We start from the raw sequence: 72,089 nt of genomic DNA, 5'->3' as shown, positions 1-72,089 counted from the left end.
GATTTCAATTGTTGTTTTGATATTTGTGATGTTTAGTCAAAATCTCTCATGTGCTCAAAGGCAGGTTGAGAACCCTCAAAAAGGACCAAATCAACCTTGTCCAAAACACATTGAGAAAATAAGGTGTCAAAACAGTCCTAATCATATGTAATGTGAGATCTGGTAATAAAACATGCACAAGTGTGGCCAAATCTCTCAAAACATTACTTCAAAGTGATTCTGGACTAAGCATGTTCAAAATAAAATCTCCTAGTGAGTATTTCTGAACATATGAATAAAAAGGGTAAAAAGGGAAAAGGAAAATGAACAAATCTCAAAGTTTAGCTATCTCAAAAACTTTTGAAATCAAAAGAAAAGAGTATAAGCATAAAACACTCTTGAGGTTAAAGTTAGGTCATCAGTGGTCATTATGCAACTATGTGCATTCATCAATAGAGGAATTGTTCTGGTAACAATGGCATCTCCAGTGATTGTGCTTAAAATGAATTTACAATCAATTAACAAGAAAATGACCCAAACAGTGGTCAAAATGACTTGAGAATGATATGACCATAAATCTTCATGAAAAGTTGTCTGACCCCTTTGATTATCTTCAAAACATCCTTTATTTTTTAAGGTGTTTTCTTCTTAATAAAAACTAGATATATTTTATTTTTTTATAGAATATATTTTGTTCTTTTACTCATTTTTGATAGTAAAAGCTCAATCTCTGGTCAGGATGTAATTTCCTTATTTTTTTGTGTGAGATTACTATCCTTAAATCTAATCAAAAGGAAATGGCACATATATCAAGATCATGTTAAGCTCAAGTTAGGTTTTCACTGATCATAAATTGATTGCAAATTGACTTAGACTACTGAGATACTCATGTCCTAGTTCCAGTAATTAGACACAAAATGAGCAGCTCTAGTAGAAATGTCTTCATCATCTGGGATACTAAACCATTGTCTAAATAATGGACATTTGGCAAAACCTTAAACAAAATTCCTGTAGATAACTGCTGGCAATTTAATCTTGATAATTTACATCTAAAAATGTATCTTGTTAAGAATAGCATCTCAAGTGCTCAACAGATGTTAGATAAGATACTGTGCCTTCACAAAGCAAATCAAGTACTACATCTGAACAAGCAGATGCTAACATTGTTTGTCAAAAGTTGAAACACTGCTGCACTATCAGTTGTTGAAACAATTTTATTTTCTACCACTGATGTTCCTAAAATGCTGTTGTGCCTCAACATCTGTTCTCTAAAGCCTGTCCACTGCTGAGAGTCAACCTCTGCTTCTCCAAAACACTGATGTTTAAAATCTTTGTTTCATCCACTGATACATCCACTGTTTCATTTCATTACCGTTGTAACTACTGATGATTGTTCCATCAGTAGTTGTCAAAACAACTGTCCTCCATTATTTACCATTTCATCAGGGGTTGGCACGTGGTCAGCTTTTAGCCATCAGATCATTATAACCGCTCTCACATCAGCATTCACCTTTTTCCTAAATAAAGCCCTGCCCTAACACCAAAACAGGGTTTTACTGTCGAATTGAATTCCAAAAGTTCTCTTCTCATAGCAGTTTCCCTCTCATAACTCCAAAAACCTTCTTCGATCTTCTTCATCTAAAAATGACGGAACCAAAATCGAAAAAAAAATCAAAACCATCATCTTCCTCCACAACAGCAGATGCCACTCAAATGGCCGCTGAAACACCGGAGATTCGACTCCCCCTTGGATGTTGACGTAGTCTCTTAGCATCTTTAGATCCATAGTCTTCAATCTTAGTCGTTTCACCAACTCTGTTTTCTCCTCATAAGCCTTCTTCACAGGTTTCAAAATTAACATCTAGCTCTAACTTCAAACTTCCCAATAGCTGTTGATCCAGACTCTCCCTTTCACAGACTCCCCCTCTCAGTATGCTGGGATCTGAGGTATCTGGCTCAAATTCTGACAATTTGCCTCCGTGGGAATTTAAAAGTCCAAACCTGTTACTCTACCCATAACATTAAAATTCATCTTTTTCAACCAATAAAAACAAACTTAATCAGTTCTAGCAATCCACTCAAACATTCAAGTTCAATTTAATGACCTTGATTACTCGATTAATCTACCAAGTTCAAGTTAATGACCCTGGTTGATTCTTTTGACGAATTCAACTGATTTAGTAAAAACATTTTTAACTTTTTTTGAAAATAACAAGTATCAGCTTAATGAACTTGTATGTGACTTTGAAAACAATCAAACTTCCATCAATGTAAGCTCTCCTCATTCTTCAGCTCAGAATCTCCTGCATCTGCTTCATTTTTCTAGAATCCGGCAATCAACTTTCCACTCTGGTTTGTCTAAAATAAAGCAGAAATAAAATCTTTTTGGATTTTAAGATGATCTAAACTAAAAAATAAAATAACAGAAAAACCTAAATTGCGGAAAATAAACTATTTACAAGTTTTAATTTTTGGTGAGCGTGTCAGGGAATCATATCAGCTTTTCAGACAGATTACAAGTACCGTTAAGCTATATTACATACTCAGACTTAAACAATTCACCTCGATTGTCGATATACTGATCCATCTTAAATTCTCACACAAACTTCAATCTATTCAGGATACCGTTTAAGTGTCTTAAGAACATAGATCAATTCATGTGTCCCACCTCTTGAATATACTCCCGTATCCAGAATCCCAATATTCAGTCTTACAGGCAAGAATACTACAATGATGTCTGTACATAAATTAGGGGTTAAATGCGAGAACTGAGGGATCTCAGGTCAGAACTTCCGTTCAGCAGAGAGATATCAGCTTCGACTTAGCAGTGTGTCCCCTTTAGAGGATCTTTTCAGCTACAACAACTGATTATCAATTTTATTGTCTAATCAGCTGAGGGCTTCATGCTATATTTCAAGCATTTTGGATAAAGTATTAGCCAAGGACTAGGTCAGAACTACCGTTCAGCAGAAGTCCCGGAATAATACCCCAGACATCATAGAGTACAAACACCTAGTATATCAGAATACGAGACCTTTCAAACGAGATTTCAGGGGTTACCTATATATCCAAGTAGTGTTCCCCACGAATTTCACCAGTTTGAAATTTTAGGTTTATATCCCGAATAAATCTACTAAATGTACGAAAACCTATCGACACATCGTTAGTGAGACTGTTTAACTCATTTTGTCTTTCCAAATCTTTAGCATACTGTAATTGTCTAGCTAATGTACTATCATTTTCCCTATGTACACAAGCTCTTTTTCAATTTTATCATGTTTTTGTATTTTTGCATTTTTACTGTTTTTGTATTTTTTCGGAAAAATAAACTATATACAACTATCTATCTCCCCCTAAATACCAAAACACGTAAAAAATCGACAAACCATCGCAGATTGTTTCTCATCTTCATCCGCAACAGAACTCTCATCAACGCTCACAACCCATCCGACACCGAAAGCAATTTCATACCATTAAGTTTTAACAAATATTGAAACCGATTTTTATCAAAAGCTTTGGTATGCAAATCAGCTTTTTGTTCGTCAGTGTGGATTTTCTCAATTCGTATCAACTTTTTCTCGAAGCAATCGCGAATAAAGTGATGACGAATCTCGATATGTTTAGTTTTAGCGTGATGTACTGGATTTTTAGTTATATTAATTGCGGCCTCATTATCAACAAACAGGGGTGTGTTAAGAAACTGCAAACCGTAGTCGCGCATCTGTTGCTGTATCCACAGGATCTGAGGGCAGCAACTGCTAGCAGAAACATACTCCGCTTCACATGTAGATAGCGCCACAGATGTTTGTTTCTTACACTGCCAAGCAACCAATCTCGGACCAAAAAACTGGCATCCTGCAGTTGTTGATTTCGCGTTGACTTTGCAGCATCCGAAATCTGAATCGGAATACCCTTCGAGTGTAAAATCGCCTTTTCTAGGATACCATAACCCCAATGACGGAGTACCTTTCAGGTAACGCAATATCCTCTTGACAATAATCTTGTGCGATTCTCTCGGGTTAGACTGAAATCTTGCTGCGAGGCACGTTGGGTACATGATGTCAGGACGTGAAGCAGTCAGATACATCAAAGAACCTATCATGGAACGGTAAAATGTTTCATCAGCCCTATCTCCGGTGAGATCTGGGTGAATCCCATGATTAGTCGCAAGTGGGGTAGCAGCTGGAGTAGAACTTGACATTCCAAATTTCTCTAGAATATCATGCACGTACTTCGTTTGATGAATGAAAATTCCTTCAGGAAGTTGTTCAACTTGTAGACCCAGAAAGAATTTCATCTCCCCCATTGATGACATTTCGAACTTCTGCTTCATCACCTGTTCGAAATCTTTGCATAATTTCTCATTTGTTGACCCAAAAATTATATCATCCACATAAATTTGTACTATCAGAAGATGACCATCAACGACTTTAGTGAAGAGAGTGGCATCCACTTTTCCACGTATGAACTGGTTAGCGAGTAGGTGTTGAGACAAAGTCTCGTACCAGGCTCTCGGCGCCTGATGTAGACCATACAACGCTTTGTCCAGCAGATAAACTTTGTTTTTGTGGATTGGGTCAGTAAAGCCCGGCGGCTGACCAACATAGACCTCCTCTTTGACCTTCCCATAAAGAAACGCTGATTTAACATCTAACTGATATACTTTGAAATTCTTCCAAGACGCAAATGCTAGGAAAATTCTGATAGCCTCTAGTCGTGCGACAGGAGCATAGACTTCGGTAAAATCAATCCCCTCCTGTTGACTAAAGCCCTGAACAACGAGTCGAGCTTTGTTCCTTACAACCACTCCTCTATCGTCCCGCTTACATTTGAAAACCCATTTTGTATTGATTTTCCTTTGACCATCCGGTAAATCAACTAACTTCCACACCCCTAACTTTTCAAACTGACTTAACTCTTCTTGCATTGCTATGACCCAAGAGTCTTCAGTAAGCGCCTCTTTGTAAGTTCTCGGTTCGACCTGCGAGATAAAACAACTTAATGAAAATTCAGTTTGTAAAGGTGCTACTGTAGAATAAAAACATGTTAAGCCCTGGTCAATTTGACGTCTCGTGCGAACGCCCGATTGCAATTCTCCTATTATCAACTCCTCTGGATGATAAGAAAGAGTTCGCGGCATCACGTCGCTTGGAACTTCTACATTTCCCTCCAGATTAGTAACATTCTGCTCTGCATCTTGATTACCAACTTGGTTTGTTTGACTTGACAACTGGATCTGCTCCCCCTCAAGATCTGAATCACCATGGTCAAAAACTGGCATATTTTCAGCTTCTTGATCATCATTCACCTACGACTGATTACCAGGAGCAACTTCATCATCATTTTCACCAGCATTACTAGGACCTGCTTCATCGTCATTTGAAGTTTCCCCGAGGTCTTCTAGAATACTCCGCTGGAAACCTGAGTTGCGACTCGTACTCTCGCAAAATATCCAGCTCATCAAAGAAATCTTCTTCTTCCTCTGATTCTTCTCTCATGTCAAACGAATCCCAAAGTTTGTCATAATGAAAACGCCATGAATCACCAGGATTCTGTGGCGGCATAGTGTACCCTTGACATTCAACATTTGGAGCCTCAATAATCTGCTTGTCGCTTGGAATGAAGACACGTCGCAAAGGACTTGAATAACCCACAAAGATTCCCTCAACGCTCTTCGGACCAAAATTTCCTTTAGGCTCTATCACCGTACAGGGTGACCCAAACGGTTCTAGATACTTCAAATTCGGCTTGCGTTTATTGAGTAGCTCAAAACACGTCTTGTTGAACTTCTTTACAGTAAGAACTCTGTTGAGAGTATAGCATGCAGCAGAAACAGCTTCAGCCCAGAAATTAATTGGTAACTTAGAGTCTGCAAGCATCGTTATGGCTGTCTCGATTAGCGTCCGGTTTTTGCGTTCTGCAACTCCATTCTGCTGAGGAGTGTACGGAGCACTAAACTCATGCAGTATACCTCTTTCGTCACAAAATTCTTCCATCTTACTGTTTTTGAATCCAGTACCATTATCACTGCGAATTCTACAGATCGGCCTCTGGTACAGATTCTCAATTTTCTTAAACAATGCCAGCAAACTATCAAAAGTTTCATCTTTTGATTTCAAAAACATCACCCAAGAAAATCTGGAATAATCATCAGTCACGACCAAACAGTATAAATCTCCTGTTATACTCTTGACATTCACTGGACCAAACAAATCCACGTGAAGTCTTTCCAAAGGTCTTGAAACTGAATTGACTTGCTTTGAGGGATGTGACTTTTTCTTCTGTTTGCCTTTGACACAAATTATGCACTCCCCTTCCAGATGAAAACCTTTAATATTCACTCCAGTAACCAAATCGTTATGTACCAAGTGATTCATTTTCCTTAGGTGAATATGCCCCATCTTTCGGTGCCATAACCTTGACTCTTTTTCCGTTGCTCTGGACACAAAACAATGAGCCTGACCCGTGGTTGTAGTAGCAATGCTCATGTCCAACACGTACAGATCGTTGACTCTTGGTGCCCTCATGATGATCCACTCTTCAGGTATCACAAATCCCGGTTTCAAGATCAAACATCCTGTCACAGATCTGGGAGATACTCAGCAGGTTGTTCTCCAGCTCAGCGATGTAGTTAACTCTCTCAAACGTTATAATGCCATTTGACAATGTTCCTTCACCTATGATCCTTCCTCCTTGATTACCCGCAAAACCCACATAACCACCGTTAATGTTATTCACATCATACAGCAGCGCGGTCTTCCCTGTCATATGCCTTGACGCTCCACTATCCATTATCCACCTGGATACAAGTTTTGGAAGATCTTGCACATAGCAAATCATCATTTAAACAACTTCAAGAAAGATGCCGATTCATGCTTCGCAATCCAGGAAGCTCCGGCAATTCAAACTGTTTAGTCAAACATTGAGTCCACCCAGGCTTCATCAGGCTTAGGTGCAACCTTGACTCTCGCAATTTGAATTTTGAAATTTTAAGCCTTGAGTGGCGGAAAATTTGCATCATAATCAACAATAATTGGCTCTTCAGCATTTTGCTCTTCAGAATTTGAAACTTTCTTCTCAACCTTTGATTCAGTTTTTGGATTCCACATCTGTTGAGTTTCTGCAACCCTTTTATAAAATTTATCATTTTGAGTTACCAATTTCTTTATGGGTTCAGTTTTTGCTTTTACGTTGTCGATTTTAACTTTTTTCTTCTCAACCACTTTCTTCTCCACATACATCGGTGCTTTACCCTTCACATCAACCTTCTTTTGTTGAACCTTCACAGCTTCAGTTTTAGGCTTCACATATGTACACTTTCGTGCAATATGACCAACCTGTTCACATCTAAAACAAGTACGAGTATCAGCTACCCGACTCGTGCCTTCAGACTGAGCCTGTAAAGCTCTCTTCTTAAAAAATTCTTTGTTTGATTTTGAAAAAATTTCTTTTTCTTCATCAGCAAGTGAACTTGAACTGTTCACAAACATTTTCTTTTCGACAAACCTCTTGTGTGAAACATTCTTTTTCTGAAACGATTTACCCCCCTGATAACCACCCGACCAGTTGTTTCTGTTGTTATTGTAAAAACGCGATGGATAACCAGTTTTCTTGTTGTAAACCCTGTCTTTCTTTTTCACTTCATCAATCTCTTCTTTTTCTTTCTTTTCTTTCTCCTCTTTCTCTTTCTCTTTCTCTTCTTCAATCATCTTTGATGTTGGTGTTCCCCACCACTTGTGCTGCCAATATTCATCTTCTTCTTTATACTCCTTGACAATGGCCTCGATATCAAGCGTTTTGTCATCAATTGCGATGTTGCCATACTTATCAAGATAGAACTCTCTGTCTGGATCCCATCTATTCACTCTTTTTGCCTCTAGATATACACCAGAAAGTCTGATAATCTTGTTTTAAGCAACCATCTTCCGGTATCTATACTTCTGTTCCTCTGTTCGATTATCTTTCCATGGAATAGGCTCATTCTTTGCCATGAAAGCATAACCAACAGCATCTTCTTCCGGCAAAACCTCTTTGCTCCAATCGTAACCCTCATCATCATAAATCATAGCTAGAGCCCTCGATTTGTCTCTGTTCTCTTCCTGCTGCTTCAATCTGGGCGGCTCGGATTTATTCTGATGGTAGATTGCCTTCTTGTAATAGTCGTCTCGAAATGGATTCTCTGATTCATCTGCATACGCATTTCTGCATTCCCTCTTGAAATGACCCTTCTGTTTACACTTAAAACATGTCACCTTTGACTTATCGAACCCCAGCTTTGTAGACGGACCTCCGATTGTCTTCCTCCCGGTAATTTCCATGAAACGCTGAGCACGTCGAACAGCACTTGCCATCGCCCAACGAATATCTATCAGTTCCATTTCCTCCGGGTCTATCTGATCGTAGTCTTCTTTCGTCAGATTTGTGTTCCCAATCTTTCCGGCCACCAAACCTTCATAGGACTCCAACACAGACGCCAGAAAAACCATTTGTTGCTTGGCCGACTCTTCGTCAAAGTTCTGTGCGTTCTTCAGATCTATCGCGATGTTGCATGAAAACTTCGCATCAGAACGTTTTTCAGAAGACGAAGATCCACCGTGATAACCACTGTGGCTTCCACTGTTTGAACTGCTTTGACTTTCTTTGTTTGCTGAAGAAACATTCTTAGCAGAAAATGCAGTTTTCGGAGAAGTAGCTTTCGGCATCAAGCTTTTCGGATAGTAAAGATCCAAGTTTTGCTGATAGGATGAGTGATTGACTTTGTAAGTTTTCTTCAATTCAAGCTCATGACTTTCAAGTCTCTCAATCACAACATCTGGAGTCAAATTTTCAGGAGCAATAGTGTTCTTCAACATCAGTGCATAGTATCTCCAATCCACTTCATCTGGTAATGAATCAAACAGTTTATCAACAAGTTCTTCATCAGAATACGTAATCTTATATCGTGCAAGTTCCAGCTTCAGATGACCAAACCTTTCAATCATTTTACAAACCGATTCATTTTTAAGACAACTAAACATGTCAAACTCTTTTCTAAGAAGTTTCGTTTTATTTTTTACAATTTCTTTGCTACCAAGACACTTCTTTTCAAGTTTTTCCCACAAATCTTTAGCATTGGAGTAATCTATCAGTGAAATGATATCTTCTCGCACCGATTGAAACAGTAATGCCACACACTTTTGCTCTGCCATAAAGGATTCAATTTCGTCAGCTGATGATAAAGTTTCTCCACTTTTGTCTCCATGAACATATCCATTTTTCAAACTCTTCCAACTTGCAAACGCGAAAGCCATCAACCAATCCTCAAATTTTCTCGACCAACGGCTATATTCCTCGATTGCCATAAGCTTCGGAGGTTTGTTGAATGTACCAAATGCACTCTCAGACTCCCAAGCTTCCTTCTTTTTCTCCTTTGGTTGATTCTCGTTCGTATTGCTTGATGACGTATCATTGTTTCCTGAACTTCCTGTGAATGCGTACATGTCGCTGAACGGATTCAAGAACATATCGTCCATCGTGAATGTACCTGAGAAATCAGACAACACTTAGAAAAAGTATGAGAGAAAGTGAGTAGAAAAGAGAGATTTCTGCAGATATAAGCTGCAGTAGTATGAACTCCTCGTCCTGAGCTCTGATACCACTTGTTGGACCGTTCTTTGACCCGAAAAGTCAGTCAGAGTAGCTCATCTTCATGTATGAAGGCGGAATCAACATATATGAAGTTACAACAGCTTATCCTTTCAATTCCTACCTGTTTATTGCTTTCTGATGAGATTTTGACAGAGTTTCGGCTCCTAAGCACACACACACACACACGTCTATATGTTATGAACCGCTCAGACTATTTATAGACTTCCTGGTTCGCTCATAAGACATGCCAAATGAGCGGACCAGATCACTTGCCCTAGAAGCGATCCAAACTAAGACGAAAAAGCGATCCACAATGAAACATTGACAAATAAGCGGACCGACTACTATTTTGCATAATATTTACATTTTGAACCCCAGTTGACCAATCTTGACTTCAGACTTCTTGTAGACGCAGTCAACAGACATTCCGTGCATCAACAGATTCGCTACAAAGCTCCACACAACTATGTAGGTATACTCACAAAACCTACCGATAACCACACCTTCGACTCCATCCTTGACATCCTTTCTGCATCAAAGTACAAAACTTTGATAACAACAGACGCTCCCATTTACCTTGATACCCAGAGAGAGTTCTGGAAAAATGCCACCCTTGAAAAACAAGGAGACATCATCACCGCCATCAACTCCTCGATACAGGGTAAGAAGGTACAAATCTCTCCAAAATCCATCTCTGAAATCTTTAAACTCGATGATTTGAAAGGAAAAACCTCATTTACTAAAGACGAGTTGACAAAGGATTTCATGAACAGGGGCTATGCAGAACAACCAAATAGGGATACCCTACAAAAGGGTTACTTCCCTTTTGCACCCAGATTTTTATTCCACACACTACTCATGTGTGTTTCTAATAAAACAACGTCTTTCAATGAGATACCAAAAAACATCCAATGCCTGGGGTATGCAATTTTAAACGATAAAAACTATAATTACTCCCAGGAAATTTTTGATGATTTGGTAAGGAACGTTGATAATAAGGCATTTCTGCTCTTTCCAAGATTTCTAAGCTACTATTTTGAACAAAAATTTGTAGAGAAAGATGCAGAATTGCCCAAACAAGGTGTCTCATTCAAAATAAACGGTTTAACAATTGAAACATTTTCAAGAATGATGGCACCAATAAAATTAAAAACAAAGAAGCCTGAGCAGGTTTTAGAAACTGCCACTGATCCTCAGGCAACCTCTGCTGAGCCCACTGCTCCAGGTGATCAAAGCAGCACACCCACTGTTTTGAAACCCACACCTGCCACCACCAAAAAGACCAAAAGAAAAACATCCAGAAAACCCACCAAAACCAAAACAAAGGCAACTCTGGAAGATGAGATCCCAGAGCAATTGCCAGTGACAGCACAAAAGTCACCAAAAACCACTGCTGCTACTTCCTCACAGCAGTTGGTAGAAAGATCTCAATCCCAGCCTAAAACTCCTCCTGCATCCTCACAAAAGGATCAGGTTGTAAGCACAGGGTCACCACAATATGAAGCTCTAGATCCACTCGGATCTATCTTCTACAGTCCTGATCCCAAGGACATGTCTCTTTCAACACCCATACCCTCACCAATCATATTGCCACAATCAATAATACCCCTGTTACATGCAGTTGTTATTGCACAGACACAAACCAGTTCCTTTCAATCACCCATTACTGAGAGTATACCACCACAAGTGACTGGGTCTGATGCTAATACCTCTGTTATCCCAGCAACAGTTGAGGAGGTTACACCCCCTGAGTTACAAGTAACTCTCGGAGGTAGTTCAAGTGGAGCAGCAACTACAACTGATGGATCAACAGATCTTCAGTTGGACAGTTGTTACATCAATAAGACTCCCTTGAAGGCAATTTCTTCCATGGCAACTTCGGTAACCACCAGTGAGTTAACTTTAAACACTGGTACCATCAAAGGTTTATCAAGTGCTGAAGAAAGAAGTCCCCAGTACCAAGAAAAAGGGGCATTAATGGATGACTTTTGGGACTCTATTCCTAAGTCACACATTGATACAACCACCACTGGTGGGGATTCAGATGATCCTGTTAATTCAGGTGATGATTATATAATGAATTGGCGGCTAGAGTTGAAAACTTGGAATCTTCTGTTGCCGAGATAAAAGATATGGTGCAACAGCTGTTAGAAGCTCAAAAAGCCCAATCAACTGTTCCTCCTGCTCAAGCACCTGCTCCACAAGCATTTGCTGCAAATGAGCTATGGAATATCTTCCAACCCATGCTTGAAAAACAGCAACATATGGCTGATCAAAAGCATGCCATTCAAGTACAAATGCTGACCAACATGGTGGAATCAAGGTTCAAAGACACTCAAGCAGATATCAAAGCTATAAAGGCTAGCATCCAAAAGACTGCCCAGAGTGAAAAAGCTCCATCTACCATCTTCTTCATGAATACACCCCTGGCAGATAATGCCAAAAAGGGGGAGAAAATCAGGTTAAGAAAGAAAGGAATTGAAGATGGAATGTATATTGAACCAGAAGATACATCAGCAGTTACAAAAACAACTGATACAAAATCTTCAAATCAAACAGCTGATACTTCAACAGTTACAAAAACTGCTGTCAGTAGCCAAACAGCTGCCATATCATCAACACAAACACCTCCAACACACACCACATCACCACACACCACCACAACTACTGTTCCACCACCACCATCTGTGTCCACAGCACAAAAACCACCATCAAAACCAAAAACTACAAAACCATCATCACCCCCTGCCAAAAAGCAGAAGACAACAGGTGTCACAACATCTGTTGTAATGGCAACAGTAGTTGAAGCACCAGTTGTTTCAACTACTGCTAGTCAACCACTGATCATCACCCAAACAACTTCCACAATAACCCCTGCTCAAAAGCAGAAGACATCTGCTGATACATCAGCAGTTGTGATGACAACAGCAGTTGAGACACCAGTTGTTTCAACAGTTGTTAGTCAATCATCCACCACTGCCCTATCTTTTCCTATATCACAACCACAGCTCTTTAGCAGAAAAAGAAAGCCAATCACTGCCATTGAAAGGATACATGATCCAAATGCTGCAAAGTATCCACTGGAACTTGAAGCCATCAAAAATGAGATGAGACAATTTTATACAGAAGAAGATCCTTCAAAAAGAAAATTCTCCTCACTCGTAGGCTACATAGCACCAGAAGATATTAATGATTATCTCAAGATAAAGGCAAGGCAAGCTAAAGTAAAAGCCAAGGTTGACAGTGAAAAAGAAAGTCTAAGCGAAGAAGGCATTGCTAAAAGACTGGAGTTCTACCTTACAAAGGTAAAGCAGATAGAAGAATTTGCACATGAGCTAGATAAAGAAAAGGATGATCAAAAGAAGAGGTTAAGAGAACAACTTCTAGCCTTTATCATGAAAGAAAAATTCTATCCTGCAGAAGAACAACAGTTTAAAGAATGGCCATTAGTAGCTTTAAAGCATGAGGCTGAAAGGATCCAAAGAATCAAGAATGATCCTTCAAAGAAGAAAAATGCTCCAAACTGGAGTAAATACAAAAAGCTCATTGCTGACCTCACTGCTGAATATAAGGGAAAGAAAAGGGAGCTGGTGGATGCTAAGATGGACACTGCTGAAGCCATATCAAAATGGTCTAGGCAGCAGACTGATGAAGCCTATGAGAGGCTAAAGAAAAAGAAGAAAACTGCTTCAGATGCTTCAAAGAAAAGAGAACATATGATGAAGCTTGAACAGAAAATAGAAAACCTCAGAACAATGTTCAAATCAGCATACAAACCTACTCTTGTGTCAAACCAAGAAGAAGGTAAACAGATGACTGAAGAAGAGGTCAAAGAAAAAGAAGCAGAGTACTTCAAGGACACCATCATGAAAATGGGTCTGAAAGAAGATAGCTCAACAAAGCTTCAGAACCTTTTTGAGAAGGTGTTAAACAAACCTGCATCACCAAACACTGCAACAGACATGTCAGAAACTGAGAGGCAGGAGCTTATTGAACAAGAAACTGCAGAAGACATAGCTGCAGCAAACAAAGTCAATGAAGAAGCCTTCAAAAGAATGTCTGATAGTTTGCATGTGTTCTCAAGGCCATCATCCCTCAACTCATCTGAAAATAAGTCTCTCCCAAGAAACCCACTTGGCTTTAAAATACTAAATTGGATGTCTAATCAAAAGACCCACGTATTGACCCTGGTCAGAGCCAATGGCGAAGTGAAGTACATATCAAGGAAAGAAGCACTAGGCCTAAGTGTTGAAGATTTGCAGGATCTCCTTGAACTTTCACTGTGTAGGGATGAGGACGACCAGAGTGCAAAGGAATTTGAAGCAGAATTCAAAGATCAAGCTAAGGCACTCTTGATGAGTAATAAAGGTCCTGAATAATGAAGGGTTTTGGCATTATCTGTTCCAGGGGGAGATTGTTGGGATTGAACCCTACCAGAGGAACAGATAATGTAAAGCCAAAACCGGATCACATCAGTGGACTACCAATAAGCAGCAGTTTACCCTTTACTCTCCCCTTGGCAGTGGCATTCTAACAGCTGATAAACTTTAAGTGCTGCTCAACTACAACAACTGATGAACCAAACATTGATGATATTCTTAAAGACTGCTAAAGACAAACACTGAGCTCTATCTACTGCTGTCTCATAAGTACTGCTGAAGATTCAAGCACTGCTCATTCAAAGACTGATCACCTTTTGAAGAAAGCACTGATGTTCAAGTAATCAGTGCTTAGGTTACAACAGTGGAACGTGAACAGTGTTAGACTTGTTTTGTATTGTATTATCAATCAGTTGTTTAGACAACAGTAGTTTGTATAGGTCAGTGTTTATAGTTTGTTAGGTCGTTAGATGTCACTATCATGGTGACGTCAGCTGAGGTACATCAGTAGTTTGGTTTGCCTATAAATGGAGCGGTACTCTGTACTGTTACATTTGATTCGTTTTGAGTGAGTTCTCCTCCTCAATTCAATCCTTTCATCTTGTGCGACCAACTCTGGAGTATCAGGCTGAGGGGGAGTTTAGTATGTAAACATGCTGTAATCATTTGCTTGTATTGTTTAATCATTCGACTCAATGAGAAGCAATTGTTTACAAAACTATTTTCTCTATATTGATTGTGTTTACAAAGTTTGTTTTCATTTCCGCTGCACTTAATCTAGTTTTATCATCATTGATTTGTCAAAACTAAACAAACAAACACAATCATGAGAGCCTCGGATCCTAACACAACCACCCACCTTTAGCCCAAGCCTAACCCTTCACCCAAAAAGTCCTCTTGATATTTACAAAGGTATAAAGTTAAAAAGGAGGAGGATTGATTGCTTGGCAAGCTTATGGTAGAAATAAGTTCCACGCCGCTCTCGAGTGATTCACTAAAAATACACCTTCGGCTGAGTGTGAGTGATTTCCCCGTGAGGTATGTGAACTTGTATATAAACGGAATTTTAAAAAGGTATGTTATGCCTTAATAAAGAATTTATTTTATGAAATATTTTTAATAAATCATGACGAATAGGATTGTAAATAAATAAAAATAAAAGCTAAACGATCTTGGAAAATCCCGACACTCTATGACAAGCCCAAAAAAAAAAAAAAAACCTTCTCTTCTGCCCATTCCATTTGGAGTGAATAAAGCCACAATATAAAGAGTTTTGCTTGAGGACAAGCAAAGATTCAAGTGTGGGGGTATTTGATACGCGCAAAATGCAACATATAAATTATCAAATATGGCATAAAACTAACCCTTTTTTAGTACTAATGTTGGAAAAAGTGTGATTTTGTCTTCCTTTTGTATTTTCAGGATTAAATGAGCTCAAATTAACAAAAGAAGCAAAAAGACAGTAAAATCTAACATAAATACAAGAAAAGGGACAAAAGTGGATTGCCCGACCCCTCGACAGCATCCTCCCAAGCAAAACAAAGAAAGCAGAAGACTGAACACGCCCCGTGCTCAGCGAGCACGGGGCCATGCCCAAGAAACAGCAGAAAAGACAAACTAATAGAAGCTTCTATTGCCCACCACGGGGCCGTGCCCAGCGGACACGGGGGCGTGGTCAGAGTACTGCAGGCGCATTTATTGTAATTGTGAATTACAATTAATGAAGAAAGAGAGTGTCAGACGGCCACGGGGCACGTGTTCAGCCTATAAATAGGAGTGCTTGGAGCCATTTCAACTCATCCCTTGGCACACCACCTCTCTCACACTTCACCCACCACCCACCACCACCATAACACCATCATCCACCACTATCATCCATTGTCCATCATAGAGTGTGTGAGTCGTCTCGGGATCCAAGATTGATCGTAAGAGTTCTTGACAATCAAAGGCCATGTTTGCCTAAGTCCCTTACATCACTTGGTGAAGAAAAGTGTCTAGTGTAATACTTTTATTTTTAATCTTTTGCACTTTTTATTTGGTTTTGTATCAATGACTTTAATAACTAGTTTCTTATGTTGAAGGTGATTCTTCCTTATCGTTTGTCCGTGGTGTCTTGACATTATTTTACTGTCTATATAAAATAAAAGATTTTCACCATTCATATCTCCACGGTCTATATGGAGGTATGTTGGCTACCTGGTCGGGGGTTAAGGGAACGGTTTGGTAAGAGTCTTGCCCTTGTTCAGCGTTTAGAGATCCTGCAAGGGACCTGGGTCAAATTTAGTAGGATCTCCTTCAATACCCAAAGGTATTGGATGGCGGGGATCTAAACTCTTTGACCCCCTCATAAGTTAAACTAATATTAATACTATAACCCGGGTATTTAGGACTGTATCCTTGGTGACTCAGACTACTTAGTCGAGGGTAACGTCACCTTCAAAAGAGGGGCCTACCATAATTTGCATTAATAACTTAATTAATTATCTTTCAATAATCCGACCCTTTAGGATTGTATCCTTGCTGACTCAAACTACTGGGTTGAGGGTAACGTCACCTTCAAAAGAGGGGCCTACTACAATAACTAATATAATCTCTTAAACAAGTGCAAAAGTGTGAAAATAATCAAAGGTTACACTATACACGAGTCGGATCCAAGTGAGTCATCTTGTCTATCTGTTTTTATTTTTATTTTTATTTTTCAGCATTTAGTTAGTTTTATTTTCTTAGTTTTAAAATCTTTTCTAACATTTTGATTTGATTAGACGTTGAGGATAAACCGGTACTAAAAGCTCTTGTGTCCTTAGACGACCTCAGTATCTTACCAACACTATACTACGTCTACGATGGGTGCACTTGCCCATTTGTGTGTGTAGTGTTAGTAAATATCGTGTTTTATAAATTTAAAACTTGGCTAACAAGTGTAAAAAGGGCGTAAAATATATACCTAAAACATATACACACTAGCACGCATCAAGTTTTTGGCGCCGTGGCCGGGGAATAAGGATTTTAAGAAAGTTAGGAATCAACGGCCTAATCATTTTTTATTTTCTTTTTATTTTTTTAGGATTTTCTTAGTTTTTCAGCCTCTGCAGAGCTCAGCACGGGCCGTGCCCGCTGAACACACCCCGTGCCCAATCTTTGGAACTAGCAATCCTGTTTTAAGTCAGACAGTAAGCTGAACACGGGGCCGTGTCCATTCAACGCGCCCCCGTGCCCAAGATTCAGTTGCTGAAAACAGAACCGTAAGATCCCGACGGTTGGTAAATTCTGACACAAACATGAGTGATGATGATTTTTTTTACCTTCGGCACTCTTATGGTACATAGTGTCAATTATGTGGAGGCGGACATAAAGAGTTAGAATGTTATTTTCTAAACTATAAGCCCCACTATATAGACCCATCGTTTCCCTGTATCCTTAAGAGGGGTGAAAGTAAAAATAATCCTTATCTCTCCCTCAAAAGCGCCCAACCAGATATTTTAGGAGAAATGCTTCTTGATGAACTATTTCAACTAGAAGATCTGATTCTTAATTGGTTAAAAGAACTTAGGATGGATTTTCTAAATTCATCTCTAGACAATAACCAAGAAGAAGTGTTGGGATCGCATTCAAACAACCTCGTTGTTCCCGATAATACCTTCGACTCTAGCAAAGACATGGACGATAGTCGTCCCTGTGCCGATTGTGCCGTGAAGGACTCTCCATCGACTTCGTTCGGTGCATACATAGACCTGGGCGATTCGGCATACACCTTCTTTAACGAGAGGCCGGAAAAGGGTTGGACTTGTCCACCTAAAATAAACATAGGAATTACCCTCACCGACAACCTCTTGCGTTCTCGTCTTAGTCTAGAGCAATTAAGGTATCTTAGGCACTTTGGGGTTGTTCCATCCAGTAAGGAACCACCCGCCGGATAGGTTCCTTAGAAATAGATAAACTTCATAAACAGCCCTTCGACACGGGGCCGTGTACATCCAACACGCCCCCGTGTCCACCAAAAGATTCCTTTCTGACTTTTACGTCAGAATACGGACAAACTGTGTCAGGATCCTACCTGCACACGGGGCCGTGTCCAGCACGCTGTCGTTTTCTATAAATGCAGCCAAGAATTCTGCACATTTGGACCATCTAAGGACAGAGATTTGAAGGAATCTTCTCTCAACTATCCTAGGTATGTTCTAAAAGAAGGTTCCAACAAACCATCTTGTCCTTTCCTCTTTTATCCATTTCCTTCTTCTTCATCTTTCTCCAAAAACCTCTATTAAAGTTTGAAATTTCAAGCTTTGAGGAAAGGATTATTGAGTTTTATTCAAAGAATCTTGTTAAAAATAAGTTGTATAACATTGTTTTAAGTTAATAATGTTCAAAAAGGCCTCACAAGTTCAGAAAATAACTTAGAAAGATGAACATGGGCCCATGCTCATTGAGCACGGGGCCGTGTCCAGACCACTGTTTCAGCAAAATAAGCTATTTTCAGTTTGTTTTCGTAGAATGTCGAGTGAAAACAGCGAGACATCTTCCGTGCACTCATCAAACAGTCGAAGAGGGAGAAGGCCTTCCATTGAGGCTACACTTGTACACTATGTCATAGCATTAAGGGAGGCTCTCGATGAAATGACTTCAGTAGAGGAGGTCCTAATTGACCGTATCAACTACCTTATGGTAGGGCTGGAGAATAGCTTTCAAGAAATTAACCTCTTGCACCAGAGGTTAAATATTCTTGTAACACCTCCGATGGAACCCGTCCTCCCTCAAGAGGATTGGAACCTAGCACTTGAAGTTAACAACCCTACCGGGTGGGACGACATTCCGGCGGAACCTCCCCTTGAGCATCTACAAGAAATCTCGGTGGAAGTCGAAACTCCTCAAACTAACGCTAACGAGCCCTCTTTTCTCCTCCCAAGGGAGATAGAGGAGTGGCTCGCCGACATATGAGGAGACCATGCCCGGAAGAAGGAGTTCTATAAAGCCACAACCAACCAAGACTATTTGCTTCTTGGAAATTTTGCTAATTAAAATAACTTGTAGGCTAGAACTCCATGGTTTATGCTTCTTGTGTTTTCTTATCTAACTTAGTAATATTTAGGACTATGTAATTCTCTCTATGAATGAATGAATGGTTTTAAGGTTTGAATGGTGTTATAAGAAATAAAACACACTCTGGATGGTGAAGGATAACAAGGGAAACGAAAAACATAGCCCAATGCACGAAAACAGAGCCATCCGACAACATTTTCTTCATTACAGTAAGCTCAGCACGGGCCGTGCCCAGCCAACACGGCCCCGTGCTGAACGTCCTGCAGAAAATCGCCCAGTTCAGGTAACTGGACACGGGCCGTGTTCACTGAACACGCCCCCGTGTCCAGGCTTCTGTTTCTTTTCTTTAATTTTTGTTACTGGCACCTGAACACGGGGCCGTGCCCGGTCACCACGGGGCCGTGTCCAGACTGTCAGTAACATAAAATTTTGCTTTAAACACCATTTTACACATTCAATCAACCTAAAAACTTATTTTTGGGACACATTGAGAACAATGTGTAATTTAAGTGTGGGGGGGGATGCTAAAACCTTGAATTTTGCAAGTCCTAATAACAAGCCTTACACAAAACTCTATTGGAACCGCTAATCACCCCAAATTTTTTTCAAAAATTTTCAATTTTTTTTTACTTGTCTAAGTTTAAGTTGGGAATTCTAATTCTAACAATGTTATATTTTTACAAATTTACAACCGATAGCGTCGTGATAAAAAGAACCAACATAAGAAAATTATGAAACGGCATGACAAGCTTAGTTAAAATTTGATTATATATACTTGATTACGTAAAAACCCATTCCCACAAAAAAGTGAGTTTTGAGCCTTTATACAGCATACAAATATACATCTTTACACTAAATGCTCATTTTTCGTTTCTTGTGTGAATAGCCGCCTGGTTCTTACGACTCTAGGACTTGCCACGATAATTCACTCCCGGTCTTTACCAACTTAAACCCAAGTAAGTAAATGATGGAGGCATTAGGACTAACCATTTTTCTTTCAACACCATTATTTTCACTTTTCTTTTCACCTACCCAAAAAAATTCCCCCTAGTTAACCCCTTTGAGCCTAAACCTTTTCATTTCTTAACCCAAAACCTTTTACCCACCAAAACCCCTTTTTCATTTTTTTCCTTATTTTAGTAACAAAGCTTGGTTTTCGTGTGACTCTTAAAAAAAATGATGATGAAGTTGTAAATAAACAAACAAAGCTCCTCAAACAAAAGCTTGTTTGAATAAATACTTCATAAAAAAAAGGTCACAAAAACAAAATGTTTTACGAAAACCAACGCTTTTTACGCCTTTTCGCCCTTTTCAACTAACCACTAACCCAACCAACCACCTTTAGCCCAAGCCTAACCCTTCACCCAAAAAGTCCTCTTGATATTTACAAAGGTATAAAGTTAAAAAGGAGGAGGATTGATTGCTTGGCAAGCTTATGGTAGAAATAAGTTCCACGCCGCTCTCGAGTGATTCACTAAAAATACACCTTCGGCCGAGTGTGAGTGATTTCCCCGTGAGGTACGCGAACTTGTATATAAATGGAATTTTAAAAAGGTATGTTATGCCTTAATAAAGAATTTATCTTATGAAATATTTTTAATAAATCATGACGAATAGGATTGTAAATAAATAAAAATAAAACCTAAACGATCTTGGAAAATCCCGACACTCTATGACAAGCCCAAAAAAAAAAAAAAAAAAACCCCTTCTCTTCTACCCATTCCATTTGGAGTGAATAAACCCACAAAATGCAAAGATTCAAGTGTGGGGGTATTTGATACGCGCAAAATGCAACATATAAATTATATCAAATATGGCATAAAACTAACTCTTTTTTAGTACTAATGTTGGAAAAAGTGTGTTTTTGTCTTCCTTTTGTATTTTCAAGATTAAATGAGCTCAAATTAACAAAAGAAGCAAAAAGACAGCAAAATCTAACATAAATACAAGAAAAGGGACAAAAGTGGATTGCCCGACCCCTCGACAGCATCCTCTCAAGCAAAACAAAGAAAGCAGAAGACTGAACACGCCCCGTGCTCGGCGAGCACGGGGCCGTGCCAAAGAAGCAGCAGAAAAGACAAACTAATAGAAGCTTCTATTGCCCACCACGGGGCCGTGCCCAGCGGACACGGGGGCGTGGTTAGAGTACTGCAGGCGCATTTATTGTAATTGCGAATTACAATTAATGAAGAAAGAGAGTGTCAGACGGCCACGGGGCCATGGCCAGCGGGCACGGGGCCGTGCCTAGGCTTCTTTTCAGCCTATAAATAGGAGTGCTTGGAGCCATTTCAACTCATCCCTTGGCACACCACTTCTCTCACACTTCACCCACCACCCACCACCACCATAACACCATCATCCACCACCATCATCCATTGTCCATCAAAGAGTGTGAGAGACGTCTCGGGATCCAGGATTGATCGTAAGAGTTCTTGACAATCAAAGGCCATGTTTGCCTAAGTCTCTTACATCACTTGGTGAAGACAAGTGTCTAGTGTAATAACTAGTTTCTTATGTTGAAGGTGATTCTTCCTTATCGTTTGTCCGTGGTGTCTTGACGTTATTTTACTTTCTATATAAAATAAAAGATTTTCACCATTCATATCTCCACGGTCTATATGGAGGTATGTTGGCTACCTATTCGGGGGTTAAGGGAACGGTTTGGTAAGGGTCTTGCCCTTGTTCAGCGTTTAGAGGTCCTGCAAGGGACCTGGGTCAAATTTAGTAGGATCTCCTTCAATACCCAAAGGTATTGGATGGCGGGGATCTAAACTCTTTGACCCCCTCATAAGTTAAACTACTATTAATACTATAACCCGGCTATTTAGGACAGTATCCCTGCTGACTCAGACTACTTAGTCGAGGGTAACGTCACCTTCAAAAGTGGGGCCTACCATAATTTTCATTAATAACTTAATTAATTATCTTTCAATAATCCGACCCTTTAGGATTGTATCCTTGCTGACTCAAACTACTAGGTTGAGGGTAACATCACCTTCAAAAGAGGGGCTTACTACAATAACTAAGATAATCTCTTAAACAAGTGCAAAAGTGCGAAAATAATCAAAGGTTACACTATACACGAGTCGGATCCAAGTGATTCATCTTGTCTATCTGTTTTTATTTTTATTTTTATTTTTCAGCATTTAGTTAGTTTTATTTTCTTAGTTTTAAAATCTTTTCTAACATTTTGATTTGATTAGACGTTGAGGATAAACCGATACTAAAAGCTCTTGTGTCCTTGGACGACCTCGGTATCTTACCAACACTATACTACATCCACGATGGGTGCACTTGCCCATATGTGTGTATAGTGTTAGTAAATATCGTGTTTTATAAATTTAAAACTTGGATAAAAAGTGTAAAAAGGGCTTAAAATATATACCTAAAACATATACACTCTAGCACGCATCAAAGTTATTAATGCATAATGTGGTAGGCCCCTCTTTTGAAGGCGACGTTACCCTCGGCTAAGTAGTCTGAGTCAGCAGGGATACAGTCCTAAGTAGTCGGGTTAAAGTTTTAATAGTAGTTTGACTTATGAGGGGATCAAAGAGTTTAGACCCCCGCCATCCAATACCGGTGGGTATTGAAGGAGGTCCTACTAAATTTGACCCAGGTCCTTTGCAGGATCTATACACTGAACAATGGCAAGACTCTTACCAAACTGTTCCCTTAACCACCGACCAGGTAGCCAACATACCTCCATATAGATCGTGGAGATATGAATGGTGAAAATCTGTTATTTTATACAGACAGTAAAATAATGCCAAGACACCACGGACAAACGATAAGAAAGAATCACCTTCAACATAAGAAACTAGTAATTAAAGTCATTAATACAAAATCAATTAAAAAGTGCAAAAGATTAAAAATAAAAAGTATTACACTAAACACTTGTCTTCACCAAGTGATGTAAGAGACTTAGGCAAACATGGCCTTTGATATTCAAGAACTCTTACGATCAATCTTGGATCCCGAGACGACTCACACACTCTATGATGGACAATGGATGATGGTGGTGGATGATGGTGTTGTGATGGTGGTGGGTGGTGGGTGGTGGGTGAAGTGTGAGAGAGGTGGTGTGCCAAGGGATGAGTTGCAAGAGCTCCAAGCACTCCTATTTATAGGCTGAACAGAAGCTCGTGCACGGCCCCATGTCCATCCTCCTCTCTTTCTTCATTAAATGCAGTTTGTCTGCATTAGTTGACCACGCCCCTGTGTCCGCTGAGCACGACCCCGTGTGCAGAAGCATATCTGTACTATCAAGATTTGCCTGGATTCTACGAATCTTATAGTTGACCACGGCCCCGTGTCCGCTGAGCACGGCCCCGTGGTGGGCGTTGGAAGCTTCTACCACCTTATCTTTTCTTCTGACACTTGGGCACGCCCCCGTGCTCACTGAGCACGGGGCGTGTTCAGTCTTTTGTCTTCTTGTTTTGCTTGGGAAGACGCTGTCGGGAGGTCGAGCATGCCACGTTTGCTCCTTTCCTTGTATTTATGTTTGATTTAGTTGCCTTTTTGCTTCTTTTGTTTATTTGACCACATTTAATCCTGAAAATGCAAAAGGAAGACAAAAGCACACTTTTTCCAACATTAGTACTAAAAAAAGGTTAGTTTTATGCCACAATTGATGTAATTTACATGTTGCGTTTTTTGCACTTCAAATACCCTCACACTTGAATCTTTGCTTGTCCTCAAGCAAAACTCTTTATAATGTGGCTTTTTCACTCCCAAATGGAATGGGTAGAAGAGAAGGTTTTTGGGCTTGTCATAGAGTGTCGGGATTTCCAAGATTCTTTATTAGGTTTTATTTTTATTTATTTACAATCCTATTCGTCATGATTTATTAAAAACGTTTCATAAGATAAATTACTTATTAGGGCATAACATGCCTCTTTTAAAATTCCTTTTATATACAAGTTCACATACCTCACGGGGGATCACTTAACACTCGGCCGAAGGTGTATTTTTAGTGAATCACTCGAGAGCGGCATGGAACTTACTCCTACCATAAGCTTGCCAAGCAATCAATCCTCCTCCTTTTTAACTATATACCTTTGTAAATATCAAGAGGACTTTTTGGGTGAAGGGTTAGGCTTGGGCTAAAGGTGGGTGGTTGGGTTAGTCGTTAGTAAAAGGGCGAAAAGCGTAAAAAGCATCGGTTTTTGAAAGACTTTTTATTTTTCACAATTTATTTTATTTTGATGAACCATTTCTTTTCAAACAAAGTTATTACTTGTTTGTTTATTTGGTTTCATCAATTTTTTTAATCAGGAAGTCATAAGAAAAACTGAGCTTTGTTACTAAAAGAAAGGGTAAAAATAAAAAAAGGTTTAGGTGGGTAAAAAGGGTGATTGTTTTGGGTTAAGAAATGAAAGGGTTTAGGCTCAAAGGGGTTAACTAAGGGTTAGTCCTAATGCCTCCATCATTTACTTACTCGGGTTTAAGTTGGTAAGGACCGGGAATGCATTGTTGTGGCAAGTTCTAGAGTCGTAAGAACCAATCGGCTATTCACACAAGAAACGAAAAATGAGCATTTAGTGTAAAGATATGTATCCGTATGCTCAATAAAGGCTCAAAACTCACTTTTGTGGGAATGGGTTTTTATGTGATCAAGTATATATAATCAAATTTTAACTAAGCTTGCCATGTCGTTTCATAATTTTCTTATGTTGGTTCTTTTTATCACGATGCTATCGGTTGTAAATTTGTAAAAATATAACCTTGTTAGAACTTGAAATTCCCAACTTAAGCCTAGACAAGTAAAAAGAAAATAAAAATTTTTGAAAAAATTTGGAGTGATTAGCGGTTCCAATAGAGTTTTGTGTAAGGCTTGTTAATTAGGACTTGCAAGATTTAAAGTTTTAGCATCCCCCCCCCCCAAACTTAAATTACACATTGTCCTCAATGTGTCCCAAAAATAAGTTTTTAGGTTGATTGAATGTGTAAAAGGGTGTTAAAAGCAAAATTTTATGTTACTGGGCGCCTGGACACGGCCCCGTGGTGTCCGGGAACGGCCCCGTGTTCAAGTGCCAGTAACAGAAGTTTGTAAAAAGAAACAGAAGCCTGGACACGGGGGCGTGTTCAGTGAACACGACCCGTGTCCAGTTACCTGAACTGGGCATTTTCTGCAGATCGTGCAGCACGGGGCCGTGTCGGGAGGACACGTCCCGTGCTGAACTTGCTGTAATGAAGAAATTTTTGTCGGATGGCCCTGTTTTCGTGCATGGGGTGCTGGTGCAAGTTTCCCTTGTTATCTTTCACCATCCCGAATGTGTTTTATTCATTACAACATCATCCAAACACTAAAACCATCATTTCTTTAAAGTCATAGAGAGAATTACGTTATCCTAAAAAGCTAGTAATTTAGATAAGCAAGTTAAATGAAGCACAAGAAGCTTAAACAAAGAAGTTCTAGCCTAAAAGTTATTCTAATTGGCAAAATTTCCGAAAAGATAATTTCTCGGTTAGATGCGGCTTCAAAGAACTCCTTCCTCCGGGCATGGGTTCCTCACACGTCGGCGAGCCACTCCTCTATATCCCTTGGGAGGAGGAAGGCGGGCTCGTTGGCGTCGATTTGAGGGGGTGCAACTTCCACCAGGACTTCTTGTAGATTTTCAAGTGGAGGCTCCGCTGGAATGTCATCCCATCCAGTAGGATTGTTGACTCCAAGTGCTAGGTTCCAATCCTCTTGAGGGAGGATGGTTCCACGGGAGGTGTTACAAGAATATTTAACCTCTGGTGTAAGAGGTTAATTTCTTGAAAACTGTTTTCCAGCCCCACCGTAAGATAATTTATACGGTCTATTAGGACCTCCTCTACCGAAGTCATCTCATCAAGAGCTTCTAGTAAAGCCATGTCATGTTTGCTCCTTTTCTTGTATTTATGTTAGATTTAGCTACCTTTTTGCTTCTTTTGTTTATTTGAGCTCATTTAATCCTGAAAATGCAAAAGGAAGACAAAAGCACACTTTTTCCAACGTTAGTACTAAAAAAGGGTTAGTTTTATGCCACAATTGATGTAATTTATATGTTGCATTTTGTGCACATCATATACTAACCTATAATATGGTCCTAATGGAATCCTAAGGCATATCTAAACTAAGCTAAATCGGGTCAGAACTGAAAGTCAAAGCAAAAGTCAACTTTTGCGACTTTCGGTTCCGAACCGAGCCTATACTTAGAATTGTCGGGTTGAATCATGCTTAGGCATGTTCAACTAATATTTACCAAGTTATTTAAGTGAGAAAACTGATTTTATGGCTTTTATATTAATAGTTATAAATTTTATTTAAAACTACCCGTTTGACTTTTATTTGACCCGCCAATTTAACTAAGTAAACGTGGTAATTTGGAGGCGCCCTTTTGAGGGTTAAACACCTACCTAATTACGGTCACGTAGCCATGTTTGTTGCGAACAATGGCTTAACCGTTTAAAAGTCAAAGCGTTTATCGCAAACGCTTGACTTTCCGGCTATAAACGCTAAATATTTAAACTAAGCATGAAGGATAATTACAAAGAGTCCAAAGGACAGAAGATTACTCAAAAGGAGGTTCCCAATGACAAGGATCCTCAGATTTGAGATTGAGAGCAAGAATGAAGAAATGATGAGCAAAGAGAGCCAAGATCAAGGGGGTATATATAGGTTTTTGAGAACCGTTAGGATCGTTCCTCGATAAACGGGATTCAATCTCAGCCCTACAAGTGTGCCCCTTGTTTTAGAAAACTATGGGTGCACTAAAACCAGCCCTTAGGATCAACTATGAGAGACAAGAAGCAAAACCACAGCTGGTTTTCTGATTTCTGGAGCTGGGCAAGTTATACGGACTGTAAAGGTCAATGTATACGGTCCGTAAGGACCAGTACAGCACACATATACTTTCATTGTTGGCAATTTTGGCCCCTGTACTTCCACTCAGAGGTAAGAATTAACATGTTGACGCTTTTAACCCTTTATTGCGCAAACTTTCAATTAATTCCGCAAACGTCTACACTCGATCGCCAAGTGGCTCATTTGTGAATATAATCATCGTGAGAGGTTATTTTGAAACTTATTTTAGGTATGCTAACACTTCCAATCCTTTCATTATCAAAGTTTTCGATTTTTCGAAACATTAGTCCTTTAAATTCAACATTTGACTTCATTAGGGTTTATTACACGTGTCAATACACCATTGGACGTGATTTTACGAGGTGTTACAGCAGAGCCGTCGCGCAGGGAAGACGTAGTCTCAGCGCAGAAAACACGGAAGCAATGAACGAACAGGTCATAGAATTGCTCAAGGCCGGAATACTGCGTGAAGTACAGTACCATAGCTGGGTCGCTAACCCAGTCATGGTTCAAAAACACAACGGTGGGTGGAGAATGTGCGTCGACTTCAATGACCTGAATAAAGCTTTCCCAAAAGATTGCTACGCGCTTCCAGAAATCGACAAAAAAGTTGACTCTTTGGCATCCTTCTGTTGGAAGTGTTTTCTCGACTGTTACAAAGGCTACCATCAGGTCCTAATGAAAGAGGAAGATGAAGACAAGACAGCCTTCTGAACCGATAATGGTATCTTTTGTTACACAAAAATGCCTTTCGGGTTGCGCAATGTCGGGGCTACTTACCAGAGATTGATGGATACGGTTTTTGGAGAAGACATCGGGAAAACAGTTGAGGTATACATGAATGACCTCGTCATCATGAGTCACGAAGAAGAAACCATGCTCGAAAATATTCAGCGTACGTTCAATTCATTACGTAGCGTCAACTTAAAGCTCAACCCAACAAAATGTTCTTTTGGGATGGATGAAGGGAAATTTTTGGGTTTCATAGTAACAAGGGACGACTTTAAAGTTAACCCAGAGAAGGTGCAAGCCATCCAGCTGATGCCGTCGCCTGCAACAGTAAAAGAAATGCAAAGACTCGCGGGACAATTAGCAGCCTTGAACAGATTCTTGGCAAATCATGCTGCAAAGTCTTACCCGTTTATTAACACACTGCGCAATTGTGCCAAGAAAAGTCACTTCCAGTGGACAGCAGAAGCATAAATGGCCTTCAAGCAAATGAAGGAGTGTTTAATTCAGCTACCAACACTAACAGCGCCACGAGAAAAAGAACCATTGATTCTGTATTTATCCGCAGCAGAGGTAGCAATCGGCGCAGTGTTAATGGTAGAAAGAGAAAACGTCCAGACCCCAATCTACTACATCAGCAAGATGCTCCTTGGCCCAGAGACGCGCTACTCAATGATAGAGAAACTGGTCCTCGCGCTAGTGCATGCATCCCGACGACTTCGCCGGTACTTTTTAGGTCACGTTATTACAGTTCTCACTAACTATCTCTTGGGGCAGATTTTATCCAAACCCGATGTCGCGAGGAGACTGGCTAAGTGGGCCATAGAATTGGGAGGATACAATATCCTATATAGACCACGACCAGCAATCAAAGGGCAAGTTCTAGCAGACTTCGCCACAGAGGTTCCCATAGACAAAGTGCAAGAATGTGAAGCAATCCAAAACCCTGTTCCCGTTTTTGACGACAGGGTCTAGACTCTGCACACAGACGGGGCTTCTAATGACGATGGAGCAGGCGCATGCCTCCGATTGGTCAGCCCAGATGATCACGAGCTTACATATGCGATACGCTTAGATTTCCGGAGCACAAATAACGAGGCAGAATATGAAGCGTTTCTAGCGGGCCTCCGTTTAGCGCTAAAAATGGGAGCGAAAAATCTTGAAGCTAACGTTGATTCAAAACTGGTGGCCGAGCAAGTTAATGGGCACTACGATGCGAAAGGTGAAGCTATGGCATTATATCTGGAACAAGCGCGGATGCTAATCAGCCAATTCCAAACATTCAAAATTGTAACGCCCGTCTGGTTTTATTAATATTTTAATAAAAGATACAAATTTTTATGCTAAAATGTGTCTTTACAAAACTTGTTATACCAACATTCCCAAATGATTACAACATTTCAAAAACAATTTATAAGTGTTTACATAATTCACTTATATCAACACAAATCAAGATTTGACGCGGAAGCTTCATTTAACGTGTGTTCGGTTCTTGCTCGCCGCTTGATCTTCATCCGGATTAGGTCCATCTTCACCTACGGTCAAAACCATGTAAATAATTAGTTTTGACACTTTAATAATCGAGTATAAACAAGTTCCGTGCTTAACGTAACAAAATAAGAAATTATTTTTGTTTTGTTTTCAGCCCCTTCACCCGGCCGTGTCAAAAAGTCACCCGGCCGTGTCAGGTAACATATATTTTTCACAGCCCAGCCACCCGGCCGTGTCAAAAAGTCACCCGCCCGTGTCAACTCTGCACGTCTATTTTTCATTAGTTCTTACCGAAACGGACATAACTCTCTCGTTTTTAATCCGTTTTACACGATTCTTTTTCCTACGCGTCCGTAATTTAATTCTCCATCATATGGAGTTAAAATCCGACATCCGGATTAACAAAAATTTAAGACTTCTAAATCTTTGGCTTATTACCCTTTTTACCAAATTTTGACCCGTTCGTGATTTTATCAAACAAACATGCCTATTTGATCTTTAAACCCATGAACTTCATAATTTCAATATCTCCTATTATATTAGGCTCAAAATCACGGGTTTGTATACCTTCTTTAACCCGTTTTGACTTAGAAGCTTATTTTGACCCGTTAAGGGTATTTAAGCACTTTTTACCGCATAATTCATACCCATTCACTTCTAGCATTGTACTTCCATATTATTTATCAATTTATCTTCCACCACAACTATATGTGTGGAGGATTTAATGTGGAGATCTATTTATTCCGAGTTTTACCCCTCGGATTATCATTTTCGGCAAAGACTCATATAGAGTCATTTGACCCAAAGATTCACATATTCCACTTTTTATACTTAATACAAGTATCTATTTGGTTACAAAACTCATTTCTAAGCAACCTTTAGGGATCGTTTGCTTAATTTCACTTATAAGAGCATTTTGGTCACTTTTACCCCTCCTATTACGACGAAGGACCTTTAAAGCCATGTTCGACCAAAATCTCACTTTTAAAACTATAATCTTGTTTAGAAACCATTATATTTCTAAAATACCATAATCATGACCCAATTTATTCGGTTTACCTTAATGATAACCGAATATCTATATTTTATCCTTGTCTAACACTTATAGAACCTCAAGTTCTACATGACGAGTTGAATCATTATACAAACCTGGCTCGGATCAATATATTGACCCGTTTCGATACCTTGCCTTAGTAGCCGCTAAGTAATAGCGATGTCAACATTCAATCGATATTTATTCCTGTAATCATACAACTCGACAAACCATTAGTCGATATTGTCAAAGGGTGATATTTTCACCTTTTGACCCGTTTGGTCTAAATGACCGTTTACTTTTGCGAGATGGATTTATCATCATCTCGTCTACATGACTTGTACCGGTTTACACCATACGGTCAATTTTCGTTATAAATCTATTTCTTGATCATTTTGACCCCTTTATATCTTACGCCATAAAGTGTCCTTCAAAACTAACGGTTATCGTCAACTAGTGACCACCTTACCGTTTAACCCTTATTAATTGTATTGATTTACCTTACAAGGTAATCATTTAGAACTCGTTATTTATCCCATATCTCATGTGATTAGTCAAGCTTGCCAATTACGCGTTTCACTTGAATTTCACCACTTTACTTCTCATTTAGGCATTTTAACAAACACCTAATGGGCATTCTTTTATAGAATTTAACAATCAAACTTATGGCTACCTATCTTGCCAATTTCAACATCTTTTACTAGAAGATCATCAAATTCATGGTTGTCACACCCCGGCCGCGTGTAACATGCAACCGCGGCGGAAACGCCGGGGAGTGTCGTGGACAGAATTAAATTGTTTCATAACCATGGCATACAAGTTGTATTTTATTTATAAACAAAGGTGTTACATTGTCTTGGAAAGAGAGTACGGAAATCAAAACATAATTAAGCTAGTTCAAACTTCATTTTTAGGCTCTAAGGCACAGGTCCGCCCTAGAATCATGATCATCGTCCTATGGAATAGCTCCTGAAAACACATGTGAAAGTAGGTACGTCAGCATAAAAATGCCTGTGAGATACATAGTTTTTTTGTGAAAATGGGGTTCATGACTTGAGCTTAAAGAAATGTTTAATAACAGTCAGTCATGAACCTTGTAATTTGTCTTGCTTTGTAAACCATTCGAAAAACGATAACATCAAATGATATGTATAGATAAGTGCAAGGTTAAACGAATAACCAAGTAAAATGAGTTGAATAAGATAAGTTGTTTGTGAAAATAATGTCTTGTGAAGAATATGTTATTTATGTAAAATGTAATGTGTCTAAACTGAAATGACTTAGATAACGCCACGATATGTAATATTATACAAACATTTATATATAGGAAGTACCAGCGGCGTATCCACCATGTTTGTTTCATATTACATACGCCCCGTTAGTTGAATCATTTACCCAAACCAATCCACCATGTAAATTGTTCATGTGTAAACCAAATGTCAAGTGTTATTGTAATCCATGTCAAGTGTTTATGTTCAAATGTAAACCACCAAATGTATATGTCAATGTCGACGTGTTTATGTTCAATGTAAATCATGTAATGTGTAATCCCAAGATGTATCATGTATGGTAAGCGAAATGTATCAACTTAAACCATATGCACAAAACAAGTCGTTGAAGTAAAACGTAGTTTAAATCAGCGTTATGTTCTGCGGGAAATGCATGCTCTATTGATATTAACATTTATGTGGTATTGTAAACTATGCATACATCCAAGCCTTGAGACTGCGGCGATAAACCCTTAAACAAATTAAAGGTTTATCTAAGTTATGTATATCGAATTCGGTCATTCCTTCCAGTCCTATCAAACCCAGGACTTCAGGAATGGGAGTTGTCAATTCCTATGGTACCACTACCTACTAACGAACGGCGTAGCTAATGTTAATGAATGTATTATCCCATGTTAAACAAACCAAATGTCATAACAAAATGAAGGCATGTGCCCATATGCTGAGTGAACATATGCAGCAGAAATGTTCATGTAAATCAATGTGTCCATATGCTGAGTAAACATATGCAACAGAAATGTTCATGTAAATCAATGTGTCCATATGCTGAGTAAACATATGCAACAGAAATGTTCATGTAAATCAATGTGTCCATATGCTGAGTAAACATATGCAACAGAAATGTTCATGTAAATCAATGTGTCCATATGCTGAGTAAACATATGCAACAGAAATGTTATGTAAATCAATGCACTAAGTACACACATAATGGGCATACATAGCATAAAATGTAATGAAATCGTGTACTATAATGTACTAATAACATAGCAGGCATATGATGTGAAAACATGGAAAGCATGAAAGTAACAGATAGGCACATGTGTTTCACCCCAAACAGTTTGGAAAACAGTAAAAGAGGGGTTCAATGTACTCACATTGACTCCTCGAAAACATGTAAAAGATGGGGTTCAATGTACTCACCTGAGATTGCTTTGGAGTTCTTGTATAATAACCAGATAACGCTAAAGATCACGGGATATCAAACGGCACCTAATAGGTAGCTATGTTAATATACCGGACCAAATCGGAAGGATCGGACAGTACGCGGGTTCGAAAACCAAACGAGTATGGAGACTCGTGTAATATGGTTTAACAAAGCCTACATACTAAAATGAAACTTAACCTAAGTGCTTACGGTCCATCACGACCCGTTGAGGTAGCTTATGCCACCCTAACGCGTCGTTCGCGTAGAACGCGTTCGGAACGTCTAACATCGTGACCTCAAGGTATAACCTCGGAAGGTTATAGCTATGGTCACCTAATGTGTTTGGTCGGATCATAAAGATCGACCAAATGGGTCGGGTTCGAAAGTATAAGCGATGGTTTAGATCGCTTACCTTACGACCCTATATAAGCACTAAACTAAAAGTGACGAGCTAAGCATGTTAGAACATGCTTAACCAAGTTTGAAAACAGGTTTGACATCAAAACAAACGGTTTTGATGCTCACGAGCAGTTTGGTTACAAAATATGCAAGAATGCACATTTTGGCCGAAACTACGACTCGTCACTGAGCCTAGATAACGTGGTGATCAGTAGGTATGGTTACTACGGACCATCACCATCGTGATCACGCTTACGTTATGAAGTTCCATGAACTTCACATCGACCAAAAGCCGGTCAATGCAGAAAGTCAACAAAACGTTGACTTTCAGACTCGAAAAGCGAATAAAAGAGCGAAAGAAGACTTACGAAGGGTCCCCGAGTGCAAATCAAGATCAAACAGCTCAGGTATGAAACAATGGTTTCAACTTAGAGCTTTAGGATCTAATTTTGTGATTTTTACACTAAAGGGGGGGGGTATTTATAGGAAAAGTGGAACCGTTAGGATCGTTTTATCGAATATCGTGCCTTGATCTCGTGCGTACATGTGTCCAGGGGTTAAATACACTGAACTTGGCCCTTGGCCCTTCATTTGGGTGAAAAGGCATCGCCCTTTGATCGAACGAAAGGCCAGATTCTGCATTAAATGCAAAATCTTTCTGTCAGACATCCCCACGCGGCCCGCCTAAACATTTAGGCAAAACTCACGCGGGCCGCCTGGCCCTCTCTGATCTGCACCACTTGCAGAATTTACACATTTGGTCCCTGTTGCATGTTTAAGCTATTTCCAGCCCTTCTAAGACCTGTAAAGCCATCTTTAAGGCCCCAAAATGATGCCTAAACATTGTGGACATGAAACATGCCCAAAAATATGTCGGATGTCGGTTCGTTTGGCCGTACGATCGCGATGTTCGCTTAATTACGACGGAATGCGCATAAGCGCGAAAGACGATCCAAATGACGCGACGAATGGATTTTTCTCATGCCAAACACTAAGGCATAATATAAGGATGCTTACATAAATTTTTGGATGTCCGGATGTATTCAGAACATAAGTTATGCGCGAAAGTGCAAACTTATGCACTTTTTGACACTTTTAGTCCCTGAATGATCCAAAAGTTTGTTTTAGCATACCAAACCTCTCAAAGCCTATTTCTAAGCTATGTAAAGGATATTTATGGTATGTTTAACTTATGGACATGTTCCGGAATGTTCGTTACAGTTCAAATTGGCATACTTTCGCAGTTTGTCAAGTTTAGTCCCTGTAAGCGAATTAACTTGTTTTTGCTATACCAAAGCCTTCAAAACTTATTTCTAAGTTATGTAAAGGTTATTTAAGGTATGTTGAGTATATGTTGATGTTCCAGAGTATTTGTCGCATTAAACTGAGTACGTTTACGCACCAGTTTGCGTATAATTCTCCAGAAAGCGATGTAGAGTTTGAAATTGAACGAAAGTCAAAACATGAAAAATGTAAAACACAATCAAACAATCATTGGGATAAAATAACATTGTTTTATTGATAATTGAACTGTTCACAATGATTACAAGCACAAATGTTACAGTCTCCCCTACTTGTGGAAATTTCGTCCCGAAATTTATTTAGAGGAAACTGATGGAAAAAGATGCGGATATTTTGCCTTCATTTGATCTTCACGTTCCCAAGTAAATTCGGGTCCACGCTTAGATTCCCAACGAACCTTGACCAAAGGAATGCGCTTGCGTTTAAGCCACTTGACTTCACGTTCCATGATTTCTACCGGTTTCTCAACAAACTTCAGTGTTTTATCAACACGAATTTCGTCAAGCGGTATGTGGAGGTTTTCATCAGCTAAACACCTCTTGAGATTGGACACGTGAAAGGTTGGATGAACATTTCCAAGTTCAGGAGGTAACTCAAGTCTGTAGGCAACCTTGCCGATTCTTTCGACGATCTTAAATGGTCCAACGTATCTAGGTGCAAGTTTTCCTTTCTTTCCGAATCTGATCACACCTTTCCAAGGTGAGACCTTAAGTAATACACGATCACCGACTTGAAAATCCAAGGGTTTGCGTTTTAGGTCCGCGTAACTCTTTTGACGGCTTCTAGCTGTCTGAAGGTTATCACGAACTTTCTTTACCTTTTCTGTTGTCTCTAAAATGAGGGCAGGTCCAGTAAGTTGAGCCTCACCGATCTCATTCCAGCAGACTGGTGAACGACATTTTCGACCATAGAGAGCCTCGAAAGGAGCCATGTTGATGCTGGAGTGATAACTATTGTTGTAGGAGAATTCAATCAATGGAAGATGTGAATCCCAACTACCACCAAAGTCTATCACACAAGCTCTAAGCATATCCTCCAGTGTCTGGATTGTTCTTTCAGATTGACCATCCGTTTGCGGATGATAAGCTGTGCTCAGATTAAGTTGAGACCCCATAGCAGATTGCATGGTTCTCCAAAAATGAGAAGTGAAACGAGCATCTCTGTTAGAAATGATGCTCAAAGGAACACCATGTCGAGCTACAATTTCATCTACGTAGATTTGAGCAAGTTTGTCAGCCGAAAAATCCTCACGGATTGGTAAGAAATGCGCTGACTTGGTAAGACGATCCACGACTACCCAGATGGCATCGTGACCTTTCTTTGTGCGCGGAAGTTTAGTAATGAGATCCATAGTAATGTTTTCCCATTTCCAAACTGGGATCTCCGGTTGCTCTAATAATCCGGAAGGACGCTGATGTTCAGCCTTAACCTTAAGACAAGTAAGGCATTTTGATACGTATAAGGCAATGTCTTTCTTCATACCAGGCCACCAATACTGAATACGAAGATCCTTATACATCTTATCTGAGCCAGGATGAATGGAATAACGAGACTTATGGGCTTCATCCATAAGCAAGGTACGAAGATCATCTTGGCTTGGGACCCACAAACGGTCCATGAAATAGTACGATCCATTGTCTTTCAGTTCAAGAGCAGGTGTTATGTGATAAGGAAATTCCTTATCCATTAAACCTTGTGAAACACAAGCTTGTTGAGCCTGAGAAATACGGGCTTGTATATCAGTTTGAATAACAGATTGGACACGTACACAATGAAGCCAAGTACGTTCCTTGCGACTCAATGCATCGGCTACGACATTCGCCTTACCAGGATGGTAGCGAATCTCGCAATCGTAGTCGTTTAGAAGTTCAACCCAACGTCGTTGTCTCATGTTGAGCTCTTTTTGATTGAAGATATGTTGAAGACTTTTGTGGTCCGTGAAAACCACACATTTTGTACCGTACAAGTAGTGTCTCCAAATTTTGAGAGCGAAGACAACTGCACCCAACTCAAGATCATGAGTGGTGTAGTTCCTCTCATGTATCTTCAACTGCCTTGATGCGTATGCTATGACTTTGTTTCTTTGCATTAGGACGCAGCCGAGACCTAATTTAGATGCGTCACAATAAACGACGAAATCATCATTGCCCTCAGGCAATGTTAGGACAGGTGCGTTGCAAAGCTTTTGTTTCAAGGTCTGAAACGCTTCCTCTTGTTTGACTCCCCAATCAAATGGCTTGTTCTTCTGAGTTAGAGCAGTTAGAGGAACTGCAATCTTCGAGAAATTTTCTATGAAGCGGCGGTAATAACCCGCTAGACCAAGAAAAGAACGAACTTCAGTAGGGGTAGTAGGTGTATCCCAATCCTTGATCGCACTGATCTTGGAGGGATCTACATGAATACCTTGTTCGTTGACAATATGTCCTAAGAATTGAACCTCTTTAAGCCAGAATTCACACTTGGAGAATTTGGCGAAAAGTTGTTCTTTCTTTAGGAGTTCCAAAGTAAGACGGAGATGTTGCTCATGATCAGCTCGCGTCTTAGAATATATCAAAATGTCGTCAATGAAAACAATGATGAACTTATCCAAGTAAGGTTTGCAGACCCTATTCATCAAGTCCATGAAAACAGCAGGAGCATTAGTCAAACCGAATGGCATGACTGTGAACTCATAATGTCCATAACGAGTACGGAACGCTGTCTTTGGAATATCTTCTTCATGCACACGGAGTTGATGATATCCAGATCGCAGATCAATCTTTGAAAAGTAAGAAGCGCCTTGCAACTGATCAAAGAGGTCATCAATGCGAGGTAGGGGATATCGATTTTTGATGGTAAGCTTGTTAAGCTCACGATAATCGATACACATCCTAAAAGATCCATCCTTCTTCTTTACAAAGAGAACGGGAGCACCCCAAGGTGAAAAGCTAGGACGGATAAAACCTTTGTGGGAGAGTTCCTGCAGCTGTTTAGATAACTCTTGCATCTCAGACGGTGCAAGACGATATGGAGCTCTGGCAATGGGATTTGCACCAGGTACGAGGTCAATACGGAACTCGACTTGGCGTGCTGGAGGTAGACCAGGTAAGTCTTCAGGGAATACTTCGGAATAATCCCGAACGACAGGAATATCTGAAATAGACTTACCCTTGCCCTTATCTGCTGTAACATGTGCTAACAAGGCTACGTAGTGCTTTCGCAGATACTTCCGTGCTTTAAAACAGGACATGAGTTTGAGACCACCGGCAGGCTTCTCACCACGAACCTGCAGGATCTCGCCTGTTGACAGCGGTACACGAATAATCTTCTCAGAACAAATTATCTCTGCGTGATGCTTGGATAACCAATCCATTCCCACTATAACGTCGAAGCTTCCAAGTTGCATTGGCGTGAGGTCAATAGGAAAAATATGGTCGTTAAGATTCAACTGGCAGTTGCGTAGAACGGAATTAAGAACAATGGGTTCACCACTGGCAACCTCTACTGTCAAAGGTTTACCTAGTTTCGTTCTAGACACGCGAAGCATTGTCTCAAAAGACAATGACACAAAGCTCTTGTCGGCACCCGAATCAAAAAGAACAGATGTTGGCTGATTATTAATAAAGAACGTACCGTTCACCACCTCGTTGTCTGCTTGTGCTTCTTGTGCATTCATGTTAAAGACTCGACCTCGAGCCGGTGCCGGATTCTGGTTTGCATTCTGGTTCTGGTTGACTAGTCTTGGACATCGATTTCTGTAGTGGGTCAGATCCCCACAATTATAACATGCACCTGGTGGGTAGTTTGGTCGTGCAACCTGACCCTGTTGTTGAGCAACCTGTTGAGCAGGGTTCTGGACTGCGTGATTCTGAGCAAACCGACAAACATCGGCAAGATGACCCGACTTCCCACAGTTAGTACAGAAACGGCACTGATATTGTGGCTGGTGGTGACTGTTGCATCGATTGCACAAAGGTGCACTTCCTGAGTAGGGTTTCTTTGCTGGAGGCTGGTTGGGAGCTGCCTGGTTTGTTTGGGCAGTGACAGCAAAATTTTGGGAAGCCTTACGCTTCCTTGACCCCCTTGAGGAACCAGAGTCCTTTCCCTTCTTGTTCTGACCTTTCTTACTATCCTCCTTGTCAGCCGACTGCTTCTTGCCCTTGTCACCCTTCCTGTGTAGTTTATTCTTTCGGATCTGCGACTCAGTCAATGTCGCTGATAACTCGATTGCCTGACGGAGTGTGGTAGGGTTGCTACCAGTGAGAATGTCTTGTACTGAGTTAGGTAGGCCGTCGATGTACCTTTCGATGGCCTTATCGAGTGGGGTAACCATAGTCGGGCAAAGGAGACTCAACTCCTCAAACCTATCTGTATAAGCCCTGTGCTCGCCACTATCTTGCTTCAAAACATCAAATTCTTTCTCCAACGCTCGCTGCTCATGACGAGGACAAAACTCCTTCATCATAAGGGCTCTCAGTTCAGCCCATGACTGAGCTAGAGCAACTTCTGCACCTTGATCTCTCATAACCCCATTCCACCATGTTAGAGCCCTCTTCTGAAACACGCTTGAAGAAAATTCGACCTTGCGATTATCCGGACACTGCACGTGGCGAAAAGTGTTCTCGATGCTCTCGAACCACTGAAGAAGCCCAGTTGCTCCCTCAGAACCACTAAACTTGAGTGGCTTAGCCGAGTTAAAATCCTTGTATTTGCATGTACCATTGTTGTTGTTGGCCTGGTTCCATTGAGCAAAGAGATTCGGAAATTGAGCAGCCATCTGCTGCGCAATAATCTCCGCCAGCTCGGCAGTAGCTATCTGGTTGTCGCGTCGAGGAGGCATTCTAGAAGAGAAAAACATGAAATGAAACGAGTGAGATGATTGGATGAAGAGGATGAGATGAATCAAAATCAATCAAAAGCAAAGATGACGGTTATGCATCGCAAAGCAAATAAGCGACATGAAATGTCTAGTCAAAGTAGATGGGTCAGGATTAGTGTATCGCGAAGACATGCTCGCCTATAAGTGAACACTCACCCCAAGAGTTCCCAGGTAAGAGTGACTGGTCCGATTATGTGGATTTGTACGAACACTCTAGCCTTAGACAGAAAACCCAGGGTACAGGCATTCACTCTTCCAGTTCGCACGTGTTCACACTATTAACCCAAAACTTTGACGGGATTTTTGAAATCCAAAGAGGTTCAAAACCATATAACAGAGGGTTCAAAACCTTATAACAGAGGGTTCAAAACCTAGTAATCAATCATCCTAGAACAGATGATTAATTTTCAAAGCGGATTCGGAACCGAAGTTCCCGTTGTGGTTATCACCTAAGGATAGGTGAGGTGCATGTTTTAAACTCTAAACACAAGATAACTTGTGTTAGGGTCCTAAAGTTATAGTCTAGGTCAAAGCATTACTAATAACCTAATTCCCTATAACCAATGGCTCTGATACCAACTCTTCTGTCACACCCCGGCCGCGTGTAACATGCAACCGCGGCGGAAACGTCGGGGAGTGTCGTGGACAGAATTAAATTGTTTCATAACCATGGCATACAAGTTGTATTTTATTTATAAACAAAGGTGTTACATTGTCTTGGAAAGAGAGTACGGAAATCAAAACATAATTAAGCTAGTTCAAACTTCATTTTTAGGCTCTAAGGCACAAGTCCGCCCTAGAATCATGATCATCGTCCTATGGAATAGCTCCTGAAAACACATGTGAAAGTAGGTACGTCAGCATAAAAATGCCTGTGAGATACATAGTTTTTTTGTGAAAATGGGGTTCATGACTTGAGCTTAAAGAAATGTTTAATAACAGTCAGTCATGAACCTTGTAATTTGTCTTGCTTTGTAAACCATTCGAAAAACGATAACATCAAATGATATGTATAGATAAGTGCAAGGTTAAACGAATAACCAAGTAAAATGAGTTGAATAAGATAAGTTGTTTGTGAAAATAATGTCTTGTGAAGAATATGTTATTTATGTAAAATGTAATGTGTCTAAACTGAAATGAATTAGATAACGCCACGATATGTAATATTATACAAACATTTATATATAGGAAGTACCAGCGGCGTATCCACCATGTTTGTATCATATTACATACGCCCCGTTAGTTGAATCATTTACCCAAACCAATCCACCATGTAAATTGTTCATGTGTAAACCAAATGTCAAGTGTTATTGTAATCCATGTCAAGTGTTTATGTTCAAATGTAAACCACCAAATGTATATGTCAATGTCGACGTGTTTATGTTCAATGTAAATCATGTAATGTGTAATCCCAAGATGTATCATGTATGGTAAGCGAAATGTATCAACTTAAACCATATGCACAAAACAAGTCGTTGAAGTAAAACGTAGTTTAAATCAGCGTTATGTTCTGCGGGAAATGCATGCTCTATTGATATTAACATTTATGTGGTATTGTAAACTATGCATACATCCAAGCCTTGAGACTGCGGCGATAAACCCTTAAACAAATTAAAGGTTTATCTAAGTTATGTATATCGAATTCGGTCATTCCTTCCAGTCCTATCAAACCCAGGACTTCAGGAATGGGAGTTGTCAATTCCTATGGTACCACTACCTACTAACGAACGGCGTAGCTAATGTTAATGAATGTATTATCCCATGTTAAACAAACCAAATGTCATAACAAAATGAAGGCATGTGCCCATATGCTGAGTAAACATATGCAGCAGAAATGTTCATGTAAATCAATGTGTCCATATGCTGAGTAAACATATGCAACAGAAATGTTCATGTAAATCAATGTGTCCATATGCTGAGTAAACATATGCAACAGAAATGTTCATGTAAATCAATGTGTCCATATGCTGAGTAAACATATGCAACAGAAATGTTCATGTAAATCAATGTGTCCATATGCTGAGTAAACATATGCAACAGAAATGTTATGTAAATCAATGCACTAAGTACACACATAATGGGCATACATAGCATAAAATGTAATGAAATCGTGTACTATAATGTACTAATAACATAGCAGGCATATGATGTGAAAACATGGAAAGCATGAAAGTAACAGATAGGCACATGTGTTTCACCCCAAACAGTTTGGAAAACAGTAAAAGAGGGGTTCAATGTACTCACATTGACTCCTCGAAAACATGTAAAAGATGGGGTTCAATGTACTCACCTGAGATTGCTTTGGAGTTCTTGTATAATAACCAGATAACGCTAAAGATCACGGGATATCAAACGGCACCTAATAGGTAGCTATGTTAATATACCGGACCAAATCGGAAGGATCGGACAGTACGCGGGTTCGAAAACCAAACGAGTATGGAGACTCGTGTAATATGGTTTAACAAAGCCTACATACTAAAATGAAACTTAACCTAAGTGCTTACGGTCCATCACGACCCGTTGAGGTAGCTTATGCCACCCTAACGCGTCGTTCGCGTAGAACGCGTTCGGAACGTCTAACATCGTGACCTCAAGGTATAACCTCGGAAGGTTATAGCTATGGTCACCTAATGTGTTTGGTCGGATCATAAAGATCGACCAAATGGGTCGGGTTCGAAAGTATAAGCGATGGTTTAGATCGCTTACCTTACGACCCTATATAAGCACTAAACTAAAAGTGACGAGCTAAGCATGTTAGAACATGCTTAACCAAGTTTGAAAACAGGTTTGACATCAAAACAAACGGTTTTGATGCTCACGAGCAGTTTGGTTACAAAATATGCAAGAATGCACATTTTGGCCGAAACTACGACTCGTCACTGAGCCTAGATAACGTGGTGATCAGTAGGTATGGTTACTACGGACCATCACCATCGTGATCACGCTTACGTTATGAAGTTCCATGAACTTCACATCGACCAAAAGCCGGTCAATGCAGAAAGTCAACAAAACGTTGACTTTCAGACTCGAAAAGCGAATAAAAGAGCGAAAGAAGACTTACGAAGGGTCCCCGAGTGCAAATCAAGATCAAACAGCTCAGGTATGAAACAATGGTTTCAACTTAGAGCTTTAGGATCTAATTTTGTGATTTTTACACTAAAGGGGGGGGGTATTTATAGGAAAAGTGGAACCGTTAGGATCGTTTTATCGAATATCGTGCCTTGATCTCATGCGTACATGTGTCCAGGGGTTAAATACACTGAACTTGGCCCTTGGCCCTTCATTTGGGTGAAAAGGCATCGCCCTTTGATCGAACGAAAGGCCAGATTCTGCATTAAATGCAAAATCTTTCTGTCAGACATCCCCACGCGGCCCGCCTAAACATTTAGGCAAAACTCACGCGGGCCGCCTGGCCCTCTCTGATCTGCACCACTTGCAGAATTTACACATTTGGTCCCTGTTGCATGTTTAAGCTATTTCCAGCCCTTCTAAGACCTGTAAAGCCATCTTTAAGGCCCCAAAATGATGCCTAAACATTGTGGACATGAAACATGCCCAAAAATATGTCGGATGTCGGTTCGTTTGGCCGTACGATCGCGATGTTCGCTTAATTACGACGGAATGCGCATAAGCGCGAAAGACGATCCAAATGACGCGACGAATGGATTTTTCTCATGCCAAACACTAAGGCATAATATAAGGATGCTTACATAAATTTTTGGATGTCCGGATGTATTCAGAACATAAGTTATGCGCGAAAGTGCAAACTTATGCACTTTTTGACACTTTTAGTCCCTGAATGATCCAAAAGTTTGTTTTAGCATACCAAACCTCTCAAAGCCTATTTCTAAGCTATGTAAAGGATATTTATGGTATGTTTAACTTATGGACATGTTCCGGAATGTTCGTTACAGTTCAAATTGGCATACTTTCGCAGTTTGTCAAGTTTAGTCCCTGTAAGCGAATTAACTTGTTTTTGCTATACCAAAGCCTTCAAAACTTATTTCTAAGTTATGTAAAGGTTATTTAAGGTATGTTGAGTATATGTTGATGTTCCAGAGTATTTGTCGCATTAAACTGAGTACGTTTACGCACCAGTTTGCGTATAATTCTCCAGAAAGCGATGTAGAGTTTGAAATTGAACGAAAGTCAAAACATGAAAAATGTAAAACACAATCAAACAATCATTGGGATAAAATAACATTGTTTTATTGATAATTGAACTGTTCACAATGATTACAAGCACAAATGTTACAATGGTTAAATGTCAAGATTAACTTCATAAAGTTTAAATAACACTAGTTTGACAATCATGGTTCTAGTGTTCATCATGTTTCTACAAAACCCATTTAAACACCCATAATGGATGATCATGAACTTTATAATTTCAACACTAATTCAACTAGTTATTGACTAGGGTTTACTCCTAGACATGATTTCATCCTAAATTCATCCAAACTTTAATCATGCAAGCCAAATTTTCGATTTCATATGTTCACCAAGAATTCAAGATGGAACTAAATAATGAAATTTGGCATACCTTATGATCCCTTCATCGAGGTGATCATGAATTCGTGCTTGGATTTCGATTTAGGTTGGATTTACCCCTTCAATTTGTTGATTTTATGCTTGTTAGGGTTTGAGCTTGAGAGCCCTTCTTGGCTCCTGTGTTTTGTACGACCAGAACACACACAAAAGTGTGTGTTTTGGTGTTTTTAGTTTTAATTAATAAAAACTCATTTTCTCATCTTAACCATTTTAGTCCCTCTACTTTACCCATGTTTATAAAGGTTACTACATCAAGTTCCCTCTTTATTTTAAAACACTAGACTAACTAGGTTGATATTCCTAGTTATTTAGTGGGTTATGGGAGTTATAACCTGTTTTATTTTAAGTCCCGTTAACTCGGACTTCTTATAAACTTACTCCCTTAAAAGCTTTTATTCACGTTGTATTTAATATTAGGATTATTCCTTTGAATCCTAATATTTTCGGGTTAAATTTTACCACTAACGATATTTCACCCGTCTTTCAGTATTAACGGAGTTTGATTACTAATCCCATGTTCGGGGTGTTACAAGTCTACCCCCCTTAAAGAGGTTTCGTCCTCGAAACCTTTTCTTACATAATTCATTGAGTCTAAACTCGATGTATTCAATCCGAGAAATCTTTTAAACATTACTTATACTTTTAACCATTTGTTAGTATTACCAGAAAAGTATGGTAACATCTTTTTGGTTACTAATTGTCTACATATCTCATACGACTTAGTGCAACTTGAAATAACGTAATCTCGTTATTTCCACTAGTTTAGTTAACTTAACGATATCCATCGCTTTCATATACTATCGAATTCTTTATGAATCCGTTACTTTGACCCGTTTAAAGGTCTTTAGTGAAATCTTTCACTTTTTGCAACAATTTCTTTTGTTTTCAAATTTATTTATTTGGTTCGATTATACCGAATCCACTGCTTACTGTTATTTGATTTGCATATATTCTTATTTGGTTATGTCCCATTACCGGGCTCATTACTCTTTTGCATTTAACGCTACCTTTATCCTGCTTGCGTTTACTCATGCCGTTCGGCATGATATTATATTCGACCCATTCAAGTTTGAAATAGTTGAACATAATTTATTCAAAATTTCTATTTACATTATCTTGTCGTCTTTTAGTTACGACTCAAAACCCGAGTCTTTTAACTTTCCATCCGAGTTCCCGTTTCTCAGTCTACGCATGTGTTTAATTCTTACCCATCAACCGGGTGTTTTACCGAAGTCGTTATTATTGTAACCCTCCCGGTATGCATTAAGACCTCGCTTCATTTTTATATTCCGACCATGTCTTCAAATTTGACGTTTTACAAGAACGACCCGTTTAGAGACATATTCGCATTTTCCGGGTTTGAGTGTAAGTGCACTCCCTCCCAATGCATATCTTGATCATTCTACATGCTTATATTCTTCAGGTTCGAGTGTAAGTACACCCCCTCCCAATACATGTCTACATCATTTTACATGTTTGCGTTTTCCGGGTTCGAGTGTAAGTACACCCCCTCCCAGTGCATATCTTAATCGTTTTACATGTTTACATTCTCCGGGTTCGAGTGTAAGTACACCCCCTCCCAATACATGTCTACATCATTTTACATGTTTGCATTTTCCGGGTTCGAGTGTAAGTACACCCCCTCCCAGTGCATATCTTAATCGTTTTACATGTTTACATTCTCCGGGTTCGAGTGTAAGTACACCCCCTCCCAATACATGTCTACATCATTTTACATGTTTGCGTTTTCCGGGTTCGAGTGTAAGTACACCCCCTCTTAGTGCATATCTTAATCGTTTTACATGTTTACATTCTCCGGGTTTGAGTGTAAGTACACCCCCTCCCAATGCATGTCTACATCATTTTACATGTTTGCGTTTTCCGGGTTCGAGTGTAAGTACACCCCCTCCCAGTGCATATCTTAATTGTTTTACATGTTTACATTCTCCGGGATCGAGTGTAAGTACACCCCCTCCCAATACATGTCTACATCATTTTACATGTTTCTTTGTCCCTTCTCTCGGGTTCGTTATCCTAATATAATACGCTTCCGTCACTCGGCTGTGCGTTTACATTATGATCAAATACTTTGCTTATCTGATCCATTTGGGTACTTTTTAATTTGTCCCACTCGCCCCGTCCTTACTACATCGGGTGTAAGAGTGTCCATCATAAAAAGTTCATGGTACCACGTGCTCACCACTTACCTGGCCAGAATAAGCGATCAACACCTAGTATACATGACCTTTTTATAATTTTCACATTACACCCCATGTAAGTAATGCCTCTATTTGTTTCTCTTGGAAGCAATATCCCGGATAGGTTTTCTATTCGGGTTTTTCCAAGTTTTCAATCTACATATGCAACTTTCAATCTCTACGTATTTGTTGCATATTACTATATGTGCAATTAAATTTAAAATGTGCACCTGGTAACGCTTGCCCTGACAGGCTTTTCTTGCCATTAGCCTTGTTCGCGATCGCTGCATGATTTAGGTCCTTGGTGAGTATGTTCTACTTTTCGTACTTTGGACCGTTCCTCCGTCAAGTCCGCAATTTGTTAGACTCCCGCTATCTTTAGATGCGAGTGTCCTTCAACTAAAACATTTACAAGAGTTAATCATATCAACTTCAGTAATCGCCCGTATTATAATACAAGGCTTTTTTTCTACTATATGCATCAACGCGCGTATTTTCATCAACTATATTAATCATTTGAATTAGGGTAATGTGTATTACACGATAACCCTATGTGTTGTTTACAACACTTTAACACGCTAAACCATTAACATACTAGTACTTACCGGATTTGCGATCAAGCCTCGAACCGAACACTTTATTCTTTTTAACCTTAAGCTATGATTACCAACTTGTAACGCCCGTCTGGTTTTATTAATATTTTAATAAAAGATACAAATTTTTATGCTAAAATGTGTCTTTACACAACTTGTTATACCAACATTCCCAAATGATTACAACATTTCAAAAACAATTTATAAGTGTTTACATAATTCACTTATATCAACACAAATCAAGATTTGACGCGGAAGCTTCATTTAACGTGTGTTCGGTTCTTGCTCGCCGCTTGATCTTCATCCGGATTAGGTCCGTCTTCACCTACGGTCAAAACCATGTAAATAATTAGTTTTGACACTTTAATAATCGAGTATAAACAAGTTCCGTGCTTAACGTAACAAAACAAGAAATTATTTTTGTTTTGTTTTCAGCCCCTTCACCCGGCCGTGTCAAAAAGTCACCCGGCCGTGTCAGTTAACATATATTTTTCACAGCCCAGCCACCCGGCCGTGTCAAAAAGTCACCCGCCCGTGTCAACTCTGCACGTCTATTTTTCATTAGTTCTTACCGAAACGGACATAACTCTCTCGTTTTTAATCCGTTTTACACGATTCTTTTTCCTACGCGTCCGTAATTTAATTCTCCATCATATGGAGTTAAAATCCGACATCCGGATTAACAAAAATTTAAGACTTTTAAATCTTTGGCTTATTACCCTTTTTACCAAATTTTGACCCGTTCGTGATTTTATCAAACAAACATGCCTATTTGATCTTTAAACCCATGAACTTCATAATTTCAATATCTCCTATTATATTAGGCTCAAAATCACGGGTTTGTATACCTTCTTTAACCCGTTTTGACTTAGAAGCTTATTTTGACCCGTTAAGGGTCTTTAAGCACTTTTACCGCATAATTCATACCCATTCACTTCTAGCATTGTACTTCCATATTATTTATCAATTTATCTTCCACCACAACTATATGTGTGGAGGATTTAATGTGGAGATCTATTTATTCCGAGTTTTACCCCTCGGATTATCATTTTACGGCAAAGACTCATATAGAGTCATTTGACCCAAAGATTCACATATTCCACTTTTTATACTTAATACAAGTATCTATTTGGTTACAAAACTCATTTCTAAGCAACCTTTAGGGATCGTTTGCTTAATTTCACTTATAAGAGCATTTTGGTCACTTTTACCCCTCCTATTACGACGAAGGACCTTTAAAGCCATGTTCGACCAAAATCTCACTTTTAAAACTATAATCTTGTTTAGAAACCATTATATTTCTAAAATACCATAATCATGACCCAATTTATTCGGTTTACCTTAATGATAACCGAATATCTATATTTTATCCTTGTCTAACACTTATAGAACCTCAAGTTCTACATGACGAGTTGAATCATTATACAAACCTGGCTCGGATCAATATATTGACCTGTTTCGATACCTTGCCTTAGTAGCCGCTAAGTAATAGCGATGTCAACATTCAATCGATATTTATTCCTGTAATCATACAACTCGACAAACCATTACTCGATATTGTCAAAGGGTGATATTTTCACCTTTTGACCCGTTTGGTCTAAATGACCGTTTACTTTTGCGAGATGGATTTATCATCATCTCGTCTACATGACTTGTACCGGTTTACACCGTACGGTCAATTTTCCTTATAAATCTATTTCTTGATCATTTTGACCCCTTTATATCTTACGCCATAAAGTGTCCTTCAAAACTAACGGTTATCGTCAACTAGTGACCACCTTACCGTTTAACCCTTATTAATTGTATTGATTTACCTTACAAGGTAATCATTTAGAACTCGTTATTTATCCCATATCTCATGTGATTAGTCAAGCTTGCCAATTGCGCGTTTCACTTGAATTTCACCACTTTACTTCTCATTTAGGCATTTTAACAAACACCTAATGGGCATTCTTTTATAGAATTTAACAATCAAACTTATGGCTACCTATCTTGCCAATTTCAACATCTTTTACTAGAAGATCATCAAATTCATGGTTAAATGTCAAGATTAACTTCATAAAGTTTAAATAACACTAGTTTGACAATCATGGTTCTAGTGTTCATCATGTTTCTACAAAACCCATTTAAACACCCATAATGGATGATCATGAACTTTATAATTTCAACACTAATTCAACTAGTTATTGACTAGGGTTTACTCCTAGACATGATTTCATCCTAAATTCATCCAAACTTTAATCATGCAAGCCAAATTTTCGATTTCATATGTTCACCAAGAATTCAAGATGGAACTAAATAATGAAATTTGGCATACCTTATGATCCCTTCATCGAGGTGATCATGAATTCGTGCTTGGATTTCGATTTAGGTTGGATTTACCCCTTCAATTTGTTGATTTTATGCTTGTTAGGGTTTGAGCTTGAGAGCCCTTCTTGGCTCCTGTGTTTTGTAGGACCAGAACACACACAAAGGTGTGTGTTTTGGTGTTTTTAGTTTTAATTAATAAAAACTCATTTTCTCATCTTAACCATTTTAGTCCCTCTACTTTACCCATGTTTATAAAGGTTACTACATCAAGTTCCCTCTTTATTTTAAAACACTAGACTAACTAGGTTGATATTCCTAGTTATTTAGTGGGTTATGGGAGTTATAACCTGTTTTATTTTAAGTCCCGTTAACTTGGACTTCTTATAAACTTACTCCCTTAAAAGCTTTTATTCACGTTGTATTTAATATTAGGATTATTCCTTTAAATCCTAATATTTTCGGGTTAAATTTTACCACTAACGGTATTTCACCCGTCTTTCAGTATTAACGGAGTTTGATTACTAATCCCATTTTCGGGGTGTTACAAAAATAAATCACATAAACAGAAACGAAAACAAGCATGCGGATGCACTAAGCAAATTGGCTGCCACCAGCTTCAGACATCTAGCAAAAGAGGTGCGCATCGAGGTATTGTCCAATCCTTCTGTTCCTTTTAAGCAAGTAAACATCGTCGAGGTCGGCAACCCATCCTGGATGTCCCCGATCATCATGTACCTTCAACACGGAAAACTTCCAGAGGGGAAAACGGAAGCTAGGAAGATCCAAAACAAAGCAATAAATTACGAAATGGCAGACGGAATTCTGTATCGAAAGTCATTTATGGGACCACTCCTAGCTGTGTCGACAGAACAGATGCGCAATACCTGGTTAGAGAAATCCACGAAGGCTTATGTGGGATACACGCCGGACCGCGCATGGTAGTAGCAAAACTCATGAGCGCCGGCTACTATTGGCCGGGGATGCATGTGGACGCGGCAGAGTTATTACGAAAATGCGCAGCTTGTCAGCGCCACGCGCCAAAAACCCTCCATCCAAAGAATCCACTCATACCGGTCACCTCCGCCTGGCCTTTCCAGCAATGGGGCATCGATCTTGTTAGTCCATTTCCTGATGCACCCGGCGCAGTAAAGTTCATTATTGTGGCAGTAAGCTATTTCACAAAGTGGGTTGAGGCCAAGGCGTTAGTTTCAACCACAGCAATGGTGATCCGCAAATTTATATGGGAACATATTATTTGCAGATTCGGATTACCATTGCGCATCATTTCCGACAACGACACCAACTTCGCTTCGGAAGATCTTCAGAAGCGGTTCAAGGAAATGAAGATTGAACACAACTTTGCCTCTGTGGCGCATCCACAGGCAAATGGACAAGTTGAAAGTGTCAACAAACAAATAGTTGACGGCATAAAGGCAAGACTCGGGACAACGCGCAGAGGATGGGTCGATGAGCTCCTCAGCATATTATGGGCGCATCGTACCATGCCAAAAACCAGTACGAGAGAAACCCCGTTCAGCCTTGTGTACGGATCAGAGGCGGTAATCCCAGCCGAAATTGGCCTTCCATCACCACGCATGCTTGCCATGGAGAAGCAAAACAATGAGAAAGAGCGAAGAATGGATTTAGACCTTCTTGAAGAAAGGCGCGAAAACGCCGCTATAGCAGAAGCAAGATACAAATCCAAACTGGAAAAATACTACAACGCGCGCCTACGCGTGTGTACTTTCGTTCCCGGAGACTTCGTCTTGCGCGACAACGAAGCTTCTAATGCGGAAAAACCGGGCAAGCTTGCGCTAAAATGGGAAGGGCCATACATTATCAACGAGGTCCTAGGCAAAGGGGCATACACTCTAAAAAGAATCGATGGAACATCAGTCCCTCGCACCTGGAACGCGCAACAATTGCGCAGGTGTTATATATAGCCGAGCTGTTCAGCAAATCAAACCTATATGTGCAATGTATTTTTCCTATTTTACTTTGTACAAATTGGCTCTACGCCTTATCAATCCTTACACATGTTACTGTTTGTTACAAATCGCATATAATTCTTTTGGTTTACGCGAAAACAATATGGTTAACATTGTACGCCTCATGAACAGTCTAAAAAAGCACAACCTTGCGCGCATTTTAGACATACGTTCACACATGAGCACAATACCATTCTCATTTGCTCTACCTAAACAAAGTAATTAAACATATGCAACATATTGTAATCCAAACACAACTTATAAACCATCCAAACACATATGCACAGCAGTACATCAAAAAATATCATTAGTGCAACAAAGCACTCTAAACAAACCATTTACAAAGAACACAACAGTGTTTCTTCAAAAAAGTACTAGTTACAAAATAAAAACAACCTAAGAAAGCTGATCTAGCACCCCAAAAGGAGTATGAAGAACCTCACCATACGCTGTCACGCCCCAACCGATGGCGGAATCATCGGGGCATGGCACTGAGCGAAACAGATTGTCCAAAAGTTTCCATAACAATTATCATTACCAATTAGTTTAAAATAACATGTCCCATACCATGTCTCAAAAGGTAAACAAATTATTACAGAGAAAATCTAGGCAAATTGTTCTATTCCGACAACTCAAATTTTTAAGTAGCCCAATTGTTTATCTGCTTCTAGAGACTCTTGATTACATTTGTACAGACAACTATTTGTTGGCCTCTAGAAGCTTATTATAGCCTCGCTTTCCTAGCAGATAAGCATCCTAATTACCTGTCACATACGTTAAAATAAAAGTCAATACACATAGTGTAAAGGCGAGTATACAAGTTTGATAATAGCATATAGAGTTCGAAATAGTTTACGCATAACCAGCACGTACACAGAGAAAACGAAGCATGTTAATTATCGACATGAATCTATCGATACCAATGACTGCGGGTTGACTGCCCAAGGCAGTTCGTAATACATGATCACCACCATAATCCATGCAAATAATTGTCCTTAACAACCCCCGTGTGAACGGGTGCTGAGTCCAAACTATAGTACTATCGTTGCTAAGGCAGGTAGACAGCATTCCATGTGTAAATATAACAAACAAGCATTCATTAAGTCATGTAATACATGCAGTAACGGTTAGCATTAAAAGTATTGCATAGTGTGTTTGATGTGATTTCGTATAAGTAACGTATGTAACACCCAAAAGTGCTTAAAGCAAAAATGGATTGAGTATACTCATAGTGGTTGATGGATTGAAGGGAGCGCTTGAGAGTAAGGTTAGCCTGAATAGTTCGATAGCATAATAGTAAGTGGCACGTAAAACGAGAACAAGCGTTGATGGGTCGAATGGTAGTTCGGTCGGATGGTAATCCGATCGGACGGTAGTCCGGTCGGATGACTATTCGAGTGGATTGTTTCTTCCTATGAGAAGGATGTGTTTGTGTATGATGGTTTGACTTTTGAAGTTTTCGTTGTAGCATTTGAAAACATTGAAGTATCTCTTCCTTTCAGGTCGGTTGATCGGACGGTAGTCCGATCGGATGGTAATCTGATAGGTTGACACTTCAGTGAGAACAAGTTCACAGCAGGTTGTCACTCGATCAGACAGCAGTCCGGTCGGGTGGCATCACTAGTGCGTTGAACATGTTGAAAAATCGATTAAGTGTTAAAGTCAAGTATCTCATGTTCCGAAGAGTAACGGTCGGATGGTAGTCCGATCGGATAGCAATTCGTTCAATACTCAATCTTTAAATAAGGTTGATTAAGTGTGGGACCCAAAGTGTCGGTCATTTGGACGGCCGGTCGCTCGGATGGCTGTCCGGTCGGACAGTAGTCCGGTCGGGTAGCACTCCGTGCTGATCGTTCCGTTCGTCTTTTACTTGTTCATTTTGTTTGTTTGTAGTTTTATCAAGACGTTTTGACAACGTGTCAACCAACAGAACCCCGTCTCGAACCTGGTAACCTGACCGAACAGGAATCACCCAATGTTCAATCAGTTAACCGGTTCACGTCGGTCGTTCTTGATTAACCGAAAATCGGTGGCCTCGTGGATAGAATCCAGATCTTGAGCCAACACATCACTAAGAACCAGTAGGGGTTAGAACTAGATCTGATTCTATCGGTTTTGAGTGCATTGAGTGTAAAAGAGTTGAAAGAAAGTTAGAAACCATCTTTTAATCCCTTTTCACCGTGAATATGTTTAGATCTACGAAAGATCTTTGTTTATTTATGTGGAAATCGGTTAGATTCAAGTTGTTCTTGAAGGATTGAGGCCAAAACATGAAGTTCTTCAAGAACACCTGATGACATCATCCTAGAACCCTTGAATCTTGGTGATTTCATGGTTAAACGTGAAGATTTAAAAGATAGAAAGGTGTAGGAGTGCGTGTAGATCAAGAAAGTACAAGATTTAGGACAAGATCTTACCGTATTTGAGAGAAATCGGAGAAAAGGTGAAGAACACGAGCTGCTCGGACAGAGGATTTCCAAAAGTAGAAAGTATGAAAGTGACATGGGTATTTATAGGATTCCAAAAGAGGAAAGGGTGGGTCGATCGGATGACACCACACCCGGATAACAGGTCGGTCGGATGGCACACCGACCGGATGGCAATCCGGCCGGCTGGCATCTGGTTCGAGTGCGCAACACGACGATTTTTAATATTTCGATGTCGATTGCGATTGCGCATTGCTCGCAATAGAGTTCTCTATTCAAATTACTTTTAATCCCAACTATTCATATCGCGCGCTGTCTCTGCTCCACTAATTATCATACTATATCAACATATAATCATCCTTGTTTCATATTCGTTTTGCGATTGTGATTCGATTACGATTGAGTTCGATTGCGTTTCGATTGATCACCACACATAACATAAATAAACATGCACAAGTAACACATAAGACACACACACACGCATAATAATTGTTGGTGCAGTTGTCTGTCGACTTCATCTTCGTTCGAGTCTTAGTGTAGGGCTGATTGTACGGTGCATATAAATCGAGATAGTATGAGTTAGTGTTGATTTCGCTCAAAATGACACTTTGTCATTTGGAGCGAAATCACATGAATATCTTAATTCCGCTCGTGATGTTTGTTGTTGATTTCGCTTCTAAACATATGGTCTAATTTCGCTTCTAATGCAGTTGCATGTTCGAGCAAAATCCCAAGCCTATAAACAGACATTTATGAGCGAAATCATGTAGTAGTTCGGTCAAGGTCTTGTGTGTAACGGCGAAGCCCTGCCAAAACGTCTCCAGTGCTTGTAATTTGTTAGCAGATCAATAGACAGAGACAAATTAGTGAATTCTAGTGTTAAACAAGCTAAACAAAGACAGAATCAATGAATTCCGCCTCTGATTTTGTCTGAGCACTCTTCTGATTGACTCGTTAGGTCGTTTCCCGATCCTACAAGTGGTATCATAGCTCAGGAGGAAGAGTTCTTACCGTTTAGCTTGTTTTCACTGGAAAATTCTGATTTCTACTCCTTCTTTCTTCATCAGAACGAGATTTACCGGTCAAAACCTGCTCAAGATTTCAGAGACTATAGATAATTGGACAATAACAAACCCTTGAAAGTTTGACAGTAAAGTTCACAGTAAAAATGGACAAAAATAGACTCCGAGTTGATTTCGCTCGTAATGGACAGTTTGTGATTTCGCTTGTAATAGTGTAATTTCGCACCAAGACCACAAACTTGCTACTTTCGCTCGAAAAGTCTAAGTTTGATTTCGCTCGTGTTACAAGTTGATTTCGCTCCTGGGATACAAACTTTGGGATTTCGCTCCAAAGTTCCTTGTGATTTCGCTTCAGAGTAACAAAGTTGAAATTTCGCTCCAGTTTATTGTTGATTTCGCTCCAAGAAGGCTTACCAAGTGATTCCGTTCCAAAGGGTTTTCTACTTGAAAATTCTAATTTCGCTTGAAAGGTTGTTTTGTGAGAAAACTTGTTGGGATTATTTGAAATATGGCAGAAATGTTTGACGAAAAGGAAAATGATTTTATTGAGAGGTTAAATAATGGTTATGGTTGGTATAAAATGAGCATATATGAACAAGATGATAAGAAGATTTGGATGCTTAGACTTAAAAATTTTGCATGTCAAAAGGATGACATAGTGAAAGAGATGGAAAGAAGATTTGATCACTTAATAGACAAATTAAAAATGTTTGCGATAAAATTGACAAATGCTGAAAAGATATCAAAGTTTGCAGATGCTTTACCTGCCGAATGAGATGATGTATTAAAAAATTTAAAACAAGAGACTAAATTTTCAAAATTACATCCATCTGATTTCATCAATAAACTTCAAAAGCATAGTTATGAAAATTCTAATAAGAAGAAAGCATTGATGAATAAAATCAAAGGGAATCTAGATAAATTGAATTTGGGAAATCTAGATAAAATCAATTTGGAGGTAATTACTGAAATTGATAAAAGAATCTGTATGTGTTTTGCTGCACAACAGAACATGAAATATGACTTTAAAAGGGGATGTTACATTGATACAAATTTAAAGCCTCTTGATTTTGTTAAAATTGTCTGTGCAGGAACATACAAGACAGGGACAAATGAAGAAGAAGCTTCAAAAGTTGAAGAATCTGTGAAGTTTGGATCTTCAAGTTCTAAATCAGAATGCTCTAAATGTGATCAACTCGAAACTAACAATGGCAAACTTTTGAATGATGCGGAAAGTTTGACATTGGAAGTCAAGAAGTTGAAAGATGAGAAGGAAGCTGATAATAAACAGATTCTTATTGTGAAGGAAAATTGTGAGAAGCTGAAAGCTGAAAATGACAAACTGTTAAGTAATTTGAACAGTTTGACATCAGAAAACAAGGTTTTGAAAGAGAAAGAAAAAGACTTTGAAAGCAAAAAGAAATCTTCAGAAAATGAAGATTTCTGGATAAAGCTGGAAAACAAGAATTTGAAAGCAAATGAAACAAAATTTCAAGAACAGCTAAAAGTTTTGGAAAATGAAAAATCTGTTCTTGAAAACATTAAGATTGAGAATGAAAAATCAATCAAGTCTCATCTTGAAAGAATATCTCAGCTTGAAAATGAAGCTGAGAATTCAAGAAACAAGATTGATGAACTTGAAAAGAAATTGAAAGGTTTTGTGACTTCTTCAGGTTTCCCCTGTCCAAAACCGATCAATTCTGTTCCAATAAGTGACGATGTCACAAACTATGACAAAGTTGTAGTTGAAGATTGTGATGAGAAATCTGATGATGAAAAAGAAAAAAATTGAAAAACAAAAATTATTTTTGAAATTAAAAGATAAATTTCAGAAAACTGTGCTGCAATCGACTGAAAAGGGAGAATGCTCTAAGCAAAAACCTTTGAAGAAGAATGTGGAACAAAAACAAAAGGAGAAAATTTTGAAAAATGTTCAAAAAGATAATAAAAGCTCATCAGATCGATCATCCAATCAAAATCAAAAATCACAAAAATTGAAAAATGAAAATTCAAAAATTGTTGGTAATAAGTGGTGCAGATTTGATCACAGTGCTTCAAAGCCAAATCCAGTTTTCAGGAGGAGTGATGATTACCACAAAGCCAGACAATGCTATAATCTGAGCATCTGGTGTGAAAGTGGTGAATGGTACGATAACAGAATGCGTTACACTTGTGGAGTGAAAGGACACATTGCTGTTAACTGCCAGAGTTTAAGATATGAGACGAGAAGATGTTATAACTGCCAAATCAGAGGTCACATTGTCAGAGATTGCCCTAGGAGATCAAATGAAAGATTGAGGGTTAATTCTCAGAAATTGGCAAAGATTCCAGTCAATGTCAAGCCCAAAGAACAGAAGGTTCAAAAACCTAAAGTTCAAGGACAGACAATTCAAGAAAGGAAAGTTAAACTTTCACAGGGGCAGAAAGACAGACTACGAAAGAAGAGGAAGAAGACGAGAGAGTATTTGAAGAAAATTTTGTCCTCGGGTTCATCTATTGGTAAAAATAAGAGTTCTGATGAATCACTTTCCTCGATTGTAAAGTCAAGCAAGACGAATTCATCAGATACGAATCTGAGGACAGAAGAGAAAAAGAAGAAAAAGAAGGTTGTTGGCGATGAATCTGGTTCATCAAAGTCAGACAAGCCACATTCAGGCAATGAATCTGGTATGGTAAAGCCAGAAGAGCCATGTGTTGAGGTAAAAAAGGAGAATTCGGGTTTAACAATGGATGATGCAAATTTTCCACCATTGTTGAACAAGAATTCAAAATCACCCAAGGATCGTCAGGCTTGGGTGAATCTGTTCAAATAGAAAAGCCTGACTTGTCGGAGTTCCCAGGTTGGTAAGTGTGGAACATGAATCGGCACATTTCTTGAGAAATTTCACTCTGGTGATTTTTCGATCTTACATGTGGTAAATCAGGGACATTAAGTTGTACTTGATTTTCTACATGTGGTGTTGAGGTTACAATTGGAAAAATGATAAATCTACATGTGGTTAAAAGGAACAAGATGATGAAGTGACCGCAAACCTACAAGTGGTTGATAAACAAACTAAGTTTTTCGGAAAAACCATTTTGATTAAAACAAACTTAAGTGTTTTGAAATCATGATGGGAAAATAGTTTGTTGTAAGGGAGAGTTCTGATTGTTTACGCCAGGTGGATGGAGAATTGAAGTGTTTCTCATCAAGTTGTCAAGTTTGTACAATTTGTTTCAAATTTTCCAAGAAAATCAAAATTGAAACATATTTTGATTTTAGGGGGAGTAAAAATTTAAAAAAAAATTTGAAAATTTGAAAATGCCAAAAACATGAAAAATTTAAAAATGAGTTTTGCTGAAACAAGAGGAAATGATAGAAAATCAGTGGACTATCACAGCATGCTAGAGATATGTAAAGTCTAAAAGTGATAAATGGTCTCACTAAAGATGTGACGATAGGCTCAGCAAGACTAGTAGATTTGCTATAACGATACAAACTTAAATGAAAAAGCCTAGTTCTAGTGGGAAACGCGGTTGAAAGCGTAGTACTTAGTTTTGTCCTTCTTGATTGTGTGCCTGCTCAGTAATCGCTGAATGCCAAAAGCATAAAAACTGGTTAAGTTTGTGAGCTTTCACAACTTTACTAAAATGACACTGTGATTGTGCATTTCATTTTGCAAAGATTTAAACTTGTTTTATTTCTTTATTTTGTTTAAGCATTGGACATCCTCTGCGTATACGTGAGTATCGACCTGGAAGTTATTGCTTAAACGTTCTGCTTTATTTTCTTTGGTGTTTCGTTTAAGCTTTGGACCTCCTCTGCGTATACGGAAGTATCGACCTGGTGGTTAAAGCCTAAACAACTTCAACTTGTTTTATTTTTCTTATTTTGTTTAAACATTGGACTTTCACTGCGTATACGGAAGTATCGACCTGATTGTTAATGTTTAAACATTCTGCATTGTTTTTCGCACAAATCACAGTTGATCAAAGTTTAAAAGCATTACTTGAGTTAGTGTATTGCATGATGAGGGGATATGCTGAGATCGTGGGGTCCATTAGAATTGAGTGCAAAATTAATATACTTTAACGTATCGGTAAGCATGTCGAAAGTTTTTAGATTGAGTTTAAGTGGACAACAATATCGTCAATCTATGCGAACTGTTTAAAACTTAAAACGATTAAAAGCTTAACGGTGCTTGTGATATGTCTAAAAACTGATATGATCCTCTTTCGCAAACTCTCAAAAATATATTTGTACATATTTCATTTCTGTTTTTAAATTCTGTTATTGCATTTATGTTTCATATTTTGAAAAATCCAAAAAGATTTTCGACAACTGATGTTGGAAAACTGATATTCAAAATCTCAAAAGCTAAACATGATGAACAGATGGTTTGGTTAATTGATTTGAAATGTTTAAGATGATTCATTAATTTGAATCAGAATTTAGAATGTTTCAAAGTTTGATAAATTTTAAATGTTAAAATTCTCAAATGTTTAGTTGATTCATTAAGTTGGATCACAACATTGTTTATTATAATAGAAGGTTTTGAGTTGTGTAGGATTCTGATCCTGTTGATACGAAAGGCCAGGAGATGCATCAGAATCTGAGAAGAGCTTAAACTGAAAAAGCCAGGATTTGATTTCAAAGGTGATAACAAATTCCAGACAGCGATCCCAGCTTGATACAAAGGGGAGTCTGACGAGAGTTAGAACCAGAGAAAGATCCGGGTACATGATTCCAGGAAGAATTCCTGAAGAAGACCAATCAAGATTGAAGAGTTGACATGTTGAAGACTCTCAGTGAAGATTCCGTCAACATTCAAGGGGGGGTCTGTTGGTGCAGTTGTCTGTCGACTTCATCTTCGTTCGAGTCTTAGTGTAGGGCTGATTGCACGGTGCACAGAAATCGAGATAGTATGAGTTAGTGTTGATTTCGCTCAAAATGACACTTTGTCATTTGGATCGAAATCACATGAATATCTTAATTCCGCTCGTGATGTTTGTTGCTGATTTCGCTTCTAAACGTATGGTCTAATTTCGCTCCTAATGCAGTTGCATGTTGGAGCGAAATCCCAAGCCTATAAATAGGCATTTATGAGCGAAATCAAGTAGTAGTTCGGTCAAGGTCTTGTGTGTAACGGCGAAGCCCTACCAAAACGTCTCCAGTGCTTGTAATTTGTTAGCAGATCAATAAACAGAGACAAATTAGTGAATTCTAGTGTTAAACAAGCTAAACAAAGACAGAATCATTGAATTCGGCCTCTGATTTTGTCTGAGCATTCTTCTGATCGACTCGTTAGGTCGTTTCCCGATCCTACAATAATCACCAAATGCGTATTTCGAGTTGCGAGCACGATGTTGATTAGTTCGATTATTGTTTAGTTAACTTCATCGCATTGTTACCTCCTATTATTCACAGTCGTAAAGCGGTTCGTAGCAATAAATATTTGTCGATTACTGCGATTTTTAATTAATTACACCACATAATACAACTAACGTAAACACAAAATAGACTATCTACAGTCAAATAAGTCAAAAAAGGAATTGAGTAAGGAGAGACAGATTGCAATTAGCAATCTTTTCTTCCTTTGACTTCAATCTTGATTTTGACTTTGACTTTCGAAACACTGGGGTGTTACAGCCTCCCCTAGTTGAGGGAATTTCGTCCCGAAATTAGGTCGAAGCCGTAACGAACAACTGTGGGTACTTCGTCTTCATGTCGCTTTCGAGTTCCCAAGTGAACTCTGCGCCTTGTTTACCTTCCCATCGGACTTTCACAATAGGAATGCGCGAGCGTCTGAGCTACTTGATTTGGCGATCCATGATTTTGACAGGTTTCTCCACGAAGTGTAGTGTTTTGTTTATTTGGAGGTCATCGAGAGGTACAATTAAATCATGCTCAGCCAGGCACTTTCGGAGGTTCGACACATGGAAAGTCGGGTGGACGTTACTAAGTTCCTCCGGTAGTTCGAGTCTGTAGGCGACTTTTCCGATCCTTTCCAGAATCTTAAAAGGTCCTAGAAGTGGTTGATAAACAAACTAAGTTTTTCGGAAAAACCATTTTGATTAAAACAAACTTAAGTGTTTTGAAATCATGATGGGAAAATAGTTTGTTGTAAGGGAGAGTTCTAATTGTTTACGCCAGGTGGATGGAGAATTGAAGTGTTTCTCATCAAGTTGTCAAGTTTGTACAATTTGTTTCAAATTTTCCCAGAAAATCAAAATTGAAACATATTTTGATTTTAGGGGGATTAAAAATTTAAAAAAAAATTTGAAAATTTGAAAATGCCAAAAACATGAAAAATTTAAAAATGAGTTTTGCTGAAACAAGAGGAAATGATAGAAAATCAGTGGACTATCACAGCATGCTAGAGATATGTAAAGTCTAAAAGTGATAAATGGTCTCACTAAAGATGTGACGATAGGCTCAGCAAGACTAGTAGATTTGCTATAACGATACAAACTTAAATGAAAAAGCCTAGTTCTAGTGGGAAACGCGGTTGAAAGCGTAGTACTTAGTTTTGTCCTTCTTGATTGTGTGCCTGCTCAGTAATCGCTGAATGCCAAAAGCATAAAAACTGGTTAAGTTTGTGAGCTTTCACAACTTTACTAAAATGACACTGTGATTGTGCATTTCATTTTGCAAAGATTCAAACTTGTTTTATTTCTTTATTTTGTTTAAGCATTGGACATCCTCTGCGTATACGTGAGTATCGACCTGGATGTTATTGCTTAAACGTTCTGCTTTATTTTCTTTGGTGTTTCGTTTAAGCTTTGGACCTCCTCTGCGTATACGGAAGTATCGACCTGGTGGTTAAAGCCTAAACAACTTCAACTTGTTTTATTTTTCTTATTTTGTTTAAACATTGGACTTTCACTACGTATACGGAAGTATCGACCTGATTGTTAATGTTTAAACATTCTGCATTGTTTTTCGCACAAATCACAGTTGATCAAAGTTTAAAAGCATTACTTAAGTTAGTGTATTGCATGATGAGGGGATATGCTGAGATCGTGGGGTCCATTAGAATTGAGTGCAAAATTAATATACTTTAACGTATCGGTAAGCATGTCGAAAGTTTTTAGATTGAGTTTAAGTGGACAACAATATCGTCAATCTATGCGAAATGTTTAAAACTTAAAACGATTAAAAGCTTAACGGTGCTTGTGATATGTCTAAAAACTGATATGATCCTCTTTCGCAAACTCTCAAAAATATATTTGTACATATTTCATTTCTGCTTTTAAATTCTGTTATTGCATTTATGTTTCATATTTTGAAAAATCCAAAAAGATTTTCGACAACTGATGTTGGAAAACTGATATTCAAAATCTCAAAAGCTAAACATGATGAACAGATGGTTTGGTTAATTGATTTGAAATGTTTAAGATGATTCATTAATTTGAATCAGAATTTAGAATGTTTCAAAGTTTGATAAATTTTAAATGTTAAAATTCTCAAATGTTTAGTTGATTCATTAAGTTGGATCACAACATTGTTTATTATAATAGAAGGTTTTGAGTTGTGTAGGATTCTGATCCTGTTGATACGAAAGGCCAGGAGATGCATCAGAATCTGAGAAGAGCTTAAACTGAAAAAGCCAGGATTTGATTTCAAAGGTGATAACAAATTCCAGACAGCGATCCCAGCTTGATACAAAGGGGAGTCTGACGAGAGTTAGAACCAGAGAAAGATCCGGGTACATGATTCCAGGAAGAATTCCTGAAGAAGACCAATCAAGATTGAAGAGTTGACATGTTGAAGACTCTCAGTGAAGATTCCGTCAACATTCAAGGGGGGGTCTGTTGGTGCAGTTGTCTGTCGACTTCATCTTCGTTCGAGTCTTAGTGTAGGGCTGATTGTACGGTGCACAGAAATCGAGATAGTATGAGTTAGTGTTGATTTCGCTCAAAATGACACTTTGTCATTTGGATCGAAATCACATGAATATCTTAATTCTGCTCGTGATGTTTGTTGCTGATTTCGCTTCTAAACGTGTGGTCTAATTTCGCTCCTAATGCAGTTGCATGTTGGAGCGAAATCCCAAGCCTATAAATAGGCATTTATGAGCGAAATCAAGTAGTAGTTCGGTCAAGGTCTTGTGTGTAACGGCGAAGCCCTACCAAAACGTCTCCAGTGCTTGTAATTTGTTAGCAGATCAATAAACAGAGACAAATTAGTGAATTCTAGTGTTAAACAAGCTAAACAAAGACAGAATCATTGAATTCGGCCTCTGATTTTTTGTCTGAGCACTCTTCTGATCGACTCGTTAGGTCGTTTCCCGATCCTACAATAATCACCAAATGCGTATTTCGAGTTGCGAGCGCGATGTTGATTAGTTCGATTATTGTTTAGTTAACTTCATCGCATTGTTACCTCCTATTATTCACAGTCGTAAAGCGGTTCGTAGCAATAAATATTTGTCGATTACTACGATTTTTAATTAATTACACCACATAATACAACTAACGTAAACACAAAATAGACTATCTACAGTCAAATAAGTCAATAAAGGAATTGAGTAAGGAGAGACAGATTGCAATTAGCAATCTTTTCTTCCTTTGACTTCAATCTTGATTTTGACTTTGACTTTCGAAACACTGGGGTGTTACAGCCTCCCCTAGTTGAGGGAATTTCGTCCCGAAATTAGGTCGAAACCGTAACGAACAACTGTGGGTACTTCGTCTTCATGTCGCTTTCGAGTTCCCAAGTGAACTCTGCGCCTCGTTTACCTTCCCATCGGACTTTCACAATAGGAATGCGCGAGCGTCTGAGCTACTTGGTTTGGCGATCCATGATTTTGACAGGTTTCTCCACGAAGTGTAGTGTTTTGTTTATTTGGAGGTCATCGAGAGGTACAATTAAATCATGCTCAGCCAGGCACTTTCGGAGGTTCGACACATGGAAAGTCGGGTGGACGTTACTAAGTTCCTCCGGTAGTTCGAGTCTGTAGGCGACTTTTCCGATCCTTTCCAGAATCTTAAAAGGTCCAACATATCGAGGCGCTAGTTTCCCTTTCTTGCCGAATCTGACCACACCCTTCCAAGGTGATACCTTTAGGAGTACGTAGTCATCAACGTCAAATTCAAAGGGCTTGCATCGTCTATCGGCGTAACTTTTCTGTTAGCTCCGAGCTTTCAACAAGTTGTCTCGAATTTGGAGGACTTTATCAGTCGTTTCTTGCAGTAGCTCGGGACCGGTTAGTTGCGAGTGATCGATCTCGTGCCATACAATAGGTGATCGACATCTTCTTCCATATAAAGCCTCGAATGGTGCCATTTGGATGCTGGTATGATAGCTGTTGTTATACGAGAATTCGACTAACGGTAGGTATTTGTCCCAATTACCACCGAAGTCTATAACACACGAACGGAGCATGTCTTCAAGAGTACGAATCGTTCTTTCAGTTTGACCGTCAGTTTGAGGGTGGAATGCAGTACTCAGATTAAGCGTAGTACCAAGAGCCGCTTGAAATGTTTCCCACAGTCACGAGGTAAACCGAGCGTCACGGTCAGAGATGATGTCACGAGGCGTCCCATGATTACAAATGATCTCGTCAGTGTAGATTCGGGCTAATCGTTCTACCTTGTAGTCTTCCCGTATTGGCAAGAAGTGGGCTGATTTGGTTAAGCGATCAACAACAACCCAAATGCTATCGTGACCTAATGACGTGTGCGGAAGCTTTGTTATGAAGTCCATAGCTATACTCTCCCACTTCCACATGGGGATTGGGGGTTGCTCGTGTAAGCCAAAGGGCCTTTGATGTTCAGCCTTGACCCTTACACAAGTCGGGCACTTCCCAACGTAGAGAGCGATATCCCTTTTCATTCCCGGCCAGCAGTACTTGTAACGAAGGTCCTGGTACATTTTGTCAGCACTTGGATGAATCAAATATCGAGATTTGTGGGCTTCGTCCATCAAAATCTGTCGCAAATTGGTCCGCTTAGGGATCCAAATTCGGTCCAGGAAGTGGAATATCCCATTCGACTTATTTACCAATTGAGCTCCATCGTGATAGATTTGTTCCTTCTTCAGAGTGGTTCATTAAAACAGGCATGCTAGGCTTCACGAATGAGGGTTTCGAGGTCGTATTGTGCTTGGGTATCGCGAATGCTGAGCAAATAACTCTGTCTGCTAAGAGCGTCGGCAACGACATTTGCTTTGCCTGGGTGATAACGAATCTCATAGTCGTAATCGTTAAGAAGTTCTACCCATCGGCGTTGACGCATATTAAGTTCTTTCTGATCAAAGATATGTTGTAGGCTCCTATGATCGATGAAGATCGTACACTTGGTACCATACAGGTAGTGTCGCCAAATCTTTAATGCAAAACAACCGCGCCTAGCTCGAGATCATGGGTTGTATAGTTCTTCTCGTGGATTTTGAGCTGTCGAGACGCGTAAGCTATAACCTTGTCCCGCTGCATGAGGACGCGACCAAGACCAAGGTTGGAAGCATCACAATAGACAATGAAACCGTCGTTTCCATCGGGCAAGGTGAGAACAGGAGCATTGCAGAGCATATGCTTGAGGGTTTGGAAGGCAGACTCTTGTTCGGTTCCCCAAACAAAAGGCTTGTCTTTATGCGTAAGAGCGGTAAGCGGCACAGCGATCTTAGAGAATCCTTCGATAAATCGTCGATACTAGACCGCTAGTCCGAGAAAAGAACGGACTTCAGACGGGTTCTTTGGCGTAATCCAACTCTTAACTGCTTCAATCTTCGCAGGATCGGCATGAATACCCTGACTATTGACAATGTGACCCAGAAACTGAACCTCCTCTAACCAGAATTCACACTTTGAGAACTTGGAATAGAGTTGATTCCCCTGGAGTAGTTCGAGAACCAAACGTAGATGTTGCACGTGTTCGGCTTTCGATTTGGAATAGATCAAGACATCGTCGATGAATACGATGACGAAACGGTCGAGATATGGCTTACACACGCGATTCATCAGATCCATGAAAACCGCGGGTGCATTGGTTAAACCAAAAGGCATAACAACGAATTCGTAGTGGCCATGGCGAGTGCGAAAAGCGGTTTTGGGTATATCCTCCTCTTGAATGCGTAGCTGGTGATAGCCTGAACGGAGATCGATCTTCGAGAAACACGTAGCACCTTGTAGCTGGTCAAACAAGTCGTCGATGCGAGGCAGGGGATAGCGGTTCTTGATGGTTAGCTTATTCAGTTCCCGATAGTCAATGCCCATCCTGAACGACCCATCCTTCTTTTTGACGAAGAGGACTGGTGCACCCCAAGGAGAGGTGCTCGGGCGAATGAAGCCTTTCTCAAGTAATTCCTGAAGCTGGTTCGAGAGTTCGCGCATTTCAGACGACGCGAGTCGGTAGGGAGCTTTGGCTACAGGGTTGGCTCCAGGAATGAGGTCGATACGGAAGTCGATATCACGACTTAGCGGAAGTCCAGGAAGATCATCAGGGAACACCTGAGGAAATTCACGGACCACAGGAACGTCTTTTACTTCTATCTTCCTTTTCTTTTCCTTCTCCACTACTACAATGTTAGCCAAGAAAGCCCTGTATTCCTTGCGGAGATACTTGCTAGCTTGGACGCATGACATGAGTTTGAGACATTTCGAAGCAGTTTCGCCATAAACACACAGTAGATCACCATTCGCGAGCAAGAATCGAATCATCTTGTCGAAGCATACAACTTCAGCATGGTTTTGGCGAAGAAAGTCCATGCCTACTATAACGTCAAAACTTCCGAGTTGCATCGGAATGAGGTCGATTGGGAAGATGTTATGTTGAGCTCAAGAGTACAATCACGAAGAACAGAATTAACGGCGATAGTTCTTCCAGTGGCGACTTCAACATCGAATGTCGAGGAGAGATAAGAGCGCTTACGACTAAGGAGCTTCTCAAATTCGAATGACACAAAGCAATTATCGGCTCCAGTATCAAACAAACATGATGCATAAATACCATTCACGAGGGTTGTTTTCAGCCTGGGCTTGGCGCACGTTAATGTTGAAGGTTCTGGTGCGTGCGGCTTGTTACTGCTGTTGAGGCTGTTGCTGCTGGTGAGGCTGCTGCTGGTGTTGCTGGGGCTCCTGCTTCACGACCCTGTTGGGGCACATGTTCGCAAAGTGGTTGGGGTCACCACACGCGAAGCAAACTCGGGCGTTGACCGCGGGTGCCTGAGCTGCTTGTTGGCCTTGCAGAGCCGGGAGCAGAGCTTGATGAGCAGTGGCTTGAGCTGGGGTGTTACGGGGACCAGTACGGCAATTGACAGTAAAGTGGCCGTACATGTTGCAATGAGCACAGAAACGACAGGCAAGACCCACCGGATGATGATATGAGCATGTTGGGCAAACCGGGTGGGGGCCTGTGTATGCACACTTTGCTGGTGGTGCATAAGTAGTTGGTGCTGGGCGGTGATGGTGCTGCTGCTGGGTCGGTACGGCCTGGAGAGGAGCAGCAGTGGTAGTAACTGCTCAGTTCTTGTTGCTGGAGCTGCTATTGTTGTTCTTCTTCTTTCGGTGTGAGGACTTTGACGGTTGAGCGACAGCGGTTTTGGCAGTTGGAGCGGCGACGGTAGCTTGATGCAGGTGCTTCGAAGTTTTGTCCCAGACTCCAGCCTTAACCCGCTTGTCGTTGATTTCAGCGGCCAGTAGGTAGGTTTCTTCGATCGTCTTAGTCTTAGCCGCTTGCACGAAATCTGCAACACAGTCAGGCAGAGCTCAGATATACTACTTGATTGCCATGTCAGAAGTCTTCACTTGATCAGGGCAGATGATACTAAGCTGCTTGAATCGAGCAGTTATAGCAGCGTTCTCGCCATCCTTTTGCTTTATGTGCCAGAATTCATCTTCCAGCATGACCTCCTTGAGTTCGTCCCACGACAGACCATAGGCTGCATCGTTCCCTTGTTTGTTTCTCTCGGCCGTCCACCAGTCAAGTGCGCGAGACTGGAAGACGCCAGTAGCGTTGAGAGTGCGGAGTTCGTCAGGGCAACCGCTCTGTCGTAGAGTTACCTCAATGGAATCAACGCTGTAGGACCTTCCTCGCCAGTGAATTCTTTTGGCCCACAAGCCTTGAACTGTTTGAAACTGAAGGCAGCTTTGGGAGTAGCTTTAGGAGCTTCGGTTCTCGACTCCTCAGATGATTTGCTGACGTTCTCGTAGACATCACTCACGGCTTTTGCTACTTGTTTGGCGATGATAGCAGCAAGACGCTTGTCTCTCTTTTCTTGGCGAGAAAGTGATGGGCGACGGGATCCTGATGACGGTCCAGTTGACATTGTCTGCAATAGACATTGTCATAGGTCTCAGACACGTCATAACCGAATCTAACCTCACACGTCTAGTACTTACTAAAGGTTAGGAACACGTTCAAACATGTAAATACATAACCACGTAATCACAAATTCACATAGAGTCACGTAGGCACATAAGCACACAAGCTCATAAGCACATAAGCACGTAGGGCACAGAAACACATACGCAGGTGATCACAGAGGCAGTCAGAATACAGAAACCTATCATTCAAAGTCTGCGAGCGTTCGAATATTGCGATCGCGTTTAGTGTAGCATTTAGTATAGTATAAGCATATAGTATAGTGATCATCACAGCGTACAGTGTTTCCTTATAGTAGTAACGATTTGTTAAGGTTTTGAGGTAGAAGAGCAATGCGGGTGGTGTGTGTCGATCGTGGTGAGAGTAAAAATTTAATCAGTTTCCAAATTTAAACACATAAACAGGTAAGTACACGTATAAACACATAAAACGACAAATCATCAAAGTCAGCAGTTGCGGGCTCAGAATCGAAACACATAAAAAATCGAGAAGTAGATCGTCTGCGTCTATTAGACATTGACTACCCAAAGCAATTCGACTATTCTCAAGGACTTGGCGTGCACATTTTGACCTTCAGGATTGGGCCTCTGCCTCGATTCTTGGGCATCCGGCGCACATCCCTCTAGTCATTTTGTGAGTTCGGGTCGTTGGAGTTCGTCGAGACTTTGGTGAGAGTTTTGTAAAACCGTGGTCAAGCCGTCAAGGTTAGGGTTTCACCCCTGGCTTGACAACTTCCCTTTGATTTTAATAAAATAGAGGAGATTATTCATCAAAATATGGATTTCACTCCTGATTTGGTATAATTCTCCCCGTTGGTAAGTAAAAATGCGGGTTGATTAAGTAGATTTTAGCCGAGAATTTGCGGTTTTCACACCTAATCTCGACTAAATCGCTTCTTCATTGTTGAAAATTCGAGTGCAGTGATAGTGTAGCATAGGCGAGAATGGCGAAGAATAGTAGTAAGCTCATACATAATCCCTACTGGACATGCACGAGTCGGTCTATTGGGTCCTAACTATAGACTAGGTTTCTAAGACATTGACCCGGACTAGGTCAAGTCTTGCCTAATTCCTTATAGTTATGGCTCTGATACCAATCTGTCACGCCCCAACCGATGGCGGAATCATCGGGGCATGGCACTGAGCGAAACAGATTGTCCAGAAGTTTCCATAACAATAATTATCATTACCAATTAATTTAAAATAACATGTCCCATACCATGTCTCAAAAGGTAAACAAATTATTACAGACAATATCTAGGCAAATAGTTCTATTCCGACAACTCAGATTTTTAAGTAGCTCAATTGTTTATCTGCTTCTAGAGACTCTTGATTACATTTGTACAGACAACTATTTGTTGGCCTCTAGAAGCTTATTATAGCCTCGCTTTCCTAGGAGATAAGCATCCTAATTACCTGTCACATACGTTAAAATAAAAGTTAATACACATAGTGTAAAGGCGAGTATACAAGTTTGATAATAGCATATAGAGTTCGAAATAGTTTACGCATAACCAGCACGTACACAGAGGAAAACAAAGCATATTAATTATCGACATGGATCTATCGATACCAATGACTGCGGGTTGACTGCCCAAGGCAGTTCGTAATACATGATCACCACCGTAATCCATGCAAATAATTGTCCTTAACAACCCCCGTGTGAACGGGTGCTGAGTGCAAACTATAGTACTATCGTTGCTAAGGGAGGTAGACAACATTCCATGTGTAAACATAACAAACAAGCATTCATTAAGTCATGTAATACATGCAGCAACGGTTAGCGTTAAAAGTATTGCGTAGTGTGTTTGATGTGATTTCGTATAAGTAACGTATGAAACACCCAAAAGTGCTTAAAGCAAAAAGGAATCGAGTATACTCACAGTGGTTGATGGATTGAAGGGAGCGCTAGAGAGTAAGGTTAGCCTGAATAGTTCGATAGCATAATGGTAAGTGGCACGTAAAACGAGAACAAGCGTTGATGGGTCGAATGGTAGTTCGGTCGGATGGTAATCCGATCGGACGGCCAATTCTTGCGGATGATAATCCGTTCGGATGGTTATCCGGTCGGACGGTAGTCCGGTCGGATAACTATTCGAGTGGATTGTTTCTTCCTATGAGAAGGATGTGTTTGTGTATGATGGTTTGACTTTTGAAGTTTTTGTTGTAGCATTTGAAAACATTGAAGTATCTCTTCCTTTCAGGTCGGTCGATCGAACGGTAGTCCGATCGGACAGTAATCCGATAGGTTGACGCTTCAGTGAGAACAAGTTCACAGCAGGTTGTCACTTGATCGGACAGCAGTCCGGTCGGGTGGCATCACTAGTGCGTTGAACATGTTGAAAAATCTATTAAGTGTTAAAGTCAAGTATCTCATGATCCGAAAAGTAATCCGGTCTGATGGTAGTCCGATCGGATAGCAATTCGTTCAATACTCAATCTTTAAAAAAGGTTGATTAAGTGTGGACCCAAAGTGTCGGTCGTTCGGACGGCCGGTCGCTCGGATGGCTGTCCGGTCGGACAGTAGTCCGGTCGGATAGCACTCCGTGCTGGTCGTTCCGTTCGTCTTTTACTTGGTCGTCTTGATTGTTTGTAGTTTTATCGAGACGTTTGACAACGTGTCAACCAATAGAACCCCGTCTCGAACATGGTAACCTGACCGAACAGGAATCACCCAATGTTCAATCAGTTAACCGGTTCACGTCGGTCGTTCTTGATTAACCCGAAATCGGTGGCCTCATGGATAGAATCAAGATCTTGAGCCAACACATCACTAAGAACGAGTAGGGGTTAGAACTAGATCCGATTCTATCGGTTTTGAGTGCATTGAGTGTAAAAGAGTTGAAAGAAAGTTAGAAACCATCTTTCAATCCCTTTTCACCGTGAATATGTTTAGATCTACGAAAGATCTTTGTTTATTTATGTGGAAATCGGTTAGAATCAAGTTTTTCTTGAAGGATTGAGGCCAAAACATGAAGTTCTTCAAGAACACATGATGACATCATCCTAGAACCCTTGAATCTTGGTGATTTCATGGTTAAAAGTGAAGATTTAAAAGATAGACAGGTGTAGGAGTGCGTGTGGATCAAGAAAGTACAAGATTTAGGACGAGATCTTACCGGATTTGAGAGAAATCGGAGAAAAGGTGAAGAACACGAACTGCTCGGACAAAGGATTTCCAAAAGTAGAAAGTATGAAAGTGACATGGGTATTTATAGGATTCCAAAAGAGGAAAGGGTGGGTCGGTCGGATGACACCACACCCGGATGACAGGTCGGTCGGATGGCACACCGACCGGATGGCAATCCGGCCGGCTGGCATCTGGTTCGAGTGCGCGACACGACAATTTTTAATATTTCGATGTCGATTGCGCATTGCGCATTGCTCGCAATAGAGTTCTCTATTCAAATTACTTTTAATCCCAACTATTCATATCGTGCGCTGTCTCTTCTCCACTAATTATCATACTATATCAACATATAATCATCCTTGTTTCGTATTCATTTTGCGATTGCGATTGAGTTCGATTGCGTTTCGATTGATCACCACACATAACATAAATAAACATGCACAAGTAACACATAAGGCGCACACACACGTATAATAATCACCAAATGCGTATTTCGAGTTGCGAGAGATGTTGATTAGTTCGATTATCGTTTAGTTAACTTTATCGCATTGTTACTTCCTATTATTCACAGTCGTAAAGCGGTTCGTAGCGATAAATATTTGTCGATTACTGCGATTTTAAATTAATTACACCACATAATACAACTAACGTAAACACAAAATAGACTATCTACAGTCAAAGAAGTCAAAACAGGAATTGAGCAAGAAGAGACAGATTGCAATTAGCAATCTTTTCTTCCTTTGACTTCATTCTTGTTTTTGACTTTGACTTTCGAAACACTGGGGTGTTACATATGCGGACAAGGGATGAGGATCAACAATCCATGAGTTAACATCTTCATTATCCCCTGATACCGCAACCGGAGGAATGGCACGGGGACGCCGCCGGTAGACAATCGAATAACCTCCCCTCCAATTAGCCGGAAATAAGCGAGTCACTGTATGTGCAGACAGTCGGGTAACCCCACCATTATTGTCATCTACAAGACGAAGACGGATTCGATCCTCCGAAACATCCCGGTGATTTGCATCGATAACACCTTCATCTCCGACACTAAGATCAGTTAACGGATTGGAAAGAAGAAGCAGAGCGTCTGCAGCTTCAAGAAGTTTCAAAACTTCCGAGAGCCTCCTCCATCGAGTCGGTCGCCTATTCTCCATCTTTTCCAAAATTGGGAAGAGAATATAATACCCAAAGTGAATATATAGACCAAGAAAGAGAAGCGTTAACATCGAGATAAGAGTTGTGAGGATTGATTGTCAAATCAACTGCCTTCTCAACGGCGCTGCCACTACAACTGTCACATCTCAATTAAAACCCTCTGACAGGGTCCACATGTATTCCCAGAAACTCCAGTTAAACCAGAAGACGAAGGGTCAGCACAAGCTATAAGAAGTGACGTAAGCTATCGTCAGCTGATAATTACAGAAACTCTTCCCCCAAGATTACAACAGTTCAGAATAAACAAAGGT

The 72,089-nt window shown here is 39.8% G+C and overlaps 2 long non-coding RNA genes across 2 annotated transcripts; both read right to left on the bottom strand.

Moving 5' to 3' along the window:
* Positions 1-28,874: 28,874 nt before the first annotated feature.
* LOC110911618 lies at positions 28,875-43,789 on the bottom strand. The gene is made up of 2 exons (XR_002577183.2): positions 43,642-43,789; positions 28,875-29,120 (listed from the first exon to the last, which is right to left on the bottom strand). It is a non-coding gene; the product is annotated as an uncharacterized LOC110911618 (long non-coding RNA).
* Positions 43,790-46,598: 2,809 nt separating this feature from the next.
* LOC118487598 lies at positions 46,599-48,923 on the bottom strand. The gene is made up of 2 exons (XR_004882034.1): positions 48,758-48,923; positions 46,599-46,765 (listed from the first exon to the last, which is right to left on the bottom strand). It is a non-coding gene; the product is annotated as an uncharacterized LOC118487598 (long non-coding RNA).
* Between the last annotated feature and the right edge of the window lie 23,166 nt (positions 48,924-72,089).

The sequence above is a fragment of the Helianthus annuus genome, chromosome 15, assembly GCF_002127325.2.
Source record: "Helianthus annuus cultivar XRQ/B chromosome 15, HanXRQr2.0-SUNRISE, whole genome shotgun sequence".
Lineage (NCBI taxonomy): Eukaryota > Viridiplantae > Streptophyta > Magnoliopsida > Asterales > Asteraceae > Helianthus > Helianthus annuus.
This window is presented reverse-complemented; position numbering and strand designations above follow the sequence as displayed.